At 40.0% G+C, this 52,349-nt stretch overlaps 1 protein-coding gene across 1 annotated transcript; it reads left to right on the top strand.

Moving 5' to 3' along the window:
• Window positions 1-16,161: 16,161 nt before the first annotated feature.
• Window positions 16,162-49,989, top strand: dsg2 (desmoglein 2). Its single transcript, XM_003223530.4, has 15 exons — window positions 16,162-16,357; window positions 30,666-30,701; window positions 31,797-31,925; window positions 32,416-32,577; window positions 33,298-33,442; window positions 34,937-35,103; window positions 36,204-36,338; window positions 36,434-36,619; window positions 37,071-37,333; window positions 37,719-37,861; window positions 39,664-39,891; window positions 41,613-41,846; window positions 43,505-43,644; window positions 44,622-44,975; window positions 46,654-49,989. Exons 1-15 carry the CDS (start codon window positions 16,310-16,312, stop codon window positions 47,584-47,586), a joined length of 3,303 nt encoding a protein of 1,100 aa, XP_003223578.2. The 5' UTR covers window positions 16,162-16,309; the 3' UTR covers window positions 47,587-49,989.
• Window positions 49,990-52,349: the final 2,360 nt, after the last annotated feature.

Below are 52,349 nucleotides of genomic sequence, written 5' to 3'. Positions count from 1 at the left end.
GCAACGTACAGTGCACCAGCATGCCCAACAACAACACAAGTGCAGTCATGCTCCCAAACAAGTGGCAGATTTGTTGTAAAACATGATATTTTGGTGCTTAATTTTAAAATCATAACATAATTTGATGTTTAATAGGCCATTCCTTAATCCCTCCATATTATCCAACATTTTCGCTTATCCAACATTCTGCCGGCTCATTTATGTTGGATAAGTGAAACTATACTGTATTAGTGTTGCCTTTATGCCTTACCCAGTAACACAAACAATTGTAGAAGGTTCAAAATATTATACCTAAGAAGCAAGAAGAAATGAAATTTTCAGACCTATTTTAATATTTTTTTATTTTTTTATTTATTTATTACATGCATTTATACCCCGCCCTTCTCCCCGAGGGGACTCAGAGCAGCTTACATTCTGCCACGAGGGCCAGCAACAAATATACTATAAAAACAAAACAATTAAAACATGATTAAAATATGATAAAAACATGATAAAAAGTATACAAAAATTAAAACGCTGCAAAGCAGCGATATTGCACCATCCTCAGTCATTCACTACTGCTACATTTACAGATTTGCGACCCGATTACAAAAGCCAATGAGCTTATTCGCTGAATGCCTGGGCGCAGAGCCAAGTTTTTAGTTTTCTTCTAAATCCCAGGAGGGATGGGGTTTGCCGGATATCTCTGGGGAGGGAGTTCCACAGCCGAGGAGCCACCACCGAGAAGGCCCTGTCCCTCGTCCCCACCAGCCGCGCCTGCGAGGCAGCTGGGATCGAGAGCAGGGCCTCCCCGGAAGATCTTAAGGTTCTAACGGGCTCATAGGAGGAGATACGTTCGGATAGATAAGCAGGACCAGAACCGTTTAGGGCTTTGTAGGTCAAAACCAGCACTTTGAATTGGGCTCGGTAGCATATCGGCAGCCAGTGGAGCTGGCTTAGCAGGGGGGTTGTACGCTCCCTGTAAGCCGCTCCCGTTATTAACCTGGCTGCTACCCGCTGCACCAGCTGGAGCTTCCGGGCCGTCTTCAAAGGCAGCCCCACGTAGAGTGCGTTGCAGTAATCCAGCCGGGATGTAACCAGAGCGTGGACCACCGTGGCCAAGTCAGACCTCCCAAGGAATGGGCGCAGCTGGCGCACAAGGCGGAGTTGTGCGAAGGCTCTCCCGGCCACCGCTGAAACCTGAGGCTCCAGGCTCAGCTATGAGTCCAGGATCACCCCCAGACTGCGAACCTGCGTCTTTAGGGGGAGTGCGACCCCGTCCAACACAGGCTGTAACCCTATTCCCTGTTCAGCCTTGCGACTAACCAGGAGGACCTCCGTCTTGTCTGGATTCAATTTCAATTTATTGCCCCTCATCCAGTCCGACACAGCGGCTAGACACCGGTTCAGGACCTGGACAGCCTCCTTAGTGACAGGTGGGAAGGAGTGACAGAGCTGGACATCATCTGCGTACAGATGACATCTTACCCCGAAACTCCGGATGATCTCTCCCAGCGGCTTCATGTAGATGTTAAACAACATGGGGGACAATATCGACCCCTGCGGGACCCCACAGGACAATGGCTGTGGAGCCGAGCAGGTGTCCCCCAGTGACACCATCTGGGATCGTCCCTCCAGGAAGGACCGGAGCCACTGCAGAACAGTGCCTCCAATGCCCAACCCGGCGAGTCGTCCCAGAAGGATACCGTGGTCAACGGTATCGAAGGCCGCTGAGAGGTCCAGCAGAACCAGCAAGGACACACTCCCCTTGTCCAGTTCCCGGCGAAGATCATCGACTAAGGCGACCAAGGCTGTCTCGGTGCCATGCCCTGGCCTGAAGCCAGACTGTGCCTGATCTAGAATATCAGCATCTACCAAGAATGCCTGGAGTTGCACTGCCACCACCCATTCCACGACTTTGCCCAAAAAGGGGAGATTGGAAATCGGCCGATAGTTATCCAATTGAGTGGGGTCCAGTGATGGCTTTTTCAACAGCGGTTTTATCACAGCCAATTTGAAGCTCGCTGGAAAAATGCCGTCCCTAAGGGAGGCATTCACCACCACCTTCACCCACTCGGCCAATCCCCCTCTGGCTTCTCTCACCAGCCAGGATGGGCAGGGGTCTAGGATGCAGGTAGTGGCCCTCGCCTCTCCAAGCACCTTGTCCGCATCCTCGAGCTCAATTAATTGAAAAGAATCCATCAAAATAGGACAAGAAGGTGCTCGTGTTACATCCCCGGAGACTGCCGTTAATATGGCATCGAAGCCAGAGCGGATCAGAGCGACTTTATCCACGAAGAACCGAGCAAATGCTTCACAGCGAGCTGCCGAGCTGTCAAGGATCCCATGTTGAGTGGTGGGATTTAACAAACCTCTGACAACTCGAAACAGCTCCGCCGGACGGTTCTTCGCGGACGCAATATTAGTTGCAAAGAAGGCGTTCTTTGCAGCATCTATAGCCGCGGCATACACCTTCAGAAAGAGGCACAGCCGTGTTCGGTCTGATTCATTCCACTTCGAACGCCACATGTGCTCTAGACCCCTCTTCTTTCGCTTCATCGCTGCCAACTCCTCAGTGAACCAAGGAGATGGTTGAGCTCCGCTACTCGAGAGGGGGCGTTCTGGAGCGATCGTGTCAATTGCCCTGGTTAACTCCCTATTCCAGAGAGAAACCAGGGCATCGGCAGAATCGCCAGCCGAAGTGGCGGGAAACTCCCCAAGAGCCGTCAGGAATCCATCAGGATCCATAAGCCTCCTGGGGCGGACCATTTTAATAGGTCCTCCACCCCTGCAGAGGTTGGGGGGCGCAGCCAGTCTAAACCTGAGCAGGTAATGGTCGGTCCACGGCAAGGGAGCGATGATCAGCTCCTCCACACCTCCATCATCTTCCCATCCCTGACAGAAAACCAAGTCCAAGGTATGTCCTGCACTGTGTGTGGGGCCAGATACCACTTGGGACAGCCCCATGGCTGCCATGGTGGCCATGAAGTCCTGAGCCGCTCCTGAAAGGGTGGCCTCCGCATGGACATTGAAGTCACCCAGCACCAAAAGGCGCTGGGACTCCAACGCCAGGCCTGAGACCACCCCCGCTAGCTCAGGCAGGGAGACTGTAGTGCAGCGGGGTGGACGGTACACTAACAGAATCCCTAACCTGTCCCGGCCACCCACTCTCAGGTAGAGACATTCGAACGAGGTTGACTGTGGGATAGGGCATCTGGTCAGGGGGGATGGACTCCTTATAGACCACTGCGACCCCGCCTCCCCGTCCTCCAGATCTTGGCTGGTGCTGCACGGAGTATCCGGGAGGACAGAGCTGGGTGAGATTAACCCCCCCTGCTTCGTCCAACCAGGTCTCCGTTATGCACGCCAGGTCTGCTTTTTCATCCAGGATCAAATCCTGGATAATAGCCGATTTTCCGTTGATAGACCTGGCGTTCAGCAGCAGCACCCTTAATCCAGAGGATCCGCCGACTTGGGCATCCAACTTTATCGTATCAGGAGACTGTTTTAATTCTACCAAAAATCTTGCTTTGGGCCGAATTAGTTCCCTAGTCCGAATTTGTTTTGGTCTCCCTTTCCCGTATCTCCCCCGCCCCAGAATTACTTCAATGGGGGCTCCTCGGCTGGACAACTCCCCCCCCATCAGTCTGAACACCCTCCCTTCTAACCGACATCCGACTTAGGCTGGCTTCCATTAGCAAGGTAGTAGGGCTAGAGGTAGGGCAACAGGACTCCCTTCTTCTATGCTGGCAAGCAGCAGGAGGTAGTAGCAAGAAGTGTCCAAAAGCAGGTGTTTTAAAGGCCTTCCTCCACCTTCTTCTTTTCCTCCTTACCCCAGAGTAGGAAGGTAGCAGGGCTGGAGGTAAGGCAACAGGACTCCCTTCTTCTGTGCTGGCAAGCAGCAGGTGGTAGCAGCAAGAAGTGTCCAAAAGCAGGTGTTTTATAGGCCTTCCTCCACCTTCTTCTTTTCCTCCCTGCCCCAGAGTAGGAAGGTAGCAGGGCTGGAGGTAAGGCAACAGGACTCCCTTCTTCTGTGCTGGCAAGCAGCAGGTGGTAGCAGAAAGAAGTGTCCAAAGGCAGGTGTTTTATAGGCCTTCCTCCACCTTCTTCTTTTCCTCCCTGCCCCAGAGTAGGAAGGTAGCAGGGCTGGAGGTAAGGCAACAGGACTCCCTTCTTCTGTGCTGGCAAGCAGCAGGTGGTAGCAGAAAGAAGTGTCCAAAGGCAAGTGTTTTATAGGCCTTCCTCCACCTTCGTCTTTTCCTCCCTGCCCCAGGGTAGGAAGGTAGCAGGGCTGGAGGTAAGGCAACAGGACTCCCTTCTTCTGTGCTGGCAAGCAGAGGTGGTAGCAGCAAGAAGTGTCCAAAGGCAGGTGTTTTATAGGCCTTCCTCCACCTTCTTCTTTTCCTCCCTGCCCCAGAGTAGGAAGGTAGCAGGGCTGGAGGTAAGGCAACAGGACTCCCTTCTTCTGTGCTGTTACATCGGGAACAAATACAAATATCTTCTCTTAACCAATTTACATACTTGGGTTTTGATGTGGAATGAGCAAACATTTGGTCGACTGAATGTGGACTGCATTGGACTGAAATGTTCAACCATTCCTCTTGGGTATGGAAGGCAATGACAGGATTCTGAACAAAATATTACAGTTGGTATAGGAAATCCTTTGGATGCACACAGATCTCCCAAGATAAAGAAATCCCTTAAATCAGTATTCCAAAGAGAAGAGAAATAGTTTTCATTTTATTTACACACAGACAATCATTTAGGCAATTCTTCACCATAAACAGACAATCAGCAATATGTGATGGCAGTCAGGAAGAACTTGGAACATTCAAAACAAAGTATCTGGATAAGATTTTGCTTCTCTTCTGTACAGCTCTGTCCCATTAATCTATCGCAGAATTTCCAATTTTTTGGTTTTAATTTTGCCAGCAACTTTTAAGGTCAAAGTGTTTCTTGAAATATCCCATGTTTCCCTTACTCTCACCTCCCTTGTGTTCTTTTTCCTGTCTCCTGCTAATATTACACTAGCTGAACATCACAATCACTTTGTTTTGATACAAATATTCTTTCCCTTTCTTGGACTTTGTTGAATCTGTGTCCTGTAAACAATTGCTGTTTAATGGTAGCAGCCATCATTGCCAGTTGTGGGACAACACAACAGTCAGCCAAGTACAGACACATCTTCAAAAATACTGGGTTAATTTAATCAAACATGGGAAGAAGGGATGAAAAGATCTAGTAATTCAAAGAGTTCCAAATAACACTTCAGGGTGAAGGAAAAATTATGTGGATCTCTGAAATAAAATCAATTTGTACAGAAATAAAGAATATGCATGATGTAGTAGTTTCAGCATTGGATTGTAACTCTGGAGACTGGAGTTCAATTCCCCACAGAGACTCACTGAGTGACCTTGGACAAGCCATACACTCTCAGGCCCAATTTACCATAACACAGTGGCTTGGCAAATGTTGTATTAGACAACTGAACTTCTATATACCTTAAAGGAGATATCAAACAACTTGATAATGAAACAATATTATACATTTGTGCTTATGATGCATAATACTATACATTTGTGCTTATGATGTATTTTCAGGGTATAGGCTGGACATCTGAAGCACATAAGTGCTGTGATGTACACACATTGCACATATATCCTTGTGAAGATTCCTTTTGAGCATGTGACAAGTATGATGAAGAGTGGGACCAGGCAACAAAATGAACCCCTGAATGCTGCTAAGTTTTCTGTCCACATAGAGATTCTTGATTCAGCTGAAATCTGTTAAAATAGGGAGATTGTCCAGGACAAGAAAGAGTAAAGCTGCTATTGAAGGATATGTCTTTTTGATTCTCAAGTCAGCCTACCGAGAAAATTATAGCAAAAATTCCTAAACAATTCCTCTTCAACTTTGTTTCATGCTCTTAGGATGTGAGGAAAAATCAGCTGGACAGTCTGCATTTTGGCAATATAAATATTGACACAAAGGTCACTACAAGTCAGGGACTCTGAAATATCACCCTCAGGTACTATAGGGTGATTGGCTAGGTCCAGACATTCTAACCTTGTTTGCTAGCGGGCACCTGGTAACGTCCCTCAGGAAAACCAGTTGGGAATCCAGATGTGCTGGTGGTTCTCTTGACTTACAACATTGTCATGCCAGGGCTTTAAAGCAGGCAGCCCCGCATTTCTGCCACTTTCAGAATTCTGGGAAATGTAGTTTAGAGTGGGGCCTTTTGAATTCTCAGCTACAGAAGTCCTTGCCTTCCCAAACTACATTTCCCAAAATGCGGGATTGCCCATGCCCACTTTAAAGCTCAGGTGTGATAACGTGGTTAGAGGTCCTGCCTCAGATTGAAAAGACTTTTCTCCACCCAAAAACATACAGGGTGTTTCAAAACAATAGACACAATTTCAAAGCAATATATTTCATGATATCAACATGTTACAATGACACCAAAAGGTACAAACAGTTTAATGAATTATGTATAGCAAGGCAGTGAAGCACTACATTAAATCTATTCTGAGATAGGGATCTGCTTCCATTATTGGCAAATAACTGAGGCTCCTTCCACACAGCTATATAAAATCCCACATTATCTGCTTTGAACTGGGTAATATGGCAGTATGGACTCATGGGTCTTCCACACAGTCATATCAAGGCATCAAATCCCACAATATCTGCTTTGAACTGGGTTATCTGAGCCCACACTGTCATATATCCCAGTTCAAAGCAGAAAATGTGGGATTTTATTCAGCTGTGTGGAAGGGGCCTCAGACAACTCAGTTCAAAGCAGATATTGTGGATTAACTGCCTTGATATTCTGAGTTATATAGCTGTGTGGAAGGGCCCTTGGATTCCTAGGAAGAAACCTCCTGCCTCAGGGTTTGAGAATGCCTCTTGCTGATACACTGCTTAAGTCATTGACTAGGCTTTGCCCAGTTCTTTCCAAGGTTAAACCAGTCAAAGTCTGCAACTATGGACTTTTCTGATATCACTTTGTCCAACCAAATCTAAGTATTTTACATCTTACTACTCTGCTCCCTGAAATAGTGGAGGACAGCAATGTGGTGATATCAGTTTCTACCATTACTCCCCTCTCCATGACTTTGACGAAGGCACAGCAGCAACCTTACACACACACACACACACACACACACACCTACCAGCTATACAACATTTTGTCCCCTCCCAGACATATTTATGTTTTTTCCACAGTTCCACATTTTCCACCCCTAACCCCTGTAAATATGGAGGGCTGACAATAACTTTATATATGTGCTTTAAGAAAGTAAAATAACACATCTGATATATTTTGCACAGAGCAAAACTTGAGCACAGCTTAGCAGGTGTAAAAGCCGGCTCTAATTTCTAGGAAAGAAAGATAATGACAGCAATTAGTTCATTTTAATTAAAAGATTACAATGATTAAGACATATGTGAAGAAGTTTAACATGATGAAATGAATTTACATATGTCAGGAATTTCCACAGTATGTAAGATTTTGGTGTAATAATGCATGCTAATCCTCATGAGCAAAATCTATTTCAAAGGAGAACATCTCTTGTGCAAAAGACAACATCATTTGGCTGGGCAAGTCACACACTCTCATCCTTAATGAAGAATAACAATCCTTGTATGAATAAGTATTGCACAGAAAACCTTAGAAGAGGGTTGCTATTCATTTGTATTTACAAAATTTGTGCAACCCCCATTTTGATTCTAAAGTGTTTCAAACAATTCCTAAGGGGTCTGGGTTGTATCTAATTAAAAGTGACAAGAAATTAGTTATTTTATTCCTTTCGTTATTTAAAAAAAAAATCCTACAGGAGCTAAACTATACCTGGTGGAGGAAGAGGAGCTTGGGGATGCTCTTCTCCCTCCATTGCCCAGCCTTATGTGAACAGGCCCAGCCCTGCACTGGACCTGGGACTAGCAGGCACCGCACACCTGATGGGAGAAGAGGCCACGTCAAAAGCTTCTGGTTCTAGAGTACTTACTGAGCAGACCCTGCCTCTCTCTCCCTCTCCAACTCTCTGTTGGCCTCCCCCGCACAGTGAGCCATGGGCCTGGTGGAAGAGGAGACCACACTCACTGATGGGAGACTGATGGAGAGTGGGAGAGAGAGAGGAAGAGCAGCCCTGCCACCTCTGTGAAGGGATAGGGAGGCAGATGGACAGAGAGAAAGGACATACAAAAAATGAACTTCCTTACAAAAACTCAGAGGGGATTGTTTTGATTTGTTTGTGCTTGATGGGGAGGGTGGCTCTAGGAGGTCGTAAATTGGTTTGTAACTACAGATTTAATGAAACACAATTTATGATCCGCTTACAATTGTTTTGCATAACTCTAGTTTTTATACTTCAAAGTTCATTGGAAGTCACCCAGTAATAGCAACAACTATATTTATAACAGTAATTGGTCTGAAAAGAGTAGATCCAATTTAACCTGCAGCAGAGCAATCAGTAGAGCCTCTGGTAGCTCAGTGTGTTAAAGCGCTGAGCTGCTGAACTTGCAGACTGAAAGGTGCCAGGTTCAAATCCGGGGAGCAGAGTGAGCGCCCACTGTTAGCTCCAGCTTCTGCCAACCTAGCAGTTCGAAAACATGCAAATGTGAGTAGATCAATAGGTACCGGTCTGGCGGGAAGGTAACGGCATTCCATGCAGTCATGCCGGCCACATGACCTTGGAGGTGTCTAGGGACAATGCCGGCTCTTCGGCTTAGATATGGAGATGAGCACCAACCCCCAGAGTCAGACACGACTGGACTTAACGTCAGGGGAAACCTTTATCTTTACTAGAGGAATCAGGTGCTCCATGCAATCATGGCGGCCACATGACCAAAGAGATGTCTATGGACAACGCTGGCTCTTTGGCTTAGAAATGGACGTGAGCACCAACCCACAGAGTTGGACACTAGGGAAAAACCTTTACCTACTTTAGAGCAATCAGGCTAAATTTCAGTTCTTTTAAGTAGAACTAACTTAAGGGTAGGAGAAACCATGAAAGCATGATCAGCAAGGGGAGGAAACATGTACAGGACATCAGAAATATATAATAGATCAGAACTGTATCCCAGTCTAATCCATGACTTAAGAATGGGCTGACTGAAACATGAGATGAATCACCTTGTCGTACCTTATTGAGACTTCTCAAGCTCAATGAGAAAGAATTTATCATATCTACGTGCTGACGAATGTCTTTTCTTTGCCTTACTCAGAGCTACATGGGAGTGGCATGTATGAATGACGTCTTGAACAAGTTTCACTAAGAATACAAAAAGAATACAAAAGATCCTCTCTTTGCTCATAAAACAGAACGAGTGTTGTCTGCACGTTTCTAGTTGAGGTGCTAAGGATACAGAAATTAGGAGCTGTCCTAAATACAAAAGACTTATCCCCCTTTGAATAAGATTTTGTTATTGGCTGGCTTTGATCAATAAAACCACACAATTGAGATGGATCTTTTTTGGAAAGGCAGAAATGTGGGCATAATATTGGATATGGTCATTCAGCACAGCATGAAGGTGTGAAATTAAGGGGGAAAGAAAGTTACATCTTTGAATGTAGATGAGGCTTCTGGGGAGCATTTGTTTGCAATAAAAGGCATGCATAAAGCCATTTCACTAACACAGAAGAAACTAACATATTAGTTTAATCCCTCTTGTCTGCCACCTCCTTTTCAATATTTCACCTTTTAAAAGAATCTATGCTGTTATCTGCTGTCAAGACAATTTTGACTTATGGCTGGCCTATGAATGAGAGACCTGCAATTCACTCTATCATCAATAGCCCTGCTCAGATCTTGCAAACTCGGGGCTCTGGTTTCCTTGATTGAATCTAACCACCTATAATATTGTCTTCCTCTTTTCCTAATACCAAGCTGTGATGACTCATGGGCCTTGTAATCCTGTTCCTAGTACTATTGTGACAGACGAAGAGGAAAACATGGGGTTTTCGCCGGTTCAGCAAGAGCCGGAGTCTCTTCACCTGCAGGATGTTGATGTTTGCCCTCAAGAATTCAGCCAAACAGGCCTTGGGCAGAACTCCCCTCCGTTTCCCAGGAAGGAATCTTATGCTAGAGAAAGGGGAGTCAGGGAGGCCCAACGAAGGAGTTTACGCATCGCTGCCAAAAATCAAGCCGATTAGGCCTGCTTCCCTTGGGAAATTCTAAGGAGTCACACATCTGGACAGAGTTGGGTTTCGTTTCCCGTTCTCTAGGGAAAGAGTTCTGTTGGCGGGAAAACGAGACCCAATATAGGTGTTTGGCGCGAGGGATTCTTTGCGGAGTCAATTGATCAGCTTGAGGAGAGAGATCGTGTGTGGACTTCGTAATCCCAGTTCCTTGCTTCCCGGATCAAGCTTCAAGCCTTGCCCTGTCTCACGGTTTTACCACGGACTCTGTTTCATGCTTCATGTTTGCCTTGTCTCCAGTCACGGATCTAGCCAAGAATCAAGTTTATTTCCAGCCTTGTTGTCAAGCTTCATTGGACTCTAAGACTCTGTTATTTCCCCACACTATTGCTTGGCAAAGTGTGTGTTTCGGTCAAGTGGATTAAAACTTTGAACTCTAATATCATTTATTGGACTATACATTTTTGGACTATATTTGACCTCATTTGAAAGGTCTGCTTCTGAACTATATTCTTCACTTGTTTTTATTGATTTTATATATTTCTTTAATAAAGATATTAGATAGAGACTGGCCTCTGTGTAAGGTTATTGGTGCTCTGCTGCCAGGGTTCTGACACAAGCATTACAACAGTCATCTTGGGCTCTCAGGAGAGTTTAGTCTAGGACCACTTGTCTTTTTGGCAAGCCATGCTATCCTTAGAATTCTCCTCCAGGCCCTCATTTGAAATGAGTTCATTTTCTTCCTATCAGTTTTCTTCACTGCTTTTGTAACTATACATAGAAATTGAAAATACAATGGCATGGGCAATTCTGACTCTAGCATTCAATATTTCTTGACATCTTAGGATACTGTTTTGTTCCTTCAGAACTGCCCTTCCATTGTGTTATCTCATGGATCCCTTTCAGTTTTGATTCAAATAGATTCAGCACTCCACATTTGCTCACAAAAGTGGAAAAAAGTAAGAAAACACCTCTCTAACAGTTTCTAGATCCTCCAGTGCAACTCAGTGGTCAGCATCTACCATAAGTCAACCATAGAATCACATTGGAGGATCTACAAATGTGTAGAGAAGTGTTATCTTTAGGAATCTCTAAGTATTCCGGTGTAAATCTGTGGTCAGCTTCTAATGGAAGATTCAGGGAGAACATATCAATCAAAATGTGTATAATCAGATTTGCAAAAGTGAAAACCACAAATGAAGAGGTCCAACTGTCCTGCCAACACTCACTATTTGAGAGATTGATAAGATCTATTTTGCTGGGTGAATTCATAGATAAAAGTTGATAGGTATCACTAATCAACAGGATGGTGCGTCTTCCCAAGAAAAATGAGATTTGGGCATTAGAAAACTGAGAGATTGTGAAAGAGAAATTAAGTTAAAAAAATGAATGCTTTGTAACACTATGAATAGCATGAAGGGAATGAAAAGGCACACTTATCCTCTCATACAGTACTGGAACTCACCCAGTAAAGTTCACTGACAACATGTTCAAGGAAGTGCTGAATGAGATACAAAACTAATACAACCAGTCATTTTGGGGCTACAGGTTATTCTTAGCAATGTCACTGAAGTACAATGATGTGCCCTCTGCTCAATCAAGTCAAGGTGGGGTTTTGGCACCTAGAAATCAATCACAATCACCTTCTCAGTGTCTGGTGGTAAAAATATAACAAAAGCAAATAAGAAAATAACAATTTTCTGACCTTCCATTACCCTCTTCATTGGTTCTGTCTGAAGATAGGACAGGTCCTGACAAAAAGCGAGGGAGGGAAAACTTTTCTGGAGAAGAATGGCAGATTTTCTTAGTTATCATAAGCAATGGAAATTTCTTCACAATTGTCCAGCTAAAAGTACTGTATATACTTGAGTATAAGCCTAGTTTTTCAGCCCTTTTTTAGGGCTGAAAAGGCTTCCCTCGGCTTATACTCGAGTGAGGGTCCTGGCCGGCTTCTATTCAGGTCGGCTTATACTTGAGTATAAAGGTATTCAGAGTTGGACAGTCTTATCTTATTAAAGTCTTATTATTACCTTAAATTAGTTTTATATAAATATTCAAAAACATTTAACCTACTGATGCCTCAAATAATGCAATTTTATTAATATCTATTTTTATTTTTGAATTTGACCCATAGCCGCTGCATTTTCCACCCTCGTCTTATACTCAAGTCAATAAGTTTTCCCAGTTTTTGTGGTAAAATTAGGTGCCTTGGCTTATATTTGGGTCGGCTTACACTCAAGTATATATGATATATGGAAATGTCTAGTTAAAATGTTTTACCTACTTGTTCAGAAAAACTTAAAGAGGGAAAGGATACTTTTTCATCACTTTCCTGTTTTGGTCACCCAGATGCTTTGAGGAAGACAATGGCCTTTTTGAAGGAACTTGCATGTTCTATAGCCATTAACAGCCACTCCTAATATTCCCCTAATCCACCTTTAAAGCTGCATAAAGGTGTATATATATTTTCTCATTAACATGCATAATTTTATGTAGCTTTGGCACTACTTTTCTGAACATTGCTGCCCTTCTGATGTGCTGAAATTCTTAAGAACTAATTTGAATTAGATCTCATTATCACTTTTCCCGGAAACCAATTAAAGTCTCGTGTTCATAACTGGAATAAGTGAAATCATCATCATAGTAAAGAAACTATGCATAGAACACTAAGATGTTTTTAAGACGAGTCTGAATCCCAATCCAATTTGTTTGACACAACATTTGAAAAAAAGTGTTGCCTCTCTGTAGGCTATATGTATTTGGGGCTGAACAATGACATTTATTCATTCATTCATTTTCTGCAAGGTAGGATCCAAAACAGCTTACAGATATCAGAGAAATGGACCAGGAGTAGGCCCGGAGACACCTGATTCAAACTTATTCCTAGAAAGACTTGTCTAAAGAAAATAGTGTCAAGTGAAATTATCCACAATTTATTAAGAAAATCAGAAAATGGCCCAGATAGGCCTTTTTCCCTGGGATCTTAATGGGCTTCCTAGAGACAATTTTCTTGTCTCAAGAGCTGGAAAGATACACAAAAGAAGTTGTATTGCATTACACTATCCTACTGACTCAAAACTGTCTGGAGACATAGTCAGAAAGAACCCAGTGGCTTATCTAGGAACATCAATATATGTAAAACAGTTGGGAAAGAAGGACATTGCTTGGGAAAGCCCAAATGCCACACCCTACTGACATTACTGCAGGGCTGGGATTAAGGAACTGTTCACTGGATGAATTATCACTAAATCCAAAACCAGTGGCATCATTAGAAAGATTGGTGACATCCATTGAGGAGTTAAGACCAACATTAGTTTTTTATAATTTTGAGCACTATTACAGCTGGAATTTATTACAATATTTTTATAAAAATATTCCTGTAGTTAAACCACAAAAACATGTTTCATAAATGCAACTATATCAATGTACATACAAGGTTAATACTATGTCCTAATATACTTTCTGAAACTTCTAATGCACACACATTCCAGTTAAAGCTGTCATTTTTACCCAATGACACTTTGAATGCAAATGGATAGGGTTTCATCTGTACACTCTGTTTTTGTTGCCGCTGTTTTTTTCAAATTTTCTAGAATAGTGCAAGATAGTCTAGCATGGGAGGAGGCCCATGAGAGTGATACCTGGGGTTATCACACCAGGTAATACTAACTGTAGTGACACCATTTTCCACAGCAAAGCTCCATGAAATTACCCTTTGGGCCATTCCCTGACTTCTGCCTAGGACAGATTGAGCACCCAGATTTCAAAATCTGAAATATTCCAGAATCCAAAATTGTCCATATAGATAATGACACCTTCATCTGATGGTTTAATGTGAACAAACTTTGTTTCATGCACAATATGCATGATTGGATCACTGGAGTGCGTGTCCTTTAATTGGCTTTGCCATGCAACGTGGTTTGCACTTAGGCACACTGATGCATGTTACAGGCTCCATTTCAGAATATCCCAATTTGGGTTGGTTTGAATCCGGGGAGCAGGGTGAGCTCCTGCTATTATCCCCAGCTTCTGCCAACCTAGCAGTTCGAAAACATGCAAATGTGTGTAGATCAATAGGTACTGCTCTAGTGGGAAGATAACAGCACTCCATGCAGTCATGCCAGCCACATGAACTTGGAAGCGTCTACAGACAATGCTGGCTCTTTGGCTTAGAAATGGAGATGAGCACCAACCCCCAGAGTCTGACAGGACTAGACTTAATGTCAGAGGAAAACCTTTATCTATGTTATTGTTAGATATTATGATTTGGTTTTCACATGTATGTTTGGCATTGAATTTTGTCATCAGTATGTTGTAAATTGATTTGAGTCCCCCCAGGGGTGAGAAAAGCAGTACAGTATTCCCTCACTACTTTGCTGTTCACTTTTCACTCCCTTCTTGTTTTGCAGGTTTTTAATAAATATTAATGTAACTATTTATCATGGTAGTTTCGCTGTTTTGTGGGGTTTTGCAGTGCAAAGGGTTTTGGAAGGGGGGAGAGAGAAATAAAGGGGGGATAGGGAAGAGTTGGAAATAAAAAAGGGTTATTTCGCTTCCATTCTTCTTCTCTGCTGGTGTTCTATGTGTGTGGTTTGCTCTCCTCCACACATAGAATAAATATAGTGTCCCTACTTCACAGATTTTCATTTATTATGGGTGGTCCTGGAACGTAGCCCCTGTGATAAGTGAGGGGACACTGTATATAAATACAATAAATAAATAAATAAAGAGGCACCTGAGGCTAGCTACAAAGCTGCATTTCAATGTATATTGGACAATCCATTTGAGGTTGTTTGTTATTACTGTGAATTTAACACCGACTGCATTTCAATGTATATTGGACGATCCATTTGATGTTGTTTGTTATTACTGTGAATTTAAACAGTATAACTAATTTTCCAGACATATTGTTTACTGGACTGTTTTATTTTCAATTGTATATAGCAGGGGTCCCCAAACTAAGGCCCGGGGGCTGGATGCGGCCCTCCGATGTCATTTACCTGGCCCCCGCCCTCAGTTTTATAATATATTGTATATACATATAATATTGATAATAATATTAAAATGTAATACAATATAACACTAATAATAATACCATATAATATTAATTATATATTCTATATTACATATAATATTACTAATAATATTACAGTATTGTGGTATAGTTCAATATAGTAATATATAATGCTAATATTGTGCTATGCTAGTAATATAATATATTGTATGTACATATAATTTGTAAGCCACTCTGAGTCCCCTTTGGGGTGAGAAGGGTGTGATACAAATGTAGTAAATAAATGCAGTAAATAATAAATAAATAAATAAATAAATAAATAAATTTTAGACTTAGGCTCACCCAAAGTCTGAAATGACTTGAAGGCACACAACAACAACAATAACAACAACAACAACAACAACCCTAATTAACTTGACTATCTCATTGGCCAGAAGCAGGAGCACACTTCCCATTGAAATCCTGATCAATGTATGTTGGTTAAAATTGTTTTTATTTTTAAATATTGTATTGTTCTTTCATTGTTCTTGTTCTTGTTGTTGTTGTCGTTGTTTTTGCACTACAAATAAGATATGTGCAGTGTGCATCGGAATTTGTTTGTATTTCTTTTTCAAATGATAATCAGTCTCAACAATCCCTCAACAGTCTGAAGGATTGTGGACCGGCCCTCGGCTTCAAAAGTTTGAGGACCCCTGGTATATAGAGTAGGTCATTTGTGTTTTGAGCTAGCTACAAAGCACCAACTGGTCTCAAACTGGATTAATTCTGAAGTGTACATGCACCCTAGATTGGGAATAGAAATGTGAAGCGGGCGGGAACTGTTCCGCAGAAGGCATGAAGAGGGTCTGGCTTTGTTTGCGCCAGAGTTTGCACCAAAAGGCGACAAGGGAAGAAACCCTGGAAGCCCCAAAGGCTGGCGCGCTCCCTCCCGACAAAGGCTGGGGGGCAAAGAGCAGGCGCCCTTCCGTGACTCACCTGCTGTCCTCTCCCCTGCAAAGCCACTCCCTCCGGCCAGCCCCCTTCCTCCCTCCCTTCCTTCCTTCCCTGCCCCGCCAGCCCCATTGCACTGGAGCCTTCCCTCCTCGAGGAACAGCCGCCAGGCACCTCGGAGGTGGGCGCTTCTTTCTCGTCTCCCGCCGGGCTCTAGGGACCGAGGCCCAAAGAAAGAAGAGGACGGAGCCATGGCTTGGCTTCCTGGCCTGGGGACCCCTGGGGTCCTGCTGCTCTTGGTGAGTCAGTTGTGGAGGCAACCTGTTGGGCAGCCGCCTCAGGGCCTTGGTAGGGGCGGAAGGAAGGAAAGAGAAAAGGGCCTCTCCCCCTCCCAAGGACCTGGCTTTCATTCGCTTGAACGCTGCAGCCAGGAGCTTTTCAAGAAATGCTGCACCGCAGGGGGAAAACTTACTTCGCTGGCAGGGTTCCTCCTTCCTTCCTCCTGGATTGCCTGCCGTTGCCCTCGCCACTCCCTGCGAACTGTAGGCAACCTGGGCGCGGAGGTTCAACGGGCGGGAAAGGTCTTCGCGGAGTTCAAGCAGAGGCAGAAAGGGTTCCTGCTGCTCTTGAGGGAAGCTGGGCAAGGTCGCTTTTCGTGGCTTAAAACCCAGGCGAGGTCATTTTTCAGGCGCACACCTATGTCTTTGAATAAGTGTGTTAGGAAGCGAACTTCTTCAAAGGTTTTCTCGGGAAAGTTCTTTGATTGTGTTTTCCTGCCTGGACTGGGCTCTTCCAGCTTCATGATTCTGAGTTCTTCTCTCAGAGGAGTTTTGCCATGGCCTCCTCTAGGACTCGCCCCTGGGACTTTCCACAGCTAGTCTAACCCTGTTTCTGCCTAGATTACAATCCTCCCAATTCCACTGTCTTTTCTGTGGGTTGCTGTGAGTTTTCCGGGCTGTATGGCCATGTTCCAGAAGTATTCTCTCCTAACGTCTTGCCCACATCTATGGCAGGCATCCGCAAAAGTTGTGAGGTTTGTTGGAAACTAGGCAAGTGGAATTTATGTATCTGTGGAATATCCAGGGTGGGAGAAAGAACTCTTGTCTGTTTGAGGCAAGTGTGAATGTTGCAATTGATCACCTTGATTAGCATTGAATAGCCTTGCAGCTTCAAAGCTTGGCTGCTTTCCTGGGGAATCCTTGGAAGGTGATTAGCTGGCCCTGATTGTTTCTTGTCTGGAATTCCCCTGTTTTTGAGTGTTGTTCTTTATTTACTGACCTGATTTTTAGAGTTTTTTAATATTAGTATTTTCTGTATCTTGCAGTAGGTCTGTAATGTACACTTACTGCAGTTTGACTCTGCTTTAACTGCCCAGGCTCAATGCTGTGGTCTCCTTTTTAAGTAGAGTCTGGGTGGCCATTTGTTGGAAGGAGTGCCTTGACTGTGTTTCCCTGCATGGCAGAATAGGGTTGCCCTTTGCGGCCTTTTTAGGCTTTTCCAATTCTGAATCTATGGTTTAAACACAATTTAAAGCAGAAGGAATCATTTGAGTGGGGAAACGTGAAAACAAGACCGTTTAAAATCACTGAGACAGCTTAAGACCAGTTTAAAGCATAAGCAGACTTGGGTGAAAATACAGCTATATCATAATAGCTTACTATGGAATTTCTCTGAATTGCTTCCTCTCAAGAGTATTTCCACCTAAATTACTAAACAAGATGGTTCCATACATGAATCCCTTTGTTTAACAAAGCTTCTACTCTGACATAAAGGAACCTAGTCCCAGTGTATAACCTCCATCTTGCTTTGTTAACCTGGTCCCACCTTTTCTATTAACATGGGATCCAAGGTGCTTGCAGTGTAAATTTTAAAAATATATAATTAAATCAGTATACAGTATAACATTAAATAGTCATATTAAAACACTGAATGATAAAATATACCTTATCTTAAAGAGTCTATCAACCAGTTGTCAAGGGTCACAAAACATTACTACTTTGGCTGTTGTGGCTGGAATCAGAACTTTGAAAGTTTTTGAGAAATGCAATTCCCTAAATCTTTCAACAGCTGAACCGACTGTTTGGGTTCTAGTGGGCATAGTTGGGGAAATTTCTAAAAAATGTTTTTATTAGTGTTTTTGTTGTGTAAATATGGAGGAAATAACAGCACAAATAAGAGGAAAATATTTAACCCATTGTTAGTTGCTTTGCTTCTCATTTTGGGAGAGAGATGGGATATAGAAGGGGGGATTATATAGGATATGAACAGAGGCTAGGTATATACATCAATATAAGCTGATCGTGTTTTCAAAGGTCATAATTTTAAAAACAGCTTCCCAAGATCTGGGTTTCCCATTTTTCTAAATATAATATTGGCTTTTTGGAACCATTGGGATTTTTTTAATTGGGAAAAATAGTCTACAGCCCCTTTCCTGACCACTTTTGGTGAGAAACAGACCTTTCCAGGCAACCTGGAAAAGAGATGCTTACAAGTGGGGAAAATAGCTGTCTTTGTTCCTTAATTTGAGTATTTCTTGGTTATCTTATAAACAATATGAACAGATCCAGAAGCACCTATTGTGATGTGGTGCTTGAGTTTGAAAAATAAGGATACTTATTTTCAAATTCTTATTTAACAATAGGTGACCCTGGGCCAATTACTTTTTGTAAGAATTACTATAGACATAACATTGGGAAGGAAAACTGCTGATTGCCTTGATTTGCTTAGCAAAATGTTGTACTGTAGTAGTCATGTTTTAAAAGAGAGCCAGCTTAGTGTAATGGTTTGAGTGTTGGCTTGTGTGTTGGGCCAGGACATTGGGAGACCAGGGTTCAAATTCTGGCTCAATCATGAAAACCTACTGGTGACATTGGGCATGTCACACACTTTCAATCTCGGGGGAAGGACAAGTCTCTGAACAAATTCTAGCCCATGATAGGTTTACTTTGGGGTCACAATAAATCAGAAGAGACTGGACTGCACACAACCACAAGAAAGGACCTGAATTTCCACATGGATGTGGTTGACATCTCCAGGAAGGCTACAGAAATATGTGATCTGAAAACATGGTGAATCACTTGCCAGCTACAGAACTAAAACTTGTGAATCGGCTCAGTGTAGGGTCTATTTCTGTGTTTATACCCTTTATGGTATGGTCTTCATATGCACTGTTGATACCGCACAAACATCTAGAAGGACACATGGTGTGAACATCACCTGAAGTTGTTACTGATTAGTAATCAGTAAAACAGTTTGCATTCCTGATTTCTGTACACTTTGCCACATGATGAATACAGACAGTTTTCTTCTAAGGAAGTCTTGGTATTTTTCTCCCAAGACGAAACAGTATTTAATTGCTTCCCTTGTTATGGACGTATCAGGCCATAGCATGAAGCAGCCACATTTCCATGAATGTGGCTGCTTCATGCTTTTTTCGCATTAAATCATCTTCCTTTCTTATACCACTTCAGAATCCAGTTGAATAAAACAGTTTGATTTACTTCTGTGTCCAGACATGTACAGTATTCCCTCACTATTCGCAGGGGTTACATTCCAGGACCACCTGCAAAAAGTGAAAATCTGTGAAGTAGGGACGCTATATTTGTGTTGTTTACAATCTCACTGGCAAGTAGTGTCTCTGTCTGCTGCTGCCTTGTCAGATGAAAACAAAGCTGCTTCAGCCTCCTTTTCTCTCCCTTTGGCTTCTTCCTTCCTTCCTTAGGCTTCTCCTTAGGAAGTAAGTAGAAAGAGGAATTTATAATATTAATTTATGATTTTTACTATTATTTTAGTGTTTATTAAAAAACCGCGAAACAGCGAGTCTGCGAAAAGCGAACTGTGAAGTAGCAAGGGAACACTTTATATACCTTTTGGGGAAATCAAAAGATCCCTGGAATCATGGGATAGTCATTACTTGGCTACATTCTTGTCTGCGTTTAAAATGAGACTTGCACTCTACAGCAAGTCAAGAGTACACATTCTGTTACATTGGGGATGAAGCATCATGCTGATACTTGCTACCCAGTTGCTGTCTACAAGAAGGAACAGCTAAAGAAACCACAAGCTTTATGTCCATGACTTGTTTTTTCTAGCAGCCTAGCTTGTCTCTCTGGTATTGTTTTTATTTGGACAGCCAGTGGTAATCCATGGCATGTTTTAGTTTTGTTTCTTTAGCTTCTTGGAGAGAAGCAACTTAGATTTCTGTGGTCAGGCACCACAGTAAACTACACAAACAAAGAGTCTATGGTTTGTTTAGTAACTCCTCGTTATAGTAGAAATCATTTGGTAGCATGTGCTAGCATGCTATCTTGATCTAGCAAGCCACAGTTCTACACCAAGGATGGGCATAGCATGGTTTTGGGGCTACATGCAGCATCCAAGACTGTTCTTTGAGCCCCTCTAACCCCCAATTACTTTTTTTTCCGATGAAAAATCCCTCCTGGAGAGTTAACCATGAGTCAGAAACAACTTGAAGGCACACAACTGTGACTATTATTGATCATGAAAGTTAAATAAAATCCTAGAGTTCTAAGGCACTTGCACTATTTGGAATGTTGCTTATTGGGACTTAGGCTCCCAGAATTGCTCCTGACAAGTAGTTATATTTACTGAGGGACTTGGATGGTTTTATTTTTTTTTAAAGAGCAAGATTTCCAGGCTCTGGGCACTTGTGCCTCTGAACATTACTGGGAAGCTGCAGCAGAGAGACCATATCTGCACTTTTTGAAAGCCCAGCTGGACTCTTCTTAGGTTCTTATACAATTTAAAATAGTAATTTTAATATACTTCTGTTACCAATTTGTGTAGCCATTCTTCTTGCTTGTGATGACCTAGAATCAGCTATTTGTTTTTTCAGGAAAAATAACAACCCTTTTACCTGCTTGCAATCAGAGTAGTTGATAATCAACTTTGTACTCTTTTTTATTTTATGAAGATTTCCTTAAAATAAATTACTAAAAACTAGAATCCCTCCTTCCCCAAACAGCAGGCTTTTCTAAAGAAATAAAAGCTTTCCCCATCTACTTTGCATAGATTGTCGCCTGTTTTGCATCCCAGTTCTTTCCCTTGAAGCTACTACTTTGGAGCCTGATCTAATAAGCTGGTTTATCTCAGTGCTATCTTCGGACTACACTGCCATATTTGAAATATCAAGAGAATGCAAATCATTCCTGGAATCATGACCCAGCCTAGGTTTGGTCAGATATTCTTGTAAAACCCTTGGAAATTTCATCTTGTGAACCAGTGTTTCTTGAATTGTTTCCTGAGGCATTTAGGTCTGGTTTTAATTTAAACAAAGCATCCTTGGTGCTATCCCTGGGTCATGTTTCTGGTCTCATGCTTCAGCCCTAAAATATAAGAAGTAAGGTGTTGAACAGATCCCAAAATAAATGTGAGTGATCTGTCACAAATTTCAGTCAGCCATTATGCCTCAATAATTATAGTAGGCATGGAATTATTCTCTGCTAAGCATACTTTGAGCTTGCACGGTCCACTTTGTATTTATTAGAGCCCTGTGATCTACCATCTGGAGTCTGATATAAAAGGGCCATGCTTAGAATGAAGACTTAGTGGCTATGTTACTGTTGGGTACTTGTGCTGGGTTATTTATGAGGCAGAGGTAGATGAATAAAACGAATAAGGAGAAAAAGAAAGGAAGGTTAAGGCTACTCATACCATACTGCTTATTTCCACCAACCTAGTTTCTCGAGGTTGGCATACTTGGACAGATGCTGTTCTGTGGCACATGTGATTTCTCTAATCCAGCCAGAATATGTGGATCTGATGGACATTCAGCCTGGAAATAGACATCAGAGTTTTCATAGTGTTAGACCAGAAACTGGAATCACTGGACAGACATTTGTGTAGTCAAGTTGGCCTTCCCTCACATATTTATTAAGACTGGTTCCATGGACTGAGAGTTATGAAGTTGTAATCCAAAAAGTATTTTTTTCAAGTTTTAAAACTAATAGGACCCCCTGTATTCAGTTGCTTAAGGTCCAAATAAAACTTTGCTTACTTCAGCGTAGTTGTAGTGTCCTGTATTGATGGGAACCCTGCAAAATCAGAATTTCCAAATGATTAGAGCAGTATTTCTCTAGTTCTCAGATATAAAAGACTGATATTTTTTCCACAGTGTGCTAAGGATGAGTTCTAAATTTTTGTTCCATTGTGTACAATTGTTTCTTTATAGGAAACCTGCCAGGGACTGGTAAACAGTGGCTCAGGGACTGGCACTTCAAGTAGCAGTGGCCAAGAGCACAGATACTATTTTGCATTCAGGGCCCTTCCACAACCCAGATAACCCAGAATATCAAGGCAGAATAACCCACAATATCCACGCTGCCATATATCCCAATTCAAAGCAGATAATGTGGGAAAGGAGCCTCAGTTAATTTCTGCGAACTTTTTTCCATCAATGTAGGGAGAAGGGGGTTGACCAGCAAGGTACAGGTGCATACCAATTTTGTCTTCCATATTTGAGTTTTTGGTTGCCTGAATTGGCTTAATATTTAAGGACAAAATTGCATGCTGTATATATTTCTCTTGATTGTCATTTAGGGCACTTCTATTTCTTTCTTTCTTTTCTTATAACACTGCATTCATTTCTTTATTGAACAATCCTTAGCCAAAAACTGCTCTTTGTTGAGGAAAAGATAAACCTGGCCTTATCTTTTCCCTTGGCTTAGCTAAAAGCAGTACTTGTGAAAGGAGATAATTTTTCTAAGAAAGAGAGAAGCAGTACTAAATGTACCAATTTAAGAAGTGGAAAGAGTTAAATTCCTCTCCCCACCCCCACATACTTTAGGGTTACTGTGGGAAAACTGTTCTCTTTTAACAATATTTCCTGCACTTAAATGTAGGAGGCTAGAATAAACAGCATAGCATCCTAGATTTATAAACTCTACAAAAGCCAAAGAAAGCCTGGATATCCACTTCTACAAGAACAATTTGTTTTTCTCCAAACATTTGGTGAAGTATGAAAAACATCACAATGTTTTCCAAAAGGAGTGCCTATATTGTGTCAGGTGCTACAGGGTAACAGGCTGACTTGAAAGGTTTTATTGCTCTTTTATTGGACTTGCCTTGATGTTCACTGCTTCAGGCACCACAGAAACTCTAGAGATAGAAACTTCTAACTTTGAGGAAATGCTAGAGAGGTTGACTGTTTTGAAAGCAAGCTCCTCTCCCAAGAGATTAAATAAAGCTGATAGAAGTCATTCAGGGTTTGTATTTTCGGGATACATTTATTGAAGGAAATAAAATGAATGACAATGGAAGATTTATACAATTTAATATGGATGAAGAAGGCATTCTGAATTGGCTTCATCATTAAATAAAGACGCTAATAAAAACAACTGCAGACTTAAGAGTTTACAAAGTAGATAATCTTATATACAGAGAAACATCATTAAATACTAAAGTCAGAATTGTCAATGCTATAGTATTCCCACTTTCTATATATAATTGTGAAACTTGGACAGTGAAGAAAGTTGTCAGGATGATCTAAAGGGTTTTTCTACACATATGTGCTTGAACCCGAGCAGAGGTCACCAGGAAATCTAATGGTTAGGGATGTTTGTGAAAATACATAAAACGTCCTGAGTGAGAACGTTTCATCCTTTGGGAGTGCATTCAAAGCCCTTGGCATCATACCCCACTTGTATTTTGCTGTTTACCTATTTAGATATACTTCTAGAACATGACTTGCTGTGGAAGAGTGTATGTGCAGCAGTTAAATCTACATTCATGTTACCCAAAAGTCTACTGTATAAATAGCTGCCTAATAATGACGATGATGGTATTTTTGCCATTGTTATTATTATTACTAGCTTTATTTGTATCTCATCTTTTTCTAAAATTAGGACTCAAAATTACAATTTCATGCAAGTACAATATAGTTAAAAGTATACAGAGGTCAACATTAAGCTAAACATTAGTATTCACAATATTGAAATAATATAAAGCACAAACTTAAGAGGGTTAAGAAGGAGATTACTCTAATGCAGTAAAAACCGTTCAGCGCCTTTTTAAAAGCCCTTTCTTTAAAATCTTTTATATGGTGTTGCTGATACCAATGCCATTTGAAACTGTATCAACCAGTATTTTTTGCTACGGTTGATGTTTTTATTGCCCTGTTGATTTACATCTTAAGTATAAGGTAAGTCCTCATTGTATTTACTTTGGAATCAGTTTCAGTGAAATTAGCTGCTTCTTTTTTTAAACAAGGAATGGCGTTATGTGGTTCTTCTGTCTGTATTTTTTATATATAAAAAGATCAAAGCATCTGTTCTGGGTGATAAGGCAGTGGATTAGGAAGAAGTTTCTAGTCCTTTTCCAGTGCTTAAACATATTTCTAAGCTGCATTATTTTGTTCCTGAAATACAAGGAAGAGAGCTATTTTTGTTTTTATTAGTGAAAATTGCCCGTTTGTTTTAATATGTTTTTATCTTACAATTAAACACATTGAAAACAAGCTCCCATGACACTTTTGACATTTTTCGTGTCTCTATAAAGTGGAGCCAACTTTTTCAGGTTGCCAGTAAAGACTGGTAAATAGTTTCCTTCTACTTTGATGATAGATCTTTCCATTTCTTTCCCATATGGGGGAATATTGTAGTTAGGTAGCCCAGATCATGTTGAATTTCAACTGGTACTAAATGCAAAGATGTATGTAACTTTTTCTCTTCTTGTTCTCATTAAACTGTTTTAACTGTTTTTAATTTACTATTATGTATTTTATTTTATACCTTGTATATTTGTTTCAGGTTTGGTTCCCCATATAAGCCGCTTCAAGTCCCCTCGGGGAGATAGAGGCGGGTTATAAAAATAAAATAATTATTATAAGTTAAGTGTAAAAACAGGATGTTAAAGAGACATATAGTGTACATGGATATGTTAGAGCTGGGAAGTTGTCATATATCATAGAGATAATCTTTATAGCAGTACTGCTCCTCATCTATATATATAAAATGATAAAGTTGTTTGCACAGTGACTATAACAACAAAACTAAACATCCCAGAAATACGAAATTTGGCAACACAATGCAAAAGGCTTGCCTCCAGGTTACAACAACACAACCACACCACAAAACCACAATCCAGACCCACAAAACTCACAACAACGCATCATGCGATAACAACACAACTAAACGCCCCAGAAATACAAAACTTGGCAACACAATGCATAAGCCTTGCCTCCCAGTTGTAACAACACAACCACACCACAAAACCACACAGGACCCACAAAACTCACAACAACGCATCGTGACAATAACAACACAACTAAACGCCCAAGAAATACGAAACTTGGCAACACAACGCAAAAGCCTTCCCTCCAGGTTGTAACAACACAACCACACCACAAAACCACAATCCGGACCCATAAAACTCACAACAACGCATCGTGACTATAACAACACAACTAAACGCCCCAGAAATACGAAACTTGGCACACAACTAAACGCCCCAGAAATATAAAACTTGACAACACAACGCAAAAGCCTTGCCTCCCGGTTGTAACAACACAACCACACCACAAAACCACAATCCGGACCCACAAAACTCACAACCATGCATCGTGACTATAACAACACAACTAAACGCCCCAGAAATACAAAATTTGACAACACAACGCAAAAGTCTTGCCTCCCAGTTGTAAAAACAGAACCACAACACAAAACCACAATCCGGACCCACAAAACTCACAACAACACATCATGACTATAACAACACAACTAAACGCCCCAGAAATACAAAACTTGGCAAAGCAATGCAAAAGCATTCCCTCCCAGTTGTAACAACACAATCACACCACAAAACCACAATCCGGACCCACAAAACTCACAACAACGCATCGTGACTATAACACAACTAAACGCCCCAGAAATACAAAATTTGACAACACAACGCAAAAGTCTTGCCTCCCAGTTGTAAAAACAGAACCACAACACAAAACCACAATCCGGACCCACAAAACTCACAACAACACATCATGACTATAACAACACAACTAAACGCCCCAGAAATACAAAACTTGGCAAAGCAATGCAAAAGCATTCCCTCCCAGTTGTAACAACACAATCACACCACAAAACCACACTGGACCCACAAAACTCACAACAACGCATCGTGACTATAACAACACAACTAAACGCCCCAGAAATACAAAACTTGGCAACACAACACAAAAGCATTCCCTCCCGATTGTAACAACACAACCACACCACAAAACCACAATCCGGACCCACAAAACTCAAAACAACGCATTGTGACTATAACAAATACAAAATTTGACAACACAACTCATCCACCTCCCCAATCCCTACATTCACACTTGGCCTCCAAAAAAACAATTACAATAATAACAATGACAACAACAACAACAATAAGAATCAACACCATCACAGGCAAGAAACAGCCAGGCACTGAGGCTGAGAGGCCAGTCAGTGCTACACTGGGCCTCCAAAAAACAATACAGTAGCATCTAACTTATCCAACCTTCATGACCACTACAACAACAATAATAATAAACACCTACACAGGCAAAACAAAAAAAGACTATTGTACCACAATAAAAATATAAACAGCACTCAGCAGAATCAGACATTACAACTAACAACAAACCAAAGACAACAGGGATCTCAAGCAATTATCAATCAACACAAAAATTGAAGAAGGTAACAGACTTCAAATACTACTACTAATGTGAGTATAAAGAAGGTGGAGCTCACAGCATAAATACAACCTAATGTAGACTGACCAACACCACCAGACTAAGCCACAGCAACGCGTGGCTGGGCACAGCTAGTATGTTATAAACTGTGGAATTTTGTTAGGAAAGGGAATTATATGTGACAAGTTATGTGAACAGTCCATTTGGTTGTCACTTTTGAACCCCACTTTAGAACTTGCTTTTGAGATTGAAATCCCATTTGGTCAAGCCTGGTTAATTAAAGGAATTCTAGGTCTTACATATGTGCAAAGGTCCATGCACTTACACTGCTAGCATTTTGAGATGAAGCTTGGGTGCTTTCCTCTAGTTTATACCTGTACAGGGCTGGGAAAAGGCATGATTCAGTTTTAACTATGATATGACAGAGCTGTTTGTAATGTAAGGGCAGGGTAGGCTTTGACATGAGACAAAAGAAATGTGTTTCTCACTCAAAACAAAGAAATCCGCCCTGGAACAGAAACCTCCCCTGGGCTAGAAACATGTCATGGTTACCTGCCGGGACTTGAAAAACAATGATTTACTGTGAGTACACAGATCTCAGCATGGAAGGCAAGGAGTTGGCCACATGCCAGTTTCCTTACTGCAGTATTGACCTGTGGGATGACATTGTGCCTTTCCGTGTTAAACAATATAAAATGTATCTCCCAATAGATACAGAGTAGTTTACACAATTCCACCACAGCTGTGTCAGATGTCCCCAGACCAGCTATTGGGTCATATGATTGTATAAATTGTATAAATGTATGTAGTTTAATTCTTGATTGCTTTCAATACCAGCTTTAAATATCTTTTGGAAAATCTAAACATTCTGAAACTAATGTGCAAGAAAAGTGACACTGAATCCAAAATCACAAATGGAAATAATAAGGTTTTTACTGATTGGCAAGGCACAAACTCTTATACAATATTTAGGAGGGTTGCTACTTACTGCTCATATCCTTTTTTGGAGCTATTAAATACAACCTAGTTCTTACATAATCATATACCACAGTCATACATAGTTGGAGGCACACAGGAGTGATATATCCAAATTGTGTGGGTCTTCAGCATTCTCTCCTTCTTGGTGGGATTGGTACGTGGATTGAATTCACACATGCAAATTTGCCTCCAGTGGTTGTGTTATTTGCACATAGCCTAACATAAATGCATAGGACTGTAGTGCGAGGAATGAACTGTGCTTAAGTGTGAAGTCAGTCTCACCTTAGCTAAATTTACTAGCTGATTACTGTTTTCTTAGTCTTTGACTGTGATCTGTATAATAATGTGTTCCTACTTTATAATATCATGGAATTTAATGCCTGGATAAAGTATGAGTGAGGTTTGTTGACTGCCATAACAGTATAAAGATTATGTATATCTTATCTTACTGCAGTATCAAAGAGTAATAAAGTATCTGAACAGCCTTCCTTGACCTAATGCCTTCCAGACGTACTGGACTGCAACCTCCAGCCTCCTCTGCCAAGCTGGAGGTTTTGGAAGTTGTTTGGAAACGTATGTAGACTACACATTGGAGAAAGTACTTTTCAAACAGGGATAGGCAGACTTTAACCTTTCGTAGAATTTCCATATTCATCAACCAGAGTTTGGTAACAAAGAGAAATAAAGAATTATGCCTATAGATTCATATCTACATTCTACTTTCCCATTTTAGAATATGCATTTTAAAATACATTCAGTGCTTTCTCAAATACGTCTGTAAACTGCATTGAAACAGTATGTTAGTAGTACATAATACTTAAATATCTGCACATCATTTCACTGAACCTTTTCCTGTCTCCCCTGCCCCCACTTAATTAGCTTCAATGCTTTACAGAAAAGGAGAGAATGAACTAAACAGAGGGTTACAATTCTGACAGCATGTCTTATTTGTATCTTGCAGTTCCACCCAGAGTTCAAACAAAGGCAGACTTCTCAGACATGACTTGCTTATAGCAGTAGTTCCCAACCTTTTTTTGATCAGAGATCACTTTGGTTTTTCTTTTTTGTTGTTGTTGTTAGCAGGAATCACAATGTTCAAGAATAATACACTGTTAATCTAATAAAAAACTTGAATCAAAACTTTTAACATATCCATTTTATTTACTTATTTCATGTCAAAAGCATTGCATAACAAATACATTTAAAAATGATGAAAAAAATAGAGGAAATCGCAAACAACTAAATAGTTTTAGACCAGAAACGGGCAACAGAAACCACATTGTCCATTAAATATCCATTAAACTTAATAGTAGCATGAATTAAGAATACTATTATAATATTAAAAGAACATTTTAATCGAAAATTAAATTTGGTTTGCATCAGTGTGATTTTTGAGCTTGAATTGAAATTTCTTTACAAGTTGGGAAGCAGGAAGGGGGAGGGAGGGAGGGAAGGAAGGAAGGACGGACGGACGGACGGACCAAGGAAGTAGGGAAAGAAGCAAGAAGGGATGGAGGGCTGAAGGGAGAAAGGGAAGGAAGAAAGGAAGCGAGGGAGGAAGGAGGGAGAGGAGGAAGGGAAGAAGAAAGGGAGCAAGGAAGGAAGGAGAGAGAGAGAAGGAAGAAAGGAAAGAGAGAAGAAAGGGAGGAAGGAATGGGACTGAGGGAGTGAGGAAGGGATGAATGGAGAGGGGAGGAAGGAAGGAAATGAGGGAAAGAAGCAAGGGAGGAAGGAGGGAGCGTAGGAAGAAAAGAAGGAAGGCGGGAAGCAAAGAGGTAAGGAAACGGAAAGAAGAGATGGGACCGAGGGAGGAAGTGATGGGACCAAAGTGGGGGAGGGAAATGAGGAAGCAGGGAGGGAGCAAGGAAGGAAGGAAGAGGAAGGAAAGGGATGGTGCCAAAGGATAGAAGAAGGGAAAGAGGGGGGAAGGAAAGAAAGAAAGAAAGGAGCAAGGATGGAAGGAGGAAAAGAAGGAGGGAGAGAGGATGGGGCCAAGGAAGGAAGAAGGAAGAGAAGGAAGCAAGTAAGAAGGGCTGGAGGAGAGGGGGGGGGGAAGAAAGGAGGGGAGGGGGGGAAGAAAAGAAGGAGGGAAGGTAGGAAGGAAAGAAAGTAAGAAGGATTGAGGTGAGCAGTCTATGCTTCACCCAAGCTTCTGGGGCTTCCTCAGGACAGCCTTTTCCATCTCTGGCATTTTGTGGAAGAGGCGTACTGTGGGTTCAGGCAGGAAGACACAGGCTCTGTACAAAGGCCTCCTCCACCTCTTCCTCCTTTTTTTCTCTGCTCCTTCTTCCTGCTCTTTCCCCTTCCCACCTTTTCTGGCATGGAGCTGCTGTTGGCTTCGCTCTAAAAGTCAGCCATAGTAAACCAGGATACTTCTTGCTTTGAAAACACAGGTTGCATCAACATTGTCAAACCTGGCTCAGTGCGAAGGTATCCTGGGAGTTTTTTTATTTTACAAGGTCTTTGCTCTTTTCTGCCAAAGAGTGTGGGTGCCTCCCTAAAGTACCAACTCCAGGATCCCGTAACATTGAACCAGGACAGCTGAACTCATGTCAGGCTACATTCATTCCACAATTTAAATCAATAAAGGTTTTACATTTTAAATGTTTCAAGGACCATATTTTATTTCTTGCTGACCACTGGTGGTCCACCGACCACAGGTTGGGAACCACTGGCTTATAGCCAACAGACTAGTCAGTTCCACAATTCTTAAATCTAAAAATTGACAGTAACATTTCTATTTATTTTTTTTAAAAAAAAACCTAACATCTTTAAGACTAACCAATCTGTTTTGTTCATTTTTGATTTTAGTAAGAGAAAAAGAAAAAAAGGAATAAACATTTATTGTATTTCCTTGCCATTGCAATAATGCATAATGCCATTTTGCTTGTTTTGTTGTTGTGGGGTTTTTTTTTAATGTATGTGTTTTATTTATTGTTTGTTTTTGTTTTTTGCAGAGTTGCATCATCTTTGGAAATGGACTTCACTTAGAGGTAGGCATTTGTATCGAACTGCAGTGAATAGAAAGGTCACTTTAAATATTACTGACTGCAGTGGTGGCCGATGACTCCCCATGTCACTGGGACCTTAAATCCATCCTGAGTTTCTCAGAACCCAGAACGTTTCTGAAACCTCTCCCCCAAAATAGGTAAAGTCTAGATTAAAATTTAGAGTGGTTCACCACACCACTGACATAGGTATCAGCCGCCTCTGATTGAATGTGTATGAGCAGCAAAGAGGATACTTTGAGAATTGGTATTAAACAGATGGAGATAAACAAGGAAGGAAGATGGGATCATAAAACACATGTGAGACACTCCACCTTTTTGGGTTCATCTATGTCTGGATCTTTACATACTATCCATTTGGTAAAATATTCTAGAAAATAGAAAAGTTTAAGTTCACAGACTAAAATGCCAAATCTGATGGCAAAGAGGAGGAGCTGGATCAATGTAGCAACATAAATTTCCTCTTTCTTGGTTCTTGTCTTGCTAGAGGTATTTTTATGATATTTTTTTTTTACTGTTTCTGATACATTTTCTAACTGTTACAATCCATCCATACTCTGTGGACTTGTATTGTTTTAGAATACATTACCAGTTGAGTATCCCATATATAGAAGTATAAATTTTGAAATCTCCACAATCCAGTATCCACATAGATTGCTGATATAGTGAAACCTTTGCTTTCTGATGGTTTGGCATATATTAACCTTCCCTCATATAAAAATTATTTTAAAATATTGTGTATAAAATACCTTAAGATTATGTGAATAAGAAATGAAACAGAAATGAATTTAGACATACTTATTAAGGCCGCCATCCCCAGCCTTGTGTCCCCCAGATGTATTAGGCTGCAGATTCCATCATAAGCAACCAGCATGGCTATTGCCAAGAGTGCTGGGGATGATGGAAGTTGTCATCCCACACATCTGTTGGTGCCAGATTGGAAAAGACTACACCAGGGAAAAAGTGAGATTCATTTTTGAAAAAAAAATTCTCATAGGATTGTGCTGTCAATCTATATTAAAGTATACTTATGTTTTTCCAAATGTATACTGAATTCTTAATCTATTGCTTTTCTGACAGATTCTTGGTGGCAAAAATGATGAGCTATTCAATAAAAACAGCCTAATTAGGCAAAAGCGAGAATGGGTTGTCCCACCTGCAGTCATCTGGGAAGAGAGGGACAATTCCAAAAAGAATCCAATTGCTAAAGTAAGTCACAGACAAATAAATTAAAATCTGATAGACATGACATTGGCTTGCTGTGTGGAAGAAGGCATTTCTTTGGCGCTGTCCTATTGTGCCAGCAATGTAATAAAAAAGTGCTGGTGGCAGTGGGAGTCCAACCCTTCAGATAAACTCATTCTTACTTCTAACCTCTCTCTTTCCCTTCGTCCCCAGTGTTTATCCCTGTGTCTTCTATTCCTCCAGTTCTGCCACCTCAATGTATCTTGCTCCATCATAGCCAGGGGTTTTGGAGTGCTGTAGACTCTGCAAATATTGATCTGTTTAATTTTTTTAAAAAAATCTACAGAAACCCTTTAATATACTAGCAATCTTCAAATTATGAGGTGCTTTATAAAGTGTGACATTCATGAAACAACAAACATAACCCCACACGCAAAAAATAAGTATTGTTATTCAGAGACATTTAATCTCCATCCACCCATTCCCACTGAATGTCTCTTCATCTTATTTGCAGATAAGATCTGATCGTTCAGTTGAACCAGGAGTAATTATTACTTATACCATTTCTGGCCAAGGAGTTACAGAACCACCATACGGGTTATTTGTTATTAATGGAAAAACTGGAGACCTAAACATAACTGGAATAGTTGATCGGGAACAAACGCCAATGTTGCATGTAAGTGAAGAAACCTTTTTCCCTATTAAGCACCTTCAGATTCATGTCAGTTGTCACCTCTCAACTTGTATTGCATTTAGCAAGCTCACGTCCAAACTACTGCCCAAACCTTGCTGCTGTGAGGATTTCCAGAGACAGTTGGAAGACCATTGCTGCCACATCCACCCCCATCCCCATGTCTTTGAGGGAGGCAGAGCAATAGCAATCACTGTTGCTAACCAACTCCAGATACTAGTGGGAGTGTATCCTTCAGGAGTTTTTTGACAACCATTACTGCTTCTCAGCTCCCTGCAGCTTCAGTTACCAACTATCCCCCAAAGTCTTCTGGTTTGTAGACTTCAGGTGTGGGGAGGTTGTTATCGGAGATCGCCACTGCTCTGCTCCCCATCATTTGAGTGGCTGAGGCAGTAGTGATCTCACATCACCAACCACCCCCCATGAAAACTAATGACTGAAATTGTTGCTTCTCTGCTCTCCCTACAGCTTCAGGGGAGACACAGCATTACCCTTCACAACCTGCTGGCTCCACAAGGAAGCATTGCCCCATTCCCAGAGATATTCATGGTTTTTCCACTTTTGTGGGTTTTCTAAGCTCCTAATGCTTAGGGTTATGTAGAGTCAAGTATATTTCCCTTGATTTCCAGAAACAAACAAGAAGCATAATCCAATACTCTGGCCATTTTTACCTTCCTATCCCTTATTTATTCATTGATATTTCAGCTGAAAGGCTATGCATTGGATCAAAATGGGGTCAACTTGGAAAAACCATTAGATCTACGAATTAAAGTTCTGGATATAAATGACAACAGCCCAGTCTTTTCACAGGAAGTTTTTTCAGGTTCTATTGAAGAACTGTCAGCAATTGGTAAGTCCTTGACACGTATTGAAGATGGAATGGAGGGAATGTGAGAAAATGCTAGAACAGGCATGGGCAAACTTTGGCCCTCCATGTGTTTTGGACTTCTTTTATAGATTGGATAAGATCTGACCCCTATTCAGAAAGGCTTGCAAAGGTGTGCCTATCCTTCCCACCTACCTAGTGCACCTGTCCTGCCTCTGGTGGTGTTGGGTATATGGTCATCCTTCCTTTTTTATGGATTTGATTATTTACAGATTCATTGTGTTCTCTCTAGGGACCTAAGTCTTCTAGTGTGATTCTATATTCAACTTCCTCCAGTCATGCTGGGGTATCTAGAGATTTCTAGAAAGAACACCTCTCAAAGAATCTCTGGGTCTTCTGATGCAATTCTGTGATCAGCTTCCAGCTAATGTTACCCATAGTGTTGTGCGGAAAAATCTTGAAATTTCTAGAGAGATGTTTTCTCAGGTTTTAAAAAAGTAGTAATTTCTTTTTTGTGGTTCTTCACTTTCATGGGGTTTCCTATGTCCCTAACGCCAGCGAATGTGGGGGGAATGGATGTAATATTTGAACAGATATCAAATAAATGCTTACCTGCCAATTTTCTTCTTGTTTTAATTCAGATTCTCATGATGATATTGAAAGCCTTAAATGGCTTGGGATCTCACCTTTTAGATGGAGCACCTTCTCTTAGATTAGTGGTTCTCAACCTGTGGATCCCCAGGTGTTTTGGCCTACAACTCCCAGAAATCGTAGCCAGTTTACCAGCTGTTAGGATAACTGGGAGTTGAAGGCCAAAACATCCTGGGACCCACAGGTTGAGAGCCACTGTCCTAGATACATATCTTTGCTTGAGAACTGAGATTTACAGAAGTATACTATTTTATTTTATTACAACATATCATATTATTTTATTCATTGGTAAATTAATCTGTTGAATTAATGGGACTTATGGAAATGTTTACTTTGCAAGTCCCCACTAATTTGAGGGGTCAATTCTAGTTGACACTAATTGTCAAATTAAGCCAGTAATGTTTGTTTATTTTTATTTCTTGAATGTATACTGAAATTTTAACCACATTTCATCATATATTTGTTCAGTATGTAATCATTCATTAATAAGGTGTATTACGTTTTTGTCCTTTCTGCTGTTTTGATATGTTTTAAACTGTTTTAATGTTCTGGATGTAATTGTTTGCTTAATAGTTTTTTGAAAAGTTTTGTAGCAATAGATGTTTTCTGTACTTTGTCTTAATTTGTTCCAAGCTGTGTTAGGTCATGTACAGAGAAAAATGTGGAATATAAATAAAATCAGCCAATCAAAAAGTAAGGGTAACTATTAGATACCATGGGAAATATCTTTACGATTTAGGTTTTTAGTGTGTGCTGTTTGACTGAGCATCTATATTTGAACAGAATCTTATGATTTGCTGGATTGTTTGAAAACTTTCAGTTCACACTTACTTATCCAGCATTACTCTTATGGCAATGCTTTCTTAGGTACTCTTGTGATGAAGATAACTGCAACGGATGCAGATGAGCCAAACACTCCAAACTCCCTAATTCATTACAGGATTATTTCACAGGAACCTAATCAGCCCCAAGCATTTGTAATTAAACCTGAAACAGGAGAGGTTCGGACTGCACTCATCCAACTCGACAGAGAGGTATTTTTGTTTTGTCATCCTTGTCATCTTTCAATCCCTAGCTATCGTACATTATCTTACATGATCAAGGATTGCATTTATGGGTGAAAGTGTGCTAGCCTTCAATTTACACCTGCCAAATGCTGGGTTGGAACCAAATCTATCATTCCTTGAAAGAAAGAATTCCTGGAAGATCATACAATAAAACTAGTGGTGGAGCCAAGAAAAAGGAAGGCAACCTTTTCTGATTTTGAATTCCTCTGACTTTCCCTTCATCACTTCTTACATTGCTCCAAACTTTCAGAACAGCTTGTCAGAAAGCATAGAGTAGCCTGTTCAAGAACTGATTTTTTTTCATATTCCTGTTTATTAATTGTGTCTACTCTAGTTGGGATTAAAACTTAAAGAAAACTTAAACTTAAAAGAAATATTGTATAGTCCTTTTTTGAAATTTTAAAAAGTTTTAAAAAGAGTACAACAAACTTCTAGTAAATAAATATATATTTTGAAATGTATATAACAGTTGTAAAGATGGGAATTATGTGTGTGTGTGATGTAGAATCAAGTCTGTTCCACTGAAACACCCAGACCCAAGCATAAGGTGAAACAAAACTGCCCATTACAACACAAAGTGGAACAAAATAAAATCAGTGAAGATCCACCTCCCCAAACCTGCACTGGAAGGAATTTCAAATGGGACCAATGTATATTGACTATTAGAGAATGCTATTTCTTCTTCACTGCATCACCATTAAGCATCAAATGGCAAAAATGTTTTGTTATAGTACATTAAAGTGGCTTGATGAAAAAATTACAGTCGGCTACCCATATTCACTGGGGTTAGTGATGCAGGGCCTCTGCAAAAATGAAAGGAAAACCATAAAAATGCTATTGTTTTCCTCAGGGAACATCTTTCCAGGAATCTCTAGGTCCACACTGAAGATTCCTAGAGAAGGCATATTAATAAAATTCACAAACATTAAACCCACAGTTGTGGAGGGTTGACTGTAGACCAATCAATAGATTTATTGGGATTTTCACTTACCCAAAACTATTTTTGTTTGTATGGGGGGAGAGCTCTGGTACATGGCTGCATTTTCTTACACAGCGATATCTTCCAGATGCAAAGTAGCTACACTTTAATTGTGGAAGCAAAAGATGGCAATGGAAGTTTAGCTGGGAATGCTCAGCAGACTAGTCTACAGATCAAAATTTTGGATGTCAATGACAACATTCCTGTTCTTGAAAAGGACAATGTAAGTGAAACGTCTGAAAAGCTGGTGCAAATTAAATAATCCATTTCTGCCCTGATAAAATGGATGAAATGCTAAAAATGATTGTTTGTTTGCAGTATGTAGGAAGTGTTAAGGAAAATACAGCCAATATGGAAATTATGCGACTGAAGGTCTTTGACAGAGATGAGGAATTCTCTGATAACTGGCTGGCACAGTTCACAATTTTGTCTGGCAACGAAGGAGGCTATTTCCAGATAGAAACAGATTCGCAGACCAATGAAGGCGTTTTGAAATTGGTTAAGGTTAGTGTTTCTTCTGAATATACTTTGTGTTTCTTTGGCATGTTGGAATCCTTTGCATACAGAACAGAAGGCTCTGGAAGGTTACCAAACTAGGAGACACTTTGATAATACTGAAAGTGCAAATGGAACTAAAATTACTGCTTCAATTTGACTAATTATTTTCTTGTTGATAAACCTGCAGCCCATAATCCTTTAGTCATGACCACAGGTGCTGGAACTGATGTGAATAGGAATCTATAACATGCACACACAAAAACCCCTGCTGTTCCCCAGGATTTGTTTGAATGCAATACAGCTATCAGCATCATGGCTGTGTTTAGAATCGTTCAAACCAAATTTGTTCTTTTTATCAGGAATGAGCTTAAGCACTATGCATTTATGGATTCTTCAGTTTAAAACTTCAAATATGTGTATTTCAATTTGAATGGATTTTTCCTTGTTCTTACTGTAGGAAATAAGCTATGAAGACCTAAAGAGCGCTGACTTGAATATTGTTGTTTCTAACAAAGCAGCATATCACCAATCAATTATTAAACAGGGCTTTCAAGCAAAACCAATTCCAATTAAAATAAATGTGGAAAATGTAGTGGAAGGCCCTGTATTTAAGCCCCAAACAATGGTGATTAAAGGCAATGAAAAAATGACCATAGGCCAGATTATTGGGAGATTTCAAGCTCATGATGAAGATACTGGAACAATAGCTAAAAATGTCAGGTAAGAGTTTTTTTCTTTGTTATATCACTTTCTAGCAAACAGTAAATTCATTGAACTTTCATATGAAGATAAGAACATAAGAGCCATGCTGGGTCACATAAAGAAATATTTAGGCGCAACATTTATTTCTGTAATAGTCAACTAGCCATGTGCAGAAAGTCTCCAAGAAGGGAAAAATGGGGGCATATTTAATCTTCTACTATAATTTGTGTTTAAAACAAATGTATGAAAAATAAGTTCCAGGATGTTCACAGAAACAAGGTAAATGCAAGATGAAGATGTTGTATTATGTTCCATAACTACCAAGCCTAGGTGACTATAAACCAAATGCCCTTTATATATTAATTGATGTGAATATTCTAAGACATGTTTAAAATTTTCACAGGTATGCTAAAGACCGGGATGCCGCAAACTGGTTTGTAATAGACTCCAAAACAGCTGAGATTAAACTGATTAGAGTGCCTGGTTATGAATCACAATTTGTTAATAACGGTACTTATACTGCAACAATTTTGGCCATAAGTGATGGTGAGTTATTAGTTTGCCTTTTTTTCCTTCTTAAGAATCCATGAACACTTTACTTATGATATGTATTTTGTCATTAGTAAGGTCCAAAGATAGATTTGGGGAAGAGCAGCAGCATCTGTCCAGTATATTAGCAGATCAGGAAAGTAAAGGTCATGGTAAAGGTTTTCCCCTGACATTAAGTCAAGTCGTATCTGACTCTGAGGTTTGGTGCTCCAAAGTCATGTGGCCAGCATGACTGCATGGAGCACTGTTATCTTCCCTCCAGAGCGGTACCTATTGATCTACTCACATTTGCATGTTTCCGAACTGCTAGGTTGGCAGAAGCTGGGGTTAACAGTGGGAGTTCACCCCATGATATTCAGATGAGTCTTGTGAAAAAGATAAGGATCTGCTTTCCTCTGAGCTGTGGCATGTTAGGAAGCATTTACAAGTAGGATTATCTTCACATTTTCCAAAGAGACTATTCTTTCTACTTTTCTACAAGACAATGCACAAATAAGAGCTCTGGGTCGTGAATCTGTTTGCTGTTGGGCATTGTCTTTTAACTGGATTCCTGGTATGCCATCACATCACTGTTTAGTTCTCTAGGATATTTTAAGCTCCTTTGACATTAAAAAGATGTAAAGATTGGTGAGTATATTGTGTGCTCTAGCATAATTAAGTACAGTAGTATCCACTGGGGTCTAGTTCCAGGACTCCTCATAGATGCCAACATCCATGAATGCTCAAGTCCCATTATATAAGATGGCATGATAAAATTGCTTTCTCTATATAAAATGGCAAGCAACTCAAACAAGTGCTGGAGAGAGCCTGAGGATCTGTGAAATGGTTAGAGGCTGCAGCAGTGCTCAGCATGTGGCAAGATCAAGTTTTAGTGTTTTCGTCTTGGGGAAGGGGTCTGTATATATTTTAGCCATGGTTGTTTGAATCCATGGATGTAGAACCTGTGGATATGGAGAGCTGACTGTAAATGTGACTGCACACAAACATTATTTTAGTGTCATTATGTTGGTAGCTACTGATTGGTTTCACTGAAAGACTCTGCTCTTCTTGATGCTTAAATCTTAACCTTATAGTCAATAGGACCTGAAGAAACAGAGTACACTAAAGCAGAACGTTCTAACCATTCAGGGGCCTTTACACCTCATAGTTATAGTACTGTAGTTCCACTAAAACTGTCATGACAACAGCATATGAAATCCTGATATTTGCAATTTAGGGAGGGATTTTTAAAAGCTGGTATGATATGTGGTTTGATCATAAGGCTACAAATCTCGAGACTAAATTCTGAATCTCCACTTATTCATGGAAACTCCCAGGGTGACCTGGAGCAAGTCACACTCTCAATCTTAGAAGAAAGCAAAGACAAAGCCCCTCTGAACTAATCTTACTGAGAAAACCCTGTGATAGGTTTATCTTAGAGTCCCCGTAAGTTGAAAACTATTTCAAGGTACACAACAACCGCAATCACTACCAATGTTTCCTCCTAATCAAATGCAGAGTTTTCACAAATCCAAACTGATCTGCTGTTTTGTTGTTAAGAAATTGCATAAGATGGGTCCATGGCAATTAAATTGGATCATAGAGCTATAAATACATAGTGCAAAAGGGCCCAGAGCATTTCCAGGCAAATGTCTAAATAAACATGTGTAAGTCCAGCAATGCTACTGAATTAAAGCCTGTCCACAAAAAAATACGGAGCTTGTATTAAAGTGTTCTGCCAAGTCTAGAAAACACACAATGTCCTCAAATTAAAAAAATGTATTAGTAAAAGGCCAGTGTTTTTCTTCAATATTTTTCAGGCATCCCTTCACAAACAGCCACAGGCACTATTGTAATTGAAGTGCCGAATTTTAATGACTACTGCCCAACTTTAGTGACTCGAGAAGCAAGTCTCTGTACAGGTGCAAAGTTCATTAATGTCACTGTTGAGGATCGAGATGCTCATCCATATGGTGGCCCTTTTACTTTCACTGTTGTTGATGGAGCTGAAAGGATGTCAGAGAGATGGACAATTGGCCGGATGGATGGTAAGAAGCAGTGTAACACATTTTACAGAGGTTGGGTGATTCTTTCCATTTCCCCTCATGTTTGTCTTCCACTCCAGGGAAGTGAATTTTTGTCAGTTTAGATGCCTATCTGATCTCAGAAGAAAGAACGAAGACACTGAAATCGCACTCATGGTTTCTTTATTATTTGGTTTGTTAACTGTTGGTTACAGCTATGACCTGCTGCTCCTTCAGTGAACTTCCTTCAATAAGCTGAGAATAGGGACCTGATCCTAGATATTCTGGTTCTCAAGTGGGATGATTTTAGCAGTGACTGAAAAAAAGGCATAGTTACAATCCTATCCTACTTTGAATCATAAACCAAATGAAGTTAAACTTCTTGACAGCTTTTCTGATATTGCACTTCAAATAGGTAGGTAGGGAAATTGTCCCAACTTCCTTTCACCAAGACTTAATATATGCTTGGAAGTGGGCTGATTTTTTCAGCATAGAATCATAGAGCTGGAAGAGACCTCATGGGCCATCCAGTCCAACCTCCTGACAAGAAGCAGGAAAACCGCATTCAAAGCACCCCCGACAGATGGCCATCCAGCCTCTGCTTAAATATGGTTATATTGATTTGATTTCAAGGTATATTGAACATCATTATGCCTTTGAAGTTGACTACTGCAACTAAATGCTCATGATGTAATAGAGATAACACCTCCTTGTAACATGTGATGTGGAGACTTGTGTTCAGTGGGTACCCTTTCTGATTGGATATGTGTGTGTTTTCAAATCAACTGGTGATGTAGAGCAACATCATGAATTTCATAGGGTTTTCTTAGGCAAGGAATACTCAGAGATAATCCTGCCAGTTCTTTCCTCTGAAACAGCCTTATTCATATGATATCCTTTAGTGGTTTTTCATGGAGGTACAATGGGCCCTTGGTATCTGCTGGAGTTTGGTTTCGGAACTCTTGTGAATCTGCTCAACTCCCATTATATTCAATCAGCGTAGTAAAATGGTGCCCTTTATATAAAATGGGAAAATCAAGGGCTGACTGTATTAACCAGTATGACTCTGCTTACCCTCAAAAATCAGACAAACACCTTAGAATATTTGTCCCTTATCTATTGTATCAATTTTGTGCTAGTAAAATATTTAGCATCAATAAACTCAGACATTTATTTTAATCACATTCTTGCAAGTTGGAATTGCAAGATCAGTGAAGGTCAGTATAATTGGAACTTGCATCCTTTTACTATTGTAAAAGACTTAAAAAGTTAAAATAATAAATATTCACAATTATCCGGTGTTCAGGAGTTCTTTAAATATGTATTTGGTAGCTACCACCCTAAAGAAAATGCATGTGTGTTTCTGGAAAAGTGATCAGATTATATTAATATGCTGTATGTGTCTAGATAACATTCATATTACCCCTTTCTTTTTTCTTTTTCCCTTCTTTTGTAATTATATTTTAGAAAGCCACTTGATTTTTTTGTACAAAGAGATATCAGACATACACTAATTTTAATTCTCTAAGTTTGCATACAAAGCATACAGTTTAGAAAAATATTTTGCAGCAATTGCATAACCTAGTATGATTTTGTTCTTTAGAACATTGAACTTGCAACCTTGAAGTCGGTGCTTCTTACAATCTTCCAGTAATGTTGTTGTTATTAAGAGATGTCTTATTTCACCAACGTGTATTCCATTGTTATATTTTACTGTTGCTACTCTTGCTTTCTCTCTTCCAAAGGAACTAGAGCACAGTTGGTGCCACAGAATGTGGATGTTGGAACATATGAAGTTCCTCTCTTAATAAAAGACAACCAAGGCTTGAGCTGCCCTGAACCACAAATCCTAAAGGTGCACGTTTGTGATTGTGTAGATCGTACTGATTGCAGAATCACAGAGCCAATTGTTGGTTCCTCGGTTGTCCTTGGACCTGCAGCAATCGCACTGATCATTTTGGCACTTTTGCTGCTGCTACGTAAGTAACTATTCTTTTTTTCCCCATATAGACTGAAATCATTACCATGAAGTGTTATTTTTTAGATATTAGCATTTCCTAATAATAATAATAATAATAATAATTAATAAACTTTATTTCTATTCCACCCTATCTCCCCGAAGGGACTCAGGGCAGATTCCAAAAAACAACGGCATACATTCAAGGCCTTCAAAAAAACAGATAAATATTGGCATAAAATCCCAACAAGACCCCACATATAAATACAACGTTAAAAACCTAAGATCAAATTAAACCTAATATAAGTTAATTGAGTATAACATCAGTCACCTAAACCAATATAGTCAGACAGAATCATACAAGAATTATAAAGTGACATAAAATCTAAATAAACGTTCACAGTAATTTACAAAAGCCAACTGAAGTTCAACAAAGTTGTGTGGGTTGGATGATGTGGCCTACGGTGGTAAATGGGCTGACATAGACTGACAGAATCCAGATGCAGCATAGTTCTGAATGAAGTGGTCTCATTAATTAATCCTCCTCTCCATATACTAATGAGCAGAAGTAGGTCTTTAGTTGTTTATTGGAGGGAGGGGGCCAGCCTTATTTCTTTAGGAAGTAACATCTCCCAGCTCAGAATTGTAGCTCATGCTTTGAATCTCATAAGAATCTGGCAGAATTGTTCCTTCATTCAGGGGATGATAATATTTAATTTTAAAAACATAGACCCCAGGAACAATCCAACAATAGTTTAGCTCTTTTCTGCGAATGTTGGAATCATATTGAATTAGACTGATGTTCTGTTCCTACTATGGAACTCTTGTCAGGATGAAGTGATTGCAACTTTATCCTCTATATCACATTCCTTAATATCTGATATAAAATAATCACAATTAAAAGTGTGTTCCCAAATTACAGCAAATTGCATGATCTGTGAAGATTATTTGTGTGTCGGTGTGTCTGTGTGTCTTAATCTGGCGCAGTTATGATTCTGCTAAACAGCAGGAGGAGCAGGGGAGCTATATATTGTTCCAAGAGATTAAAAGCCTGTCCCCTGATGGCTAAGAATAGTGCTCTTTCTTTCATTTGGAGCAGAGGTTGGAAAAGTACTTCTTTGGACAACAATTCCCAGGAGTTGCTCAAGAAAGTCTGGAGTCTGAAAAAAAAAAAACTTTTGTTGGCCCTGCCCTAGATTCTTTGATTTTACAAGCTGTGCATTTATCTATAAAATTTCAAATCTATTTTCACATCATATTTTAAGTATTTTTAAAATAAATGCTGAAGAGTTCAAAAAAGTAGCATTTTGTACCTAATAGGGTAGATGGTTTTTTAACTATGTTGCAGAATATGTGTAGCTGAGAAAGTTTGGAAGATGCTTAACAATGAACTATTTGAAAAGAAAGGAGATTGCTGAGTGGAGTTAAAATTTCATTTTCTGTTGCTCTCACTTCATTGGAATGCTAAAATGTGTTGAACTGACGGAAAGGGAAGATCAGTACAGAGTTGGTATGCTGCCTGTTTGTCATGCAACAGTGTTTCTATTAAATGGTATATTCAGAAACAGGATAACGTTTTGAATGAGCTGTGGATAAGTAATCAGAAATGCACATTCTTTTGTGAGTTTTTTTTAAAATTGAATCTTTGGTTGGTCATTGATCCAATATGTTTTTTTATAGTTGTACCTCTCTTACTGCTGGCATGTGGCTTTGGATCTCGCCTTGGGTTGGGCACTGGAAAAGGTTTTGTAGCCATTCCTGATACCAGCGAAGAAATGCTACGAAACTGGAACAGCGAAAAGGCAGCTCCTGACAATAAGGTATTTTGCCCTGCTTCTTTATCTGCCAATTTCAGGTTTCCATTAATAGCATGATCTTAGTCAATGAACTGAATGAATATACAGAATTGCAGCCTAAAGCTGTTTGAGAGTTAAGAATACATTAGGGTTAGGGTTAGGATCCAATGCTGTTGCCTCCTATCCAGGAGCAATCCCTCAATAATGTCAATGAGATGCACTTCTGAGGAAACAGCTATCTAATTGCATGGCTAAAAATAACACAGGCATCTTTGTCTTATATCTCTCAGCTTAAATCTAATTAATTTACAAAATGAGAAAGAGGGAGAGACTGAATTAAAATTAGAGGGAATTATATTGCACTGATCAAGGGGAGTGTGAAATGACTAGATTTACAAATCTAAACATAGTAAATCAGTATAACTAAGGCTTCAGCTTCCCCAGCAGTCCTACCCAGTCAGTTTTCAACTATGGATTTTAAATTTACATTCTATTCATATTATTAATTCTATTAACACTGTATTAAATATATGTATTTTATACTATTGTGTTTTATCTGGGTGTTTTAACTGTGTTAGCTGTAGCCTTTGAACTTTGAAGAGAGGCAAGAGATGATGGTCGTGGTGGCGTGTACTTCGAAATACATACAAATAGAATTTCATTTTCACTCCAGGTGTCCATAGGTAGGTGTAGTTTGGAGGAAGGTATAACCACATTAATTTCTCTAGAGCAGCTGTAGTTAAGTGTGCAAGAAGGAACATTAGCATGACAGGTCCCCTTAGCCCACAGAGACTTTTATTGATTTGGGAAGCTGCTAGATTCCAAGTCCTTTTATTGTGAAAGGATTTTGGGAGGAGCAAGAGGAGCCGAGCCTTTTGGCAATATGTCCTCATGGTATGGTGCCAAATCAGATTTGCTTCCTGGCCAACCAGTCTGGTTTGTTGTGTGTGTGTTTTGATGATTCCAGCTTTTACATGTTTAATTGTTTCCTTTGATCTTAGGCAATTCCCAGCCTCATTTCATCCACAGCAGTGGACAGTTCAGCTTCACATGGGGGATTAATAGCAACTGGTGTTGGAACAGCAGCGGCTGGTATTGGAGCAGCAGGAGCTGCTGCAGGAGGAGGCGGTGGCTCTTCTTCTGTGTTTAGGGAGAAGTACTTCGGCAGGGAAGAGCAAACAGCTCTTCTTTCTGGGACAGACTATAGAGGCATGAGATTTGGAGGAGGCTCAGGCACAGCAGCTGCAGGAAGCTTGGCAGCAGGAGGAACCATGACTCTTGGTGCTGGAAGAACTTTTGCTATGGAAAGTGGAAGCATGGTGAATGAAGACTTTTTGAGAAGTTACTTCACTGTGGTAAGAATTTGCCTTCTTTGAGAAAGATACTATCTTGGTTTGTACCTTTTTATTTTCCTATGCAGGGAGTTTGTATTCATCCACTTATTTATGTAAGGATTCATTTTCTTCTTTTTATTAGGGTTGAGTATTTGTCATCTCACTCCTAGATCTGGAGTAAAGCCCAAGACGCCACTCCCATTTCTGTGGTCCCATTCAGAGCCCTGAAAAATAGTAGACAATTTGTACTGCTTTTTTAAGAGAGTGGGAGAGATGCTTTATATTTTCAAAGAGCAGGGATCTTGCCAAGATATACAGTAACATCTGTGAGTTCCTTCCCTCCATTTTACTTTTTAAAATGTAGTCTGGCTGCAACTAAACACAGCACCTCTGCATAGCAACCCAGTGGCCTACCATATTTCCCATCATACCTAACTTTTGGTGATGATGTATCCTGATGCAACAGCGATGCAGAGAAATTGATGGTAAAAGAAGGGCTCTGCTACATTAGATTACAGTGTCATTTGAAGAGGGATATAATGAGGGAAATGGTGACTTGTTGAGAATATTCCCACAGCTAAGTGCCCAAGCTAAAGTTCTTCAACAGAACACAATGCAAAAAGGGAATTGAACAGGTGGCAATACTTTCCCTTTCTGAAACATATTTTTGATTCTGGATGATGTGATTTTAATGATTGTTTTAATTTTGTTGTTTAATTTTTGGTTTTAATGTATATGTTCAATGTGTTGTCGAAGGCTTTCATGGCCAGAATCACAGGATGGTTGTATGTTTTCCGGGCTGTATGGCCATGTTCCAAAAGTATTCTTTCCTAACGGTTAACCCTAACCCTCACCTCACAACCTCTGAAGATGCCTGCCATAGATGTGGGCCAAACGTCAGTAGAGAATACTTCTGGAACATGGCCATACAGCCCAGAAAACATACAACCACCCAATGTATACGTTATTTTTACTGTAGGTATGTATGTTCATGACATCAAATTGCTCCCTTTCTGTAAGGCCACTCTGAGTCCCCCTTTTGGAGTGAGAAGGACGGGGTATAAATGTAACGTGTGTGTGTGTGTGTGTAGCAGCATATTCCAATTCTAAGTTAAATAGTCTACATATTTTTTTAAAAGGTTTGAGGCAGTGGTTCTCAACTTTTCGTCCTCCAGATGTTTTGGACTTCAACTCCCAGAAATCCCAGCCAGTTTACAAGCTGTTAGGAACTGTGGGAGCTGAAGCCTGAAAATGTGCCTGAATGACCAAAGGCGAAGAACCACTATGTTTGAAGTAATTATAAAATGGAAGTGAAACTGACAAATTATCAGGAGAAGTGTTACTGATTTGTAAAAAAAAAGTTCTTTGGCAGAACCAAAAAAAGGACTAAGCAAAAGGTATTCTGCTGCCAAAGTTTTATGCTGTTTATGGGAGGGATAAACATCTGTAAATCTTAGTCCTTCAAAAAGTGTTGGTTAAAGTTGGGAGTTGCAATACAAAAACAGCTGGAAGGGTTGCATGTTTTCTTCTGGTTGACAGCCTACAAAACAAAGGAATGTTCTAATATCATTCTACATTAAAGCCTACCAGGTTAATGTGAAGGCATTGCAATTTAAAGGGTTTTATGAAATACTAGAGTTCATTTTAAAAGAAATTACAGCTTTGAACACTCACAGTTCTTGTTCTTCCACATTTTTAGAAAGCTGAAGCTTTTGCCGACGAGGATGAAACACAGCTTGCCAAAGACTGCCTGCTAGTTTACTCTCAGGATGAAGAGAAAGGTTCCATCCGTGGCTCGGTTGGTTGCTGCAGCTTTATTGAGGATGACTTTGATGACCATTTCTTGGATGACCTGGGAGACAAATTTAAGACTCTGGCTGAGATCTGTATGGGCAAACATGTAGGCATGGGAGCCCGACAGGTCACTACCCAAGTGCCAAAAGCTGCAAGTCCTATTCTTGCAGTAAATGAATCAGATGTTCAGTACATGCACCAGCAAAATGCTCTGAGTTCAGAACAGACCTATACTTCAGGGCCTAGTTTCCAGCTACCCAGATCCGCAGACCACTTTGGTTCAGCAGCTAGGTCGGAGGAAACAATTACTGAGACTAAATTTACATCTGGTCTGCAGCAAACTAGGCCCATACTTGACCCCTTAGTTAATAGCAGCAATGTTGTTGTGACAGAAACTTCTTATGGGGCCAGACCCCCAATGGTAATCCTTGACCCTCAGTTTACGGAGAATGTAGTTGTAACAGAGAGAGTACTTGCTCCAGCTTCTAATTTGCAGACTGTGTTAGACACTCCTGCTGGAGCCTTCCCAGACCTCCCAGATTCAAAATACGTTGTTGTAAGAGAAAGGGAAAGGGTCCTTGTACCTAGTGCCGATTTAAAGACTCCTTTAAGCAATTTATCAGAAGGACAGAATGTGGTAGTAACTGAGTCTGTGATGACACCTGGTACTCTTAGGAGGAGCACAGCAGACCCCTATGCTGACACTGAGAGGCAGGAACATGTTTTCATCTCGGACCCTTTCCAAACCAATGCTCAGGAGCTACTGTCCTCTGGTTCTACCTTGAGCAAGTCCTCAACAGTAACAAAATACAGCTCTGTGCAGTATTCACATTCGTAGATGGGATATATGTATCCCTTCTTTTTTAATTTACATTTAACATTTTTGGGGTTAACAGGTGCCTTTCTCAAGGCTGAATAAGTTACTTATATTTCATCACAGTGCTTGGTGTTAGCTACAACTTCATCACAATCAAATAGAATGCATCAGGATTAAGTATGCAACCATGAACACCTTTACTAGAGAGCAAGTATCATTGAAAACAGTGGTATTTATTTTTAGTTAAACTTCTCTGTAAAAAGCATCAGGATTAAGTATGCAACCATGAACACCTTTACTAGAGAGCAAGTATCATTGAAAACAGTGGTATTTATTTTTAGTTAAATTTCTCTGTAAAAAGCATATTGCATGTGGCTACTGAAAACTATGGGTATGGAAAGAGTGCTGTTAATATAAACAGTTTGGATATCTCTCAGCTATCATAGCTTGTACTTAACTAAGCTTCCGGTTGAATTCCAGTTAAAATCAATTTGATTTAGTTTGTTGTGCAGCAGACTTTAAATAGCTATTTTTCATTAACCTTCTAGGCAACCCTGCACATGTCACTTCAGAATTAGATTGCAGTGAGTTTGTTGAATTTATTTCCTATTAAGTGTGTTCATCATTGGAACCCAATGTCACTTATTCTAATATTCATAATTACTTTGATTCATTATATGGATCTCAAGATTATTTTTTTTCTAAGAATACCATCCAAAATATTCTTATTCAGTAGTAAAGTGTACTGTACTCAATCCATATGACTTTCTAATAAGTGAGTTCAGGAATATGGCATTTGATCTGCAGTACAGTCTTACATCGTATGTGTGAAATATGCCATTGTATGTCTCTCTCTTTTCAGTTGTAGAGGGAGGAATTCATAGCCTCCCTCACACAACAATGTGTGAGGACAGAGTCCTGAGAGACAAGACATACTTCTGCCTGTGTGGAACTTGACATCCTGTCTCTCACTGGTTTTGTCACTAGAGCTGTATGATGTCAGATTCTCCAATATAATTGATATCTTTTTTTCATTCTTAGGGTTTTTAGAAACTAAGTTCCTTGGCAGGATTTTCACATACTTAAAAGCAAAAATTAATGTTAAAAAGGTGGTGTGGAGAAGACAATCTAGTGTAATCTTGTTTCATATGGTTTATGTATGCATGCAAATATTTTTTGAAATGTATCAGAAGAGGCTATCGCATTCTTTCAAGGGGCTTTTACGGGACAGCATTAACTAAGCAAAGTGCAGCAAATTGTTGCAGCGTACAGAGCTCTAATTCAGGTAATTTTCTGGATGCTATATTCCCTTCCCTTGTTCTTTTATTGCCCTCTATCCCTTCACTTCTGAGGATTTTCCTGAATGCTACATTCTCTTCCCTAGTTGTTATATTGTGGCCTATCCCTTCACTTACATACACAAATGTACGTGCACAATCAACCAAGCAACAGTCAATTAACATTCCACACTCATTGAGCGTACTTAGTGTTTTGAGTAAGTATGCACAGAATTGTACTGTTAGGCTCAGCTATAATTTGAGAAACTGAAGTTATAAAACAGAAATCCATAACTACAAAATTAATTAGATCATACAGGCACAAGAGATATTTTCAGGACACTCATTTACCCAGAAGGGTTATTCCATTCCTTTTGGCTCAATTTGAAGAACACACACTGACTTTCATTCATTGAAATTAATGAAAATAAGCGTGTTTCTGTCTTTGGCAGGATAAGCTGCGTTTTTTAAATAATGTAATATTTCTGTAGCATGTATATGTAAGCTTACACAGTAGAATGAATATGGCATAGTAGAAAGGAAACTGAACAATGGAAAACTTGAGCTCCAATTCCTATGCCACTCAGCTATGAAACCAGTTTGTTACACTTGTATCATATTTGATATTTTGTATTGTTTGTATCATACATATTGCAAGTGCCTTGGACTGAAAGCAGTAAGTACAACTGACTGTTGCACTCGCCACTTTCCCCCCTATCATTATGTATTCAATATGCCTATTTGATAAACAGAGCATATATTGTAAATGCCGTATATTTTAATTTGAGGAGACAAAAATAAATTTAAGGAACTTTTTAAAACAAAGTCAGTCACTTTTTTAAGTTCCCCTCTTTTTTAATACATAATATCTGTGAGAAGTTTTATGTATATGTTGCAATGCTATATGGAGACTAAAACGACTTTAGTAGTCTACTAAGGATGTGTGTGTGATTCCTATTGTCCTTCCCATCATAAGAGTTAATAATTAGCTTATTTCCAAGAGGTGATATGGATTTCTGAGCCTTTGTTTCTCGTCTCTGATATTTTGTATAACTAGATTATGCACTGATTTCATGTTTGAGAAGTGGGACCATTGTGTTGTAATTTTTTATGAAATTTCAAATAAATACATTTTGTCATTGCATTATTTCATTTGTCTAAAAATTCTGTATTAACTAGCTAATTGAAACAAAACTGATATTTGAATTTTCTGGCGTGGTTCCCTAAATGTTAATTGTTAACAAACTGGATTTGAAAACTGCATGAAGAAACTTGCAGCAAGACTTCATTGAGAATTTATCCCTATTCAATCAGATTTAGTAGAAAGTACTGTATATTAAGGTTGCCTTAAGTCAAACAATTTGAAGGTACACACCAACAACAAAAATGCATCAAGGTTGTATTCTTAGCACAGTTTCATCATTTTCAGGTAGCTTTTCAGTTCTGTTCAGAGAAGAGAAAAAAGTGCTCTTACAAGCTGTGAACTAAATTGGACATAGTTAATTATTGATCAGAGTTGAGAAACAAGTCTAGTTCTCAGGAATGTGATAAGCCTATCAGTGTTGGAAGATATCCTGTATGAAGAGTGCAATTACATGAATGGCTGTCAGTTGACTAATCAATGACATTATGATATAAATCTCAGTTGTTCCATGGGCAAGCATCCAGATCTATGTATGTACTTTTAAGTCTCCTGTAGAATTGTGGCATTGCCATAGGGTTTTCTTAGGCCAGGAGTACTGATTTTACCAATTTCTTCCTCTGAAATGAGGTCTATCTATAGTGCCTGAACCAGGGCTGACCCTGTTTAGCTTCCAAAATAGAGAGGATCTGGTATCTTTAGATATTGGGCCACCATAGATCCATACCTGGAAATAAATTGAATTTAATTAGTTCGTTTATAATTTGCCTTTTTAAGCAGGACTCCAGAACTGAATGCAGTGGGGTTAACACTATCAATAGACATGGTGCTAACCTGTTGATGTTTTATCACATCACTGAGAACTAAGTGATATATGAACATTGTGTCTAACACTTCTGTGCCCTGAAATAAAGGTGGTGAGCGGAACACCCAAAATCGTATGGCACATCAGTGAAATTGGGCAAAATTGCAAGACCTGAGTTGATCACAAATTTTTTTTTTAATCTGCACCCACAGTTGAGCTCATAATAGTGTTCATTATAGAGATATTACCACAGTGTAGAAAGATCTGTGGTGTCTGCAGATCTTTGTTAAAAAAGATATGTTAAAAAAGATAAAAACAAAAAACAAAGACCAAGAGCCGTGATAATTGCTTTTGCCAGAGAGTCCATCTGTTTAAAAGTCTACAAGTTCCTGAGAAAAGTGCCGGACTTAAAATATAATGGAAATACAGTATCAGTCTTTCAGGACTTGGCAAAATCAACTAGAGATGAAAGAGCCTCTCTCAAGGCCATTACAGATAGACTCAGAACAGAGAAGATTAACTACACCTGGGCCTTTCCAGCTACTATTGTTGTCTACAAAGGAGGGGAAAAAATCACGGCGAGGACCCCACAAGAGGGAATTAAGATGCTAAAGGAGCTGAAATTAACTTGTCCTTCACCCAAGAGTCTCTCAGCTGATACAGATCCAGATGAAGAGACTGGCTCAACAACTGAGGAGGAGGAAGAAGGAGCCGAAGTTCACCCGAGGCCAGATCATTTTTAAAAAAAGAAGGGTCTTAGGAAAAAAAGAACTGGGAAACAACAAGCATCCCAATACAGGCCCCAAACGAGAAGAAACTATAAATAGTGGGACTGGAGTTATCTGAGGTGTGGTATATGCACTCTGAACAAAAAAAGTGCTTATAAAATATGTGTTAAACCGACAGTGATAATTGTTAAAACACCTAATACATTGTAAGAGTTTTAAGACTGACTATTCTCAAGAAGAAAGTACTTTCTCTACTAAAAGTTGAAGAAGGGAATTTAACTTAAGGTGTTTACAAAACAATGTTTATTAAGGGAATCTAGAAATTGGATCATTAATTTTGTTTTGCTAATTAGTTGATTAAGCAGGAAGAGAAGTCTGTATCTGCCTACATGGGAAGTAATAAGAGGGTGTTATATGGGTAAAGGGGTAATACACGGTAGGGGGAAGCTGCAGCAGGGGACTCTGCCTTCAAAATTCTCTGGATGGGTGCAAGGAGGTCTTTCCAAGCAGCCCCGTCCTCAAGGAGGGGGGCTAGGGATCCAGAGGGGGGGAAGCAAGGGGCTTCAGGACAGGGATTAGGAACAGCTTTAAATCAAATTAAAATAGTGGAAGAGACCTGGGGAAAGGGTGGGAAAAGTTTGAACCGGATTAATGGGGGATGAAATAATTGTTATATCAATAAATGTAAATGGACTATCATCTCCAGTTAAAAGGCAAAAAATTGCCAAGTTGTTATTGGAGGAGCACGCAGATGTATGCTTACTCCAGGAAACTCACAAGGGAAAGGACACATCAAAATTGTTGAACCTAAATGGATGGGAACTACAATATGA

Source organism: Anolis carolinensis, chromosome 4 (assembly GCF_035594765.1).
Source record: "Anolis carolinensis isolate JA03-04 chromosome 4, rAnoCar3.1.pri, whole genome shotgun sequence".
NCBI lineage: Eukaryota > Metazoa > Chordata > Lepidosauria > Squamata > Dactyloidae > Anolis > Anolis carolinensis.
The sequence above is the reverse complement of the archived record's forward strand: the minus strand, read 5'-3'. Positions and strand labels throughout refer to the sequence as shown.

Coding starts and splice junctions, on each gene's coding strand:
- dsg2 (XM_003223530.4), top strand. CDS start 16,310: ATGGCTTGGCTTCCTGGCCTGGGGACCCCTGGGGTCCTGCTGCTCTTG. Junction 16,358..30,665: donor CTGGGGTCCTGCTGCTCTTG/GTGAGTCAGTTG, acceptor TGTTTTTTGCAG/AGTTGCATCATCTTTGGAAA. Junction 33,443..34,936: donor TGAAGAACTGTCAGCAATTG/GTAAGTCCTTGA, acceptor ATGCTTTCTTAG/GTACTCTTGTGATGAAGATA.